The 71,520-nt window shown below is 41.7% G+C and overlaps 4 protein-coding genes across 9 annotated transcripts; all 4 read right to left on the bottom strand.

Annotated features, from left to right (window-relative positions):
- Positions 1-1,844: 1,844 nt before the first annotated feature.
- Positions 1,845-13,096, bottom strand: jade1 (jade family PHD finger 1). Of its 3 annotated transcripts, none has more exons than XM_079527713.1 (11): positions 12,922-13,096; positions 11,104-11,186; positions 10,608-10,678; positions 9,978-10,135; positions 9,534-9,718; positions 8,968-9,179; positions 8,095-8,262; positions 7,724-7,840; positions 5,546-6,151; positions 4,638-4,755; positions 1,845-3,947 (listed from the first exon to the last, which is right to left on the bottom strand). In XM_079527713.1, exons 2-11 carry the CDS (start codon positions 11,150-11,152, stop codon positions 2,713-2,715), a joined length of 2,919 nt encoding a protein of 972 aa, XP_079383839.1. In that variant the 5' UTR covers positions 11,153-11,186; positions 12,922-13,096; the 3' UTR covers positions 1,845-2,712. The 3 variants fall into 3 exon arrangements, with proteins under 3 accessions (XP_079383839.1, XP_079383841.1, XP_079383840.1); XM_079527715.1 differs by lacking the exon at positions 12,922-13,096 and adding an exon at positions 12,216-12,478; XM_079527714.1 differs by lacking the exon at positions 12,922-13,096 and adding an exon at positions 12,220-12,478.
- Positions 13,097-14,139: 1,043 nt separating this feature from the next.
- Positions 14,140-22,466, bottom strand: asmt2 (acetylserotonin O-methyltransferase 2). 2 transcript variants are annotated; one of them, XM_079527754.1, is made up of 9 exons: positions 22,330-22,466; positions 21,798-21,880; positions 16,778-16,952; positions 16,439-16,568; positions 16,287-16,355; positions 16,038-16,156; positions 15,287-15,424; positions 15,045-15,167; positions 14,140-14,933 (listed from the first exon to the last, which is right to left on the bottom strand). In XM_079527754.1, the coding sequence occupies exons 2-9, from the start codon at positions 21,876-21,878 to the stop codon at positions 14,722-14,724; spliced, it is 1,047 nt and encodes a 348-aa protein (XP_079383880.1). In that variant the 5' UTR covers positions 21,879-21,880; positions 22,330-22,466; the 3' UTR covers positions 14,140-14,721. The 2 variants fall into 2 exon arrangements, with proteins under 2 accessions (XP_079383880.1, XP_079383881.1); XM_079527755.1 differs by having other exon boundaries at positions 16,847-16,952.
- Positions 22,467-23,575: 1,109 nt separating this feature from the next.
- On the bottom strand, positions 23,576-29,673 carry pgrmc2 (progesterone receptor membrane component 2). Its single transcript, XM_079528158.1, has 3 exons — positions 29,266-29,673; positions 26,877-27,032; positions 23,576-25,422 (listed from the first exon to the last, which is right to left on the bottom strand). The coding sequence occupies exons 1-3, from the start codon at positions 29,618-29,620 to the stop codon at positions 25,325-25,327; spliced, it is 609 nt and encodes a 202-aa protein (XP_079384284.1). The 5' UTR covers positions 29,621-29,673; the 3' UTR covers positions 23,576-25,324.
- Positions 29,674-31,454: 1,781 nt separating this feature from the next.
- On the bottom strand, positions 31,455-71,281 carry larp1b (La ribonucleoprotein 1B). 3 transcript variants are annotated; one of them, XM_079528499.1, is made up of 19 exons: positions 70,399-71,281; positions 67,859-67,920; positions 63,025-63,081; positions 62,103-62,334; positions 58,809-58,934; positions 58,247-58,415; positions 56,217-56,361; positions 55,419-55,581; positions 54,215-54,411; positions 51,540-51,614; positions 49,081-49,449; positions 43,395-43,509; positions 42,475-42,638; positions 41,755-41,861; positions 40,744-40,907; positions 39,923-40,067; positions 37,390-37,499; positions 34,647-34,774; positions 31,455-33,209 (listed from the first exon to the last, which is right to left on the bottom strand). In XM_079528499.1, exons 1-19 carry the CDS (start codon positions 70,826-70,828, stop codon positions 32,892-32,894), a joined length of 3,276 nt encoding a protein of 1,091 aa, XP_079384625.1. In that variant the 5' UTR covers positions 70,829-71,281; the 3' UTR covers positions 31,455-32,891. The 3 variants fall into 3 exon arrangements, with proteins under 3 accessions (XP_079384625.1, XP_079384624.1, XP_079384626.1); XM_079528498.1 differs by having other exon boundaries at positions 58,803-58,934; positions 62,103-62,328; XM_079528500.1 differs by lacking the exon at positions 51,540-51,614 and having other exon boundaries at positions 49,081-49,452; positions 58,803-58,934.
- Positions 71,282-71,520: the final 239 nt, after the last annotated feature.

Raw genomic sequence — 71,520 nt, 5'->3', positions numbered from 1 at the left:
CTGTCCAGTGCATGCCACATGAGGCTACGGTTTTGGCTTCAATATTCATATAATTGATTTGACAGTTGACAGCCCAACCACTGCAGCGACTGCGAGGCAATTTAAATCGTCGAACGTGCTGGTCAGTTGATCACGGTGTCACGGACGGACCACAGTGATAGAGAGAGACAGACAGGACAGGAGGAGCACCTATGCAAAACAGCAGCGTGTGTGTGCCTATTTGTTATTTAATTCATGGTTCACAGGTTCAGGTTTTCGTTCACTAATATTTCTTGTTGTATATTAAATTAAAAATACTTTAATAATTGAATATACAACTAACAACACACAGTGACAGTTGCTTGCAAATTGCGATATGTGCGTGCATGCGTGCGGGGGGGGGTGAGGCGGACAGGGGGGAAGCGAAGCGAGAGGAGAAACAGACAGGGTAGGCTACAGCTTTATTTAATTCATGCAGGTTTATTTATTTAAGATACAACAAGTTGCAAGTTGCGTGTGCGTGCGTGCGTCTGTGTGTGTGTGTGTGTGTGTGTGTGTGTGTGTTTGTGTGTATGAGAGGGGGCAGAAAGGCAACTTATGCAAGCGAGGGGAACTTTATTTTTCCTGTAACCATGGTTTCCAGGTCGTATTGCAGTTGTTCATGTCGCAAAAACGAGGGCGAGGCTTGATTTCATAGGGCGTGCCAGATAGATTTCAGCCGTCACATTTATTAACGTCGGAACGAAATTAAGGAAGAAACAGCTGTCTGCGATCACTTTGTAAATGCCGACCCGACGTGGGTGTACTACGAATCCTACACTCGAATTTGGGGCAGATTTTACACTCGATTGATAAATGAGGGCCATAGGATCTACAAGCTCACATTGCAGAGCGGCTATTTTGGGTGTGCGGTACCGCCGCCGCGCAACGAAGTCGAAGTATAGACAATCGAAACTAAAATGAGAACATGCAGAGATTAATTCATTTCGAGTGGGGAGCTACACTGCATGCTGAATGCTGAGTGAAGTGAACCGTTCCGAAACAGATAGGTGGCGGCCTATGTCATGTTGGGCTTAAAATTGATATGTTCATTCCGAGGGACCGTCATATCTCTCTCAAGCAAATTATGCGATTATGCATGCGATGCGAAACTTAATATTAATAGCGGTTTTTTTTTTTTGCGGGCCGCGGGGCGGGCGGGTTGTTGATTAATATATTGTTTTGCGGGGCAGGTTGGTGCGGGCTGGCTCCTGTGGCGGGACGGGACGGCCGGGTAATGCAAAAGAGCCGGCCCGCGCAACACAAATAGACGGTTTTATGGATGTTAGTCTTCAGGATGGAAGTGTAAAGCAATTGAAAAATCATTGGTTTAATGAAACCATGCAACTCCACCATAACTCAAACAGAATTACTGTATTCTGTTATTTCAACATAAGACATCAAATAGTGTTTGTGTGTATACACACACGAACTTCTGACCATCTCAAATGAGTCCTCGGTGGGGCTCCTATTTCCACAAGTAGTTGTCTACTTTGCCTGTTATGAAATATCCGAGACCATTAAGGTTTTATGAAAGATGTTTCTGAGTACAATAATCAATTTATTGCTAGTTTGACCTTTAAATACTTTATTAGTAGGGCTTGGGTTTACTAGCCACAGCACAAAGAAGCAATGTCAAGTTACAATCCTGGTCCAGGAGAAAGCTGGTTTCTATGGAATCCAAATGACTCAATTAGTACTTAACCTGACTCCGCCAGATGGGGGCGGTATTGATTCACAAGTTCTTCCACTGGTGGAGTCCGCTGAAAACTTCTGGGAACACAGATTATGTTAGTACACTGGCAAAGAGACCAATCAAATGTGTGCCGCGTGAGAAAGAATTTTATTCATCTTAAGACATGACAAAACAAAATTCCTTTTGCATAACAGTAGTACAGCAGCGGCCCAAAAAAGGTACAAAAAACGCTTTTTTTCAGTGTAAAAATAACTCTAGCTCAAACATCATACCTGTGCCTTCCTGTCTTAGTGCAAACTCTTGAAATAAAAGATAGGCACGTGATGGATACGATAATCAAATTTCAATTACACTCGAGTGCTTTTGACAGCAGACAAACGGTCGTTCATCATTTATTTTTGTAAAATTACCCCGTTTGTAACAATGACAATCTAATAATCTAATGTTTGAATGTAGACTGACATTCACAATTTAAACTGTAGAGTTTGTGTCATTTCTGTCTGAGATACTGTGATATTGAGTTCACAATGCAATGTTTCTTATCCTTTTTCTACTAAGTGCAACTGACTCACAGCAAGTGTAATAATACTATTTAATAACAAAACAAAAAATTACAATGCAAGTTTATGGTCCCAAGCAATAATCACAACTGTCAATCACAAAATGAAGCATTTAGCTAAGCAAGAGTTAGGTGGCAACTTGACATCTTTCTATTCTAGGAAAATAACCAATAAAAACTAGCCAAAGAAAAACTAAAAGTAAAATATTTCCAAATTTGTATTTTACATTATGTTACAAATAAAAAATAAATATCAGCTCTGTTTAATCTAGGCATTTTAATGATTTTCGTTTTACGAGAAAAATAAAGATTACAAAGAGACACACCAGCAGTTTATCTTTTTTCCCAATAAACAGTGCAGCTTATTTCAAGTGTTCTTAGAACTCTGAGAACATAACCTGCCGTTCTTATAACCTTCGGAACTTCTGCCCGAGTTACATCAGGACGCCAGCACGCCTCTCCGGATGATGTTGTTACCGTAGCGACGGGTGATTGACGGGTCCCCCCTCAGTTGGTGAGAGTGGCACCTCTTCAGGCAGTGATCTACCTCATCGTCACTCGGCTTGGCGTTGGAGGAAGGGGTGAAGGCTTCATTCTCTGCCCCTGTGCGGAGCCTGGTTCTGGGGTAAGAGGGCTCTGGCGTGTTTGGTGATGGCCTGAGGAAGGGCTTGCGTTGCTGCTGTTGCAGGGATGCTGGCTCAATTGCCCCACCTTCCTGCTTCTCCTTCGCCACCCCAGGAGGTCTCTCGCTCCTCTTGGGGATCCGAAACTTCCCCCAGTTCTTGAGATGGCCGTTGGAAGCTGAATGGGAGGAAGAGGATGAGGAGTTGTTTGCCGGAATCTTCCTCAGCAACACACTGGGTTTAGTACTGGACCCGCAGTGTTCCAGGATCACGTTTGCTTTGCCTGGTTTTGTGGTAATGGAGTCTGGGGCACTATGGTTTTTGTTGGCTTTTGTAGTGATGTTGGTAGAAGGGTCAAGGGTCATTAGGCTTTTGCTGACTGTTCCTGTGTTTATGGAGTAGTCGTCAAAGTCAGAGGCTCTGATATCGACCAGTCGAATCGATACCGTTCTCTCCAGGGGCTTCAACCCCAGTCTTATTTTTGTTTGGATTGGAGTACTGTCTGTGGTTTCATTCTTCTTTTTCTTCCTTCTCCTTTTCTCCTCTTCATCCTCGTTGTCGCTCTCTTGCTTCTGTCTGGTCAGCGCCAGCTCCTCCTCCCTGCTCCTCATCTCTTGTTCCTCTTTGTGGTGCTCTGGCCCTGCGGCCTCCCTCCTGGGCTCTGCCCTGTTCTCAGGTTTTTGTAGCTTGACGTGGTTTGCATCCTCCCGAACTTCAGCCTTCTGACCTTTTGAGTAGTGAAACCCCTGATATCCCTGGCCATCATCCATGTTCTGAACTCTGCTGTAGGCATTCACCTCAACAGTCACTGACTCCTTGAGTTTTGCTCCCTCACTATCCTTTGTATACAGTGGTTTGCTGCTGCTGTCCTTCTGAGGCTGCGGGGAATTGGGAAGATGTTTCCCGTGGAGGCCTTTTCTCTTCTCGTGCTTTGAAGAGCCACATTTTGTCTTTAGGCTGGAGTGGCCCCATTGAGAGTCAGACTGGGAGCCTTGGTGTGATAACCAGCCCAGGGAGAAGATTTTTTCCAAGTCTTTGGCTGAGGCATCACCTACAACAACAGATTAGAATTGTGGAGAGGAAAAAAACAATCAGATAAGTTCAAGCAAATTCAGAGAATTAAGTGATTTTGTTCAATCAATACTAGAAATAGCATTCAAGTGACATTCTGTGTTAGAACAGCGAATAATAAGTTATTGCCAGGTGCTTGAAAAGCACACAGACTACATTTGCACCCACCACTACTGACGACCATAATGACAACTTTAGTGGAGACTTTAGTGACGACCTAGTCAGACCTTCTCGTCGACAAGAGCTTGTTGCACCTGCCAGTTATGACAGCCATTCTTGTTTGTTTGTGTGTGCACGTGCGTGCATGTATGTGTGTATTATATGTATTATTTTACACTTTTTTACATGCCAAGATTCACTTTGGCATTGTGTGTACATACTGTTGTTCATGTTGTTTTTATTCATAGCCAGGAGTGGTTCTGTTTCATGATATCATGCACATAGAGGAACGAGCTGATTGTTCTACATTTGTAGGGACCCTGTTCTTGAAGGCTTTGCCTTTGGCCACACTGTAACAGCATACAGTACTCGCAAAATAGAGATTGTAGCCATTGTTCTTGATTCTTGAATATATATTATCAATAAATATAATGAATGAGGAAGAAAAGAAAACATATCCTAACCCATTCATCTGAGAAGCCCAAAAGAAAATACAATGCCGTTCACTCACCAGTGAGCAGCTCATTGTCCAGCAGTCTGACTTGGTGATGAAAGATCTGTTCCTGAACCCTCCACAGAGAGCGCTTCATCTTCTCCCTCCGCGTCACCATGTAGGTCAGGTTACGCACCTGAAGACCCAGCAAGTCAGGACAAAATTAGGAGAGCCTAACAACCTTATTTCAGATAACCTGTTGCCTTCATGTTGATGGTGTCATACAACATACGTGAATGTCATTCATACATAGCTGAAGAAAACCAAGTGAGTGAGCTGTCTGAACACCAGTGACACACTTCATTGGCTCAGGAAATATTGTAGTGATCACCTGGTGCTTGTATACCTCACTGTCAACCACAATCCTAAAAAACGTTCTACCTCAACTTCAAGCTACTAACAAATCATTCTTAACGGGCCACTTCACCCCTTTTGCGACCAGAACTTATTTTAATTATGTTTGTGAGACAAAAAACACTTTCCTGGGGTTTTTATGTGGGCAATATGTGATTTTAGATATTTTAGTATTTCAAAGTGTCTGTGATGTCATGGACACTGGTCTCACTGCTGGATTACTACAATTACCATAACGCTTTGCTGCACTCACCCCACCTTGTGGAGAGGGAGAGGGCTGTCTTACTGAGACAACATGTAGTCCAGGACATCACAGACACTTTAATGGGTATTTATCTTAACATTCTATGGAGAAGGCAGTTTTTGTCTATTTATAGAAAGATTTGTTCTCAGTGCATTCTTCCTTCTGTCTGTTATCCAACTGCAGGTAGCAGCAAACACTCTAGCCCTGATCCTCTACCCATTTCAATACCTGGTCCTGCTCTTAAACACTTGCCTTGCTCTATGCTTGACCGTGCTCTTTTTTCCTCTGGCCTTGCGTTATGGAATAGAGGGAGAATGTGGAAACCTACCCTCTCCAGGTCCTGCCGGAGGTGGGTGAAGAGCTGGAGGCGACGAAGCAGCACCTCCTGCTCGCGGCGTGCCAGGCTCTCTTCCTCATCCTTCTTGGGTGTGAGGAGCGGCTGGTTGAAATTGGCCTTGCGTTTCAGCTTCCAGTACTGGTACATGAAGTCCACTGCCTCCTGGGACAGCTTAAGGTGCCGGGCCACTTCCTCCACGTCCACAAACTGGAAGAATTCCTCCTCCAGTGCCTGGAGCTTCGTCTTGCGGAGGTTCACCCTCTTCTCTTCCTGCTGTCGGCTGCTCAGGGCCTCCGGCTCGCCAGTGGAACCTCTGGAAGAGGGCAGTTCTGGAAGAGCAAAGGAAGAGGAAGAGACTTCGTCGTCGTCCTCTCTCACCCTGCCTCTTCTTTTGCCTTTTTTATCCCCGTCTCCCACCTCCTTCTCCTCCTCCTCTCCTCCAGAGTCTCTGGCCTCGCTCCCCTGCAGCCCAGAGTGTTTGGGGCAGTAGGATTTGAACTTGACCTCGTCGTCCTCGGTGAGGATGGTGTTCATCTCCAGGGACGCGCTGAGGCCACATGTAACATGGAAGGCAGTCCGGCAGTTGTTCGCTGAGCACTGTGGGGGCACAAACAAAGGAATCTTTGATCATTTGTGGTCGAGTGCTACATCAACCGATCCAAATCTCCATAGAGCTAGATCAAAATTAATATCTGGGATTGGTTTATTGCAAAAAGGTAACAAAGCTTACTGTTACAGAATTGTATATATGGCTAGAGCAGGCATTAACATATAATACGTTTTCAAACCTACAATAAAATAAATATTACAATAGGTGTGTAGTAAACTTGTATCATAAGAATGTAATTAGTGAAAACTTCTTCAGAACAATTCTGGTTAAGTCATTTTGCTTACTGTTCCAAACTACTTGTAGTGTGGTCAGGCAACCACTGGGTGGTACCTGATCTCCTCAGACATCATTGTGTGTGTGTGTGTGTGTGTGTGTGTGTGTGTGTGTGTGTGTGTGTGTGTGTGTGTGTGTGTGTGTGTGTCAGTCAGCTTTTAGCACACTTTAGTGTTAATTAACACTAAAATATACATTTATACCCTCAAATTGCAAGAATTACACATTCAACTCAGTGTAGGATGTTTTATGTCATTGTAATTCCTTAGTTTCATTCCTTATAATATATGACTAAATAAACTATATCTTCATGTATTTATTCACTTCACAGTATCTGCATTATATGTTGTCTGATATAGGGGAAAGTACTACACAGTCATAGAAAATAAGCACATTAGGTCTTGTGTAATGATGTACACTAATCCCACTGCTGTTGTGGGCAGTGTGGCTCTTTCATAATCTTCAAATGCTACATAGACAGGCAAGGTGCTTTTCCATTGAATCTGGCAAAAGAGTCCTCCTGACTGTCCATTATACTATACCACTGGTTTTCTTTCAACCCTTTTTGCATCAAGGCCCATTATTTATTTGGCATTTGAGCCACGGACCACCATTTGATGAGATTTTGCCGTTGGATACGATTTTGTCCACAGTTCCATGTATTGATGTTGGTTGGTACCATTAGGCAAAAGGGTTGATCAAAAAACAATTATTCTACATTCTGTAGAATAATGTGTAGACTTCTTAAAAATTAAGTAATGCAGATGTTTAACTTGAGTGTAAAATGAAACCAAATGGAAATGAAAACCACTGTAGAGTCAGATCAGCAGCATGGCAGGCAGTAGAGAATAAAGTTAATTGATCCAGCATCAAATAACAACTGCCAACAACATATCACAAATATCACTAGCCACTGTCCATTACAGAGAAGCATAGCCTAAGGCCCTAAGCATGCCGTAAAGATCAAATAATGTTATGTAATCCAGCAGGATAAAAACATGTAGAATTTTCTGAGCTACCTTTCTTTGGTGTGAACAGTGAAGAACGATGTTTCAAATGTTATACGATTCCCCAAAATAATGAGGAACAATCTGTTCCTCATTTTGCCCCCTGGAATCCCACAAAGACCCCTGGAGATCCCCGAACACCACTATGAGAACCCTCTGATTAACATTTACATAGATGAGATTATCTCCCTTAACGTGACGTTAAAAATAAAGTGGTCACAAATTGTATTGATTCTGGTGTGTGAGGTCAAGAGAGTTGACCTTTAACAGTTACAGTACCTGTATACATGCTCCTCTCTTCTCCTTACATACACAGCAGCTCAGTGCCCATCTGTTGCTGGGAATGTGAGACACGTTGGTTATAGGTTCCATCTTCTCTGGATTCCCAATGCTCACCTACGACCACAGAATCACACACAGATATTTCTTATGTTGTAGTGTTGGGTCACTATCGGAAAAAGGATTACAGGGTCAAAACGATTTGAAGACTGCATGACAACCATTGCAACCATTCCTTGCTGTATGTGATGTCATAATACCCTCATACTCTCATAGGATCAATGTCGCTCTGCGTGATTCAGTGACATTATTTTACTTATCTCATGTGTTACATAACTTAACATTGGCAAACAACACTTAAACAGATTCACCTCTGGAATCCACAAGGCACAGCTAACATGGACCCATTTCGTTCCACTTCGGGTCGGCTTCATGGCACCACCTTTCTTCGGACACAGCTGGCACTTTGGCACGATGCCCAGGGCACAGATCCGACACAGCCAGCTGCCCTTGGGGACTTTCTGAATGCCATAACACGCCTATCAAGGAACAAACAAACACCATGTTCTATCCTTTGAGAAGTATGTGAAAAGAGGGTGTGTACATGCTATGCCAAATGCTACCATCAAGATGCATATTTAAAATGGCAACATTTATTCTTAAATTCTTAATTCTTTTCCCCATGTTATTAATATATTTAACATTTTACTAAGGTTTACATTACTCTGTATGAAGGGGAGCTTATGCTGTGAAACTTCACATACATTGCACAATATATATAGATATATATATATATATATAGTTTCTACTACTTTTCATAATAGTAATAGTACTATTTAATAATAGTATTGGTAGCAATAGTAGCTGTGGTATACAAGTAAATCAAGATTAGTAGTGGGGTAACAACAGTAGTTTGTATTTAATATTATTTTATTATTTTATTTTAAGTCACTCTGGATAAGACTGTCCACTAAATGCCATAATTGTACATTGCAGCACTAGTAATACTTTCTTTAACAGTTGGAAACTTCAAATCCTAAGTGTCAACTTACGGGTTAAAAACTAACAAAGGATTTTGCTGTGCACTTCTGTATGTATGCATGTGCACAATAAATGCATAAATTATACATCAGTGGTTCTATTTGGTTCATTTGTAAACTCTGTTATGGGGGTCCTTGACATTTGAGAACCACTGTCTGCTATAGTTGAAAATGGCTCTATAAGAAGGGACATGCCAAACCAACCTGGTGCACACAGATGTTACACTTGTCGCAAAACACCATTTCATTGTTGTCCTCTCCATCAGGGGACTGACAGACATCACAAACCACGTCCTCGTCGTACTCGATGCCTAGCCCCTCCTCTGTCTCCGTGGCATGTGTCATGTTGTCATGACAGCGGCACTCAAACTCCTCTATAACTCTCTCCATGGTGATCTCGTCAAGCACCGGAATTCCTAATAACAACAACTAAATGTTAGAATAATCTGTCTCTTGATTTATTTTACCATTATGCAAATCTGTATTGATTTAACTAATGACTTTTTATTTATTTATCACAGAGCTATTGCTTGGACAGCATTTGGTCATATTGTCTGCCTTACATTTATTTTAACAGGTTGCCTTCAAAATCTGTCATTTGAAAGTGGAAAAGTCACTGCAAAGTGCAAACCCCCCACACCGAAAAACCTTTATCTAACTCTTATACATTTATAAAACTTAAGATTTTTGCGGGGAACTAAGATGCTCATAAGTTGACATTGTGACAGACCAATGCAACCAAAGCGCCCAGCTCAGGCCACCCCACTCACCCATCTCATTGAACTCCTCGTTGATAATCTGTATCCAGGCCACATCTTCCTCGTCCAGGTCATAGCGGCACGTCCCCTCGGCCAGTGTCCGGATGTCCACGTAGCCCAGAGACTCAGAGCGCGATATCCTTATCAGCTTCTTAGGCTTAGTGAACATCACCTCCTTCCCCTTCTCTGCCAGCACCCTGTGGAAAACAGGACGTTTCATTTAAGATCTGTGTATTGCTTGTTTTCACCCATCCAATAAAAAGGTTGAGAATACAAGCTCAGACTTGCTATATAAACTACAAAATAAAAGTAATAAAATGCCAGTAAAAATGTAGAATGTCTTGCTCAAGCGCACATTTACAACAGATGACTGTTGTAGAAAGTGAATACTGCAGTCATTTGGTTATGGGACAGTATTTCTAGCCGACCAAACTCAGAATGTGTTGGTTGTCTTACCGGGCAACTGGATGAGGGATGGACTGGGGACTGACAGGAACCTGAACCCCCTTCTCCCAGTCCTGTCTCCAGGGATCAGCCAGGATGTAGTACTCATCTGGGTTCAACTGGTGTGAATCATGAACCTTCATGGCAGTGATCAAGTCTGTGCGAAAAACCTGACCCATATAGACGTGAATATTTAACTTGTGTTATAATAGGATTTAGTTGTACTCAAAATCTCTCTAAGAGAGGACACAGGGAGAAGGGCAGAGTGGGAACTAGAAAAGTGCCAGAGGGAGTCAATGTTTGACCTTAGCTGGCCGGGGTCAGAATAGGGATGCTAGGGTTCGTGTGGTTAATAGACACAGTTACATGTATGTGCAGAAGGATAAAATGCATAAACAAAACAAGACAGAAAAAAAGACAACTAAAGCCAAGCCACAAGTGATAAACAACCTCAGATGAGAAATAAATGAGAAACTAATACCTAATGTGCATGAAATAAAACTCTTAAGTGGCAAAGTGCTCAATAAAAACAATTAAAGCAAACAATAAAGGAAAGTAATCAAGATGACAGAAAATACCCTCAAACCTTAATTAGATTAAAAACTGTTTTTCATGTTTCATATAGTTTCTCAAAAGATGTACCTCAGAAGCTTTCGTTCCCTTTCCTCTCCTGGCCTGTGACTTAGAGTGCTGGGACCAACATGTAGAGTTACCTGATAGAGAACAAGATACAGGATTATAATATGAGCCTTAAGGGTAATGCACATTTTTTTGCATTTCGTTGTAACTGCATTTTCATGCAAGACAGTTTCAACAAATGCCTAAAACCCCACGTCATAGATTGTGCTCATGTCTGGTAACTAGTGGTTTGTGGTTGACAAGCTACTTGAGATTAGTTATAGTTACTACTATTTTGTGCTTTCAAAGGTAACTTTTGCATTCCGTTGTTCATGGGGCGCAGGGGGGGGGGGGGGGGTGTTGAATATTCTGCTCTGGTGCCTTATCAGCCGTTTATTTGGGAGCAAAGGAACCAAAACACAGAGTGGTAGCCAGCAACTTTGGATGGTCTACACTCTACAGAATGGCTGTGTAATACTGAGTCATGTCAGCAGCCGCCAGCCCAGAAGAGTAAACTTACTTCCATTGTCGGAGTCTTCACTGCTGCTTGCATGCCTGCTTCTCTTCATGGTCTTGGGTACAGTTTGGTACTTTGGTCACACACTGCACAAGTCAGAAAAAAAGAAAATAATAATACAGATGTTTTATTCTTTCAGACTAGTGTGATACAATATTTGAAATTGTCCACTGAATAAATATTGATAGAGAACATCAACACCAGGTTTCACTGCATGTTTACAGAAGACAAACTGCTATATCAGATAAAAAATAATAGATGTACAACGTTGGAAAGTGACAATTGGAATATAATTTGTTATAACATTAGAACCATACACTGTTTGTGTCAATCATGCTAGTTTACACAGGTTGTTGATGAGACCACTGGCCGTAGTGGCCGGTTCTGGTAACGAAACACAACAGTGGAGCTGACCTGACCTGATATTGTGTCTTGTGACCATAGCATAGATAGACTTATTAGACTATACCATTAGTCATCTTTGCTACTCTACACTCAGTGACCCCATAACATTAGTCATCTTTGCTACTCTACACTCAGTGACCCCAGCGTAGCTGCCTGGAAATGACAACAGCGTCAAGTCGCCACGTGCACAATAATGAGAAAACAACGCGTCATAGTGACACAGGCGCATAGAGTACCTTTTATCTTTATCGTATGATTAAGGCAGCTTTGACTTCACATTCATATTATTTAACCTTAAGTTTAGAATAATTAAATAAGTCAATGTTGTAATGTAAAAGTGCAATTGAGAGCAAATTAGCTCTGCATGTCTAAACATTGCTGATTGCAGCATTGACTACGCCACAATTGGGGCAAAATAAAGTACCATATGCAAAGTTCAAAGTATTGAATTACCGGTATTCGTATTAATATTAGTGTACAATACGTACTCGATAGCTGCGCTTCTATAACAGGAATTATTGGAAAAGTTACTCGTAACGAGGCAGCCCGAGCCCAGTCAAAAGGCGTATGGCTGACATGGCATCTTATGTGTTCCGTTCTCCGACGTTAAAATTCTGTTAAAGTACTGTACGCATGTTGCTGCCATCATAATTTGTACATGAGTAGATGATGTGCAGTTTTTAATGCAGTTAACCCGTTACTGGACTTACTTACTAGTATTAGCCAAATGGCTAACGACACTTGAACGTTATGCAATCCAGGCCCAGCCACAACAGAAATGAACATAAACTCACTATCTGACTGGTAAACGAGTGAGTAGTTTAGCCTTACTACGGTGCTAGTTAGTTGGTATTTTCCAGAAACCTGTCATTGCAGATTCACATTCGCCTACATACTGTGTAGTTTACATACACACACACACACACACACACGAGCTTTTAGCATTAGCCGTTCATTCCAGCAAATAGACTGCATCTTCCTGAACCTGGCGGCTCACAGTGGTACTAACTAGAGGCTAGCATGTTAGCATGGAGCTAAGCTAGTTATTAGCCCCAGGCTACTGTAATGCCAAAATGACAAGGTGCCGCTTATTAAGCGTCGCCAAATGTATGTAACGGGGCAGCAACAATGTCGTTGATCGTGGATGAGTGGTATTTTGTGATGGATTGATGCACAGTGTGACACATCCACCAGTCATCCACTGGGTTCAGGTTAATCTTTGGCGCCATTTTAAATGACGATGTCGCGTTTTCCTAGCGGACTGCTAGTTGCGACCATACTAGGACCAAAAAAAAAGAAAAAAAACTCACTCAAATACTCATAAGGAAATTACATTGCAGGTGAAAAGAAAAAAAACAAAGAGTATACGCTTTAAATCCGTGTAAGAGTTGTTAAAGAAAGTAGGACGGTACATACAGAGCACGTCAGGCCGTTGCAAAGGTGTGCAGTTTGAATTTGATGTGTTGTAGCGCAGTAGTTTAGAGGCTTCACTTGTTCCGTTCGTTCGAGCCGCATTCCACATACACAAACACACTGGCGTGACGTCACGGCTACATCCCCTATGGCTACCTCCCATAGCCTGGAGGTACACGAGGACGTTGTGATTGGCCAGTTGGTCGTCACAGCACCATGTGGTTTTTACACACCCCAAAAGGGTGTGTACTCTAAGGTGTGTGTGTGTGTGTGTGTGTGTGTGTGTGTGTGTGTGTGTGTGTGTGTGTGTGTGTGTGTGTGTGTGTGTGTGTGTGTGTGTGTGTGTGTGTGTGCGTGTGTGTGTGTTGTTTTGGTTCAAATAAGTGTTAATAGCTCCGCATGCTGATAATACTCCCTAGCATGCTGAGTCTCCCTAGTCTCTCCAGATCTTTAGTAAGCATTAAATGCATTTTCAGGTCGGGATACCTATTTTATCCAATCAGGAGAGAGAACTCGCACAGGACAGATTAAAAGTGAAATTGGAAGTGATGACTCAAAGAAATGAGCGGACACATTTTGAGCTCAGCTGGAACCTGTCACACACACACACACACACACACACACACACACACACACACACACACACACACACACACACACACACACTAGCTGCCTAGTACTGACACTACTCACTGTCAACCAAATGAACCAATCATTGATTTACCTGTAGTAAGCACCTTTCGCCATTAGAGTGCACCCTAACCTCTCGCACAGATATATTATAGAGTAGAGTAGACCATTGCTTTATGACGAATCATTGACGATACAAAAAAGCAACGGGAGAGAAAGAAGAAGAAAAAAAGTTACAACTGCTAGGTTGCAACATGTGTTGTCTATTATGAGCAGAGCAGCACGAAACCACAAACGCAAACAGATAATTTTCAAAATATGCGTGATGCAACTGTCCTTCAATTTGACAATCAACTCCTTTTTTGGCATGTCCATACTCCATCATTGAAAGGGACAAGGACAAGAACACCAATAACGTCCCTTCTTTTCTCGTGAAGTTTTGCGTAGTACGAACATAATTTAAGATATGACACACTTAAACAAAATTGCTCTAATATACACAAGTCTTACAAGATATTTTAATGAGATGACGAAAATCACTATTCAAAATAAGTAAATTGCATTAGGCTAGACTTTTTTTGAATGGATGACTTTATAAAATAATAATAATCACCTGTTTTGGGATTGGTCTGTCACCCATCTTGCATTCACACCTTGCTAATTGCACATGCAATAGTCAAACAAGTTAATGTAGTGCTAAAATCTACTATCCCTTATACTTAGCAGGAATGTCATCTTGTGCCACTACATTTTTCACCATACAATGGGAAAACAGGAAAAGAAAAGCCTGACTATACATACAGTATATAAAACTACTACTATTAGATATGTGTTTGGAGCAAGACTGTGAGATTTCCAGACCCTATTTTTTGCAGTAAATGCATCAACAGAGTCTGAACCTGAGTAAACCATGCATATTCACATGGTGACCAGACCATTTTTGTTCTTTTATCACAGATTCACACCCGGGCAACAGCTAGAGTTCTGATGCAAGCACAAAAAGGAGTTCACATCACATGCAAACCACATGGTGTACACATAGGCATCACAACACACTGTCAGGAATTTAAACTCCAAACTAATCAAAGTGAATTTCATTCAATGTCCTCTACTCCTACTAAAGTTTAGAATATGAAAGTTTAGAATCTAAACCTTCATATTTGACCCCCAGGCTCATTTGATGGCAAGAATGGCATCATAGGACTTCCCTGTTCTGCAGACTTGTATGTTGTGGAAGCCTGATTGGGAGAGCATGCTGGAGTATTGGGAGGGTGGGTGTTCTCTGCCCTCAGTCTGAACCAGCATGTTGAGTGAGAAGATCTGAGCCATGACAGGACCTCGTCTGTTCTCAAACAACATGGCCTCTACCAGCAGAACCCCGCCACCTAGGGAGGGGAAATATAAACAGGAAGATTTTTTAATTATTATTATTTTTAATGAACATGATCAAACTATATAAGTACTATAAGTGCTATCAATAATAATAATAATAATACCTGGTTGACAACTGTCATAAATCTTCTTCAGCAGTTTCAGACACTTCTCTTCATTCCAGTCATGAATGATTCTCGCTAAAATGTACAGGTCAGCAGATGGGATTTCCCCGTTGAAGAAATCACCTGGATAATAACAAAACTAATGTAAATTAGAGATTTCTCAAGTACCACAGATACCATGTGATTACGCATTAGATCTACTTTTTCTAAAAACATTTTAACTGTCTTTAAAATTGCCTCACCGGATTGAAATACTATTACATCATCCTGTTCAGAGAAGTGCTTCTGGGCTGTTTCCACTACTTGGGGAAGGTCAAACACTATTACTGAGGAGGAGGGGTAGGCTTTAGCTAATTCACGAGCCAGAGCGCCAGAGCAACCTGGAAAAGACAGAACCACAATCATGCACCTCTGTCTGTGCATGGTTGTTTGAAGGAGAGCATCAGTAGGACAACAGTTTATGGCATAATGATGATGATCTGTGTTTAAGTGGATGCACTAAACACGAATATGTTCCATACAGTGACAATACACATCAGATAGAGCACCTGCAATGATACTTAATGAGGTAAACAATGTGGTAAAAGTTGTACCAGGTACAGTATATTTAATTCTAGATAAACAGAAAATTCACATTACTTGTCCTGATTTTGTCTTGTGAATGAAATGATGGCAGTTTAGTGTTAACAGATGCAGGCATCTAACTGGAGGGTCACCTATTTGATGTTGCTGGATGGGGTGATAAAATATGTGTGCCGGAGATTGACTATTATTCACTACTATTACTTGAGCAAGGCACCTAAACCCTCAATTATTCTTGTGGAGCCTCTCAGTTGCCAACAGTATAATATTGTAGATGTACTGGACAAACTTTAGCATTGTGAGTAACTGTAGGATTGTGAAGCATAATGCATTCTTAGCAAAACACTCCTGTATAAATGATACAAGTTCATAAATATACTGGATGAAGTCTAAAAGTCATCATCACCATACCTCCCAGATCTATCATTGTCTTGAAGCAGGAGAGGTTGAAAGCTGTCACTATATCATGTCCATCCAGAACCCACGATGAATTCATCAACCCCATAAATTTCAGCATCTCCTCTTCAGATCTAAAGCAGCAGTACGTTTCACAATCAAAATCACTCTACTTGCTAAATACACTACACTGATCAAGCAGGCACATACATTTGGTGAACGGTTACATGTATAATAATGACACACAACAAATAAAAAAGTAACCTGTAAATAGCTTGAAATATATCTTGAGCTGGAAGGCCAAACGTCTTCTCATTCTGGTTTTTCCCTTCCCTGTATAATGTAATATGATACTGTAGTCAACCACAGCTTGAACTGAAGAACAGGAATCATTTGAATCATTTGAAGCCACTGACCTGACAGCATCCACCATGTTATTCCAGAGAGGGTAGATGGTTTGGGACTGGTATATGATCATGTCATGGAGAGACTTATCGCTGCCTTTAGCCAAGTAGAGGTTGGCCACATCACTACTGCTATAGAAAGCTGTTACAACAAAATGCAGTTACAGTTAAAGTATGTGAGAGCGTAATATTACTGTACAGTAGTTTAGATTAGCACATGAGCAGACCTTGTGTAAGATTGCACACACAACGTTTTTGGGATGCAACTAAGCTAACACCCGTTAAAAACCTTATTCCTGTGCATGATTGGCAAAACAAGAGTTACTTTGTGGTACGTGTGGTGTGCAGCACCTTTCCCTTCCATTGTTTCCACCTGCAGGATCTCGATTCCCACCAGAACATCCAGCAGTCTCTCCATACCATCCACGCTGGTGTCCAGTTTCCCAGCGACATGCTCCGCACTCAGGGGCTTCTGGGATTGCAGCAGAAGATCAAACACTCCCAGCTCACAGGCGGTAAATATGACCTGAGAGGAAGTGATGAAGTTAAATAAAAGCACATGGATGCCGTTAAGTTGAGGAAGAGACCGTGTGTCATCATGGTATTTTTAGCAGGAGAATGGTTAAGCACAGTCATTAACCCTTGAGTCCCTATTTTGGGCAAATCTTCCAAAAATATCAACATTTCCCAAAGAATTCTTGAAACATTTTTGAAAGGCGTTAGACCCTCCAACGTCTGGCTTTCAGACATGACGTCATGTGGTAGCCAAGTCTATGGACTTTTAATGTTTGTCTTATTTATTCATGCTCCCTCAAAAATCAGCAAGCCCCCAAAAATCAACAGGCCCCCACTTGTGAGTCGTGACATCATGCAGCCAAGACTATGGACTTTTACGTTTTAATGTTTGCTTTAAGCAGAGACGCCCATGTGGCAGCCACAGTGGGCGCCCCTCACTTCACGCGTGTGATTCTTTTCCCATTTTTTCTCGAAAAAGCCGAAATGGTAAAAATATCAGATCTAAAAGCTCACAAACAATACAATGCAAATCCTATATGATTGTCTATTGTTCATTATGCTGTAGCTTACAACAAATAGGCTTGTTGTTAAAATGGACATGCTTCCAATCCATATTGGAAGAGTAACACATGCGGTCATGTTGTTTTAGTTCAAATTAGGGCGGAGGGGTGGGCTTCCAAAATGACGCCATCTAGGACATAAAGACATTTTTTTTAAACTGTGTTTAAAAAATCACACCCGTGTGAACTGAGTGGTGTAAGGTCTTATATAGACTGATCAGCTGTGGTCTGACGTAATGTCTGACGTAATGAAATCACACCCGTGTGAACTGGGTGACCATAGCAACCATGCTCATTTTTTGGTACGAACAGACAGACAGACACGTAAACTAACAAAGCCAGTTGTAGGAGTGGTTTACACCACTCAAAAATCAATTTATAAAAAATAAATCCAGACCAGGTATTGGGAGGGAGAAGAGAAGAGTACCATAGCTCTAATGCAAAGGCATTAGAGCTACATAAACATTGAATGCCATTGACAATGAATGGCCTGCATTTTTGAGTTTTTGTGTAAACACAAACATTGAAGACAAAAGTGATGCAAATTGTGATTGGCCGGAATGAGATGATGTATGTATGATGATAAAAGAGTGCCCCTCACTTCACACAGGTGTGATTTTATTCTATTACTATTGTGTAGTGTAACGGACCCACAATGGAGGGTTCCAATTGTCACAATGTGTTGTCCCTAAGGCTTTTATTTTGAAAGGCTTTCTGTCCAAATGTCAGGTCTCAGGCCTTATTTTGATTGTTTCCTGCACAAACTGGTACTGATTACACAGATCAAGATCACCTGTGTGGTGCTGACACCCAGTATGGGGCTAGAAGGAGGCATTAGCTCATAAAACTGTCACTTGCCCACCTCGCTGGTAGAGGAACAGATATTGCCAGATTTGCCACAAGAGAGGAATGGCAAACATGGAGAAGTTTATTTGAGGAAGGGAAGGACGGACGGACGGACGGTCAGACCGCAAAGGAAGGACGGATGGCCCAAACGAGCCCTGGAACAGAACAGTTTTGCACAAGCCACTTTAGCACCGAGCTGGAAAGGGGAAAAAGGTGATACTTTTATTGTTGGTCAATCTTGTATGAGGGATATTGGTAATTAGTCTTATTGTTGTATGTATTGTCTGAGGGTTATTTATTTCTATATTGCATGTTGATGTGATGGATTAAATATCGTATAGTTTTGTGATGTATATTATGCTCATGGATGTTATGGAATATGTATATTATGCCTTTTGATTATGGAATGTTACAGTATATTGATGTAGCCTATGTATGTTATGTCATTTTTCCAGTTTCTACGTTGGGTTCTGAATAAAGAGAAACGTCAAACTCATCAGTCGGCTTTACCCAAATTATTATCCAGCCGGTCCGCTACAGTAGAAACTTTACCCAAGGACTGCAACTCTTCACCACTCATCTACACTGGAGCTCAAACTATGCCATCAGGCCTGCAACACATCGGACAGTCAAATGAATCTGGTGAACGGTTACATTAACACAAACGCTACAACTGCATGACAGAACATTACACGGTCAGGAGACGGAACATATATGGACATATTGTATATAAGGGTTCTTGAATTTAATTTCAGTTAATGGTTTACATGCAAAGATTATGGTGTTTTACAGTGAGATTGTAATACAGTGATTTAAGGTCCATATTTGTTTTTGTGTTGCATTTATTTATGGTTATTATATTCAAGGTCTTACATTTTATTTGAAATCTAATCCAAAATGGCAGACATTAGCATGATGGTGAATGAGTCAGATGACAATGCAGGTCTAGAATTTGTTGATAATATGGTAAAAAGGCTTCTCTGCTTATATGACGAGTGGAAGGTCATTGTACGCACAGTAAGAACGCAGTTAAAGTCAAAGTCCAATGCTGAGAGCGACCTAGGAATTCTAATTGAAACACTGGTTAAGAGTAAAGAAGACATTTCGAGACTATATGATGAAATCAGAGAATACATCACACCTGATATTGGGATAAAACGACGAGTTGAGGCATGTAAATGTATTTCAGAGGACATTTTGAAAATAGAATACAAGAGGTTTCTAGAGGATGAATTTAATGGAATCTTAGTGCAAAAACAGTTTAAAGAACTGCTTGACTGTGAGCCTCACTCCTTTGGCCCTCCAACACAAATCAATTCCAGATATGGCTGTCATTCTACACCGGCTTTGGTGGTAGCCAGCCATGTGGAGGCAGCAGAGCTTGCTGCAAGGAAAGCAGAAGTAAAGAAACGGAAGGAGCAGATGAGCTGGACGGAGCAGTTTGAAGCTGGACGGATGGAGCAGATGACATGGACGGAGCAGTTTGAGCAGGAGCGGGAGCAGCAAAGGAAGCTCCAGGCTGCCGCACAGGAGCGGGAGCAGCAGAGGAAGCTCCAGGCTGCCGCACAGGAGCGGGAGCAGCAGAGGAAGCTCCAGGCTGCCGCACAGGAGCGGGAGCAGCAGAGGAAGCTCCAGGCTGTCGCACAGGAGCGGGAGCAGCAAAGTAAGCTCCAGGCTGCCGCACAGGAGCGGGAGCAGCAGAGGAAGCTCCAGGCTGCCGCACAGGAGCGGGAGCAGCAGAGGAAGCTCCAGGCTGCCGCACAGGAGCGGGAGCAGCAAAGGAAGCTCCAGGCTGCCGCACAGGAGCGGGAGCAGCAGAGGAAGCTCGAGGCTGCCGCACAGGAGCGGGAGCAGCAGAGGAAGCTCCAGGCTGCCGCACAGGAGCGGGAGCAGCAGAGGAAGCTCGAGGCTGCCGCACAGGAGCGGGAGCAGCAGAGGACGCTCCTGGCTGTCAGAGGAGCAACAAAAGGAGATCCACCACTGCCAGACACAACAGCTAGGTCGGGTGCTCCGGATCGCAAAGAGGAAAAGGGCATCGAGGAACAGCTGGAGGTGAATGAGGGAGTGGCAGCAGTGAAGCCCAAAGACTCAGCCCAGCAGGGTGCAACGGCCGTAGCCTCAGATCCCAAGAGGCCAGGGGATTCAGTTGGCGCTGGTGTTCTGCAGGTCGGAGGGGCCGAGCCTCATGCCATCCCTCAGAATCAAGTTCAAGCTGAGGGCCAGGCCCCCAAAGCAGTGGCTGCCAAGGAAGACACCCTGACTGCTTTATTAGCGACACGAGCAGCTAGAGGAGCACCACTGCAACAAGGACGACGACAACCAGACGAAGAACGGGCATCCCTGCCCAAACAAACCAAAAGGAAACCAGCCAAGGCTGGAAGGTTCAAGGCCCAAGACACTATGCTCATCAGTCAATGCTCATCGGAAGTCAGTGCTGAGCATGTTCTCATTGGAGATGGAGTATTTAAGGTGGGAGGAAAGGTGGGAGACAGACTGCACAGCCCCTTCCTACATATTGTATTTAGAATTTTAAATGAGTATGGGGTCACGTAAATTGACAAAAAATCTTTGTGATTATGCCAAGTTTTTAAATCACTATGATTTTGGTGGGAGTGTAACGGACCCACAATGGAGGGTTCCAATTGTCACAATGTGTTGTCCCTAAGGCTTTTATTTTGAAAGGCTTTCTGTCCAAATGTCAGGTCTCAGGCCTTATTTTGATTGTTTCCTGCACAAACTGGTACTGATTACACAGATCAAGATCACCTGTGTGGTGCTGACACCCAGTATGGGGCTAGAAGGAGGCATTAGCTCATAAAACTGTCACTTGCCCACCTCGCTGGTAGAGGAACAGATATTGCCAGATTTGCCACAAGAGAGGAATGGCAAACATGGAGAAGTTTATTTGAGGAAGGGAAGGACGGACGGACGGACGGTCAGACCGCAAAGGAAGGACGGATGGCCCAAACGAGCCCTGGAACAGAACAGTTTTGCACAAGCCACTTTAGCACCGAGCTGGAAAGGGGAAAAAGGTGATACTTTTATTGTTGGTCAATCTTGTATGAGGGATATTGGTAATTAGTCTTATTGTTGTATGTATTGTCTGAGGGTTATTTATTTCTATATTGCATGTTGATGTGATGGATTAAATATCGTATAGTTTTGTGATGTATATTATGCTCATGGATGTTATGGAATATGTATATTATGCCTTTTGATTATGGAATGTTACAGTATATTGATGTAGCCTATGTATGTTATGTCATTTTTCCAGTTTCTACGTTGGGTTCTGAATAAAGAGAAACGTCAAACTCATCAGTCGGCTTTACCCAAATTATTATCCAGCCGGTCCGCTACATGTAGTTAAACGTTTCTTAGATATTGCCTGGCCTGCTCCATGATAACATTACAAAATGTGTGTATTTTAACAAAATACAAATATAATATACCTTTGAAACCCTGAAGCCGTTGAAATACTCCAAAAGTTTGAAGGGATAGTCCAGTTCACTCTGGGATAGTTGCTCTGCCATTGCTGGAGGGAAATAAAACATTAAAAAAATCAAATCCACACCTCCAGACAAGGTGTGGAATGTGGATGACATTGTGTTTCAAAAAAGCTTTATACCCTGTTATAACATGTACATAACGATGCAATGTGACATAGCTGTTTACAAAATGCTATACCCTCCTGTATATAGGCCTACTTTCCCCATTTTTTTACTGTTTTTATTGTATTGTGAAACTTTTTTTTCTCATGCCAATAAAGCTCATTTGAATTTAGTTGAATTAACACCATTGACTGACTAGACTACTAGTAACCTCTCGTCACGAAGCTTTCCACTATAGACTACTACAGCTAGGAATGCGTTCAACATATTTTGTTGTTCATTTCATTGGTTTACCACGCATCAGCTATATCTCAGCGTATTTCATGTCAGACCAAATAGCGCATATATTGATTGGATGCATGCATTCACTCACCCCGCTGAGGTCCAACTCGAAGTGGGATTTGATAATTATTTTGGGATAATTTAGTACAAAGCAAGATCTCGGTTCTCTACAGTTGTTGTCGATCCAAACCCAATGAAATGGTCGGCCATCCCATTACCACCGCGATCTCTGGTCTGTCTGATGTGATAGCCAAGCTGAACTGGAGCGGAGTTAAAGCCGCTTTGCTCTTGGTGACCCGACCCGTAAAGGAATATTAATGACGAGATTGACGACTATGGTAGTTTCAAAGGCACCACACCACACAAAGTAGACCGTTTTAAATGTGCAATTCTAGTTTTAACCTGCTCAAGAGTAGGGGCGTTGTGGAGCAGTGTCTGCCTCTAGCCTGCAAGCTTATTATATTGGGGCTGGAGTCTGGACAGATGATGGAAGGAATTCTATGACTGAATAGAAAAGGCATTAGACCTAGACAGTGCAAATTATTTTTAGCCTGCAACGCTACTCAGTGGCTTGCTTCACCATATTTTCTTAAATTTGGCCATAGGAGCTTGTTAATCTGCCTACAATATTCTTAAATCTCCCATAACATTTGTTGATACACAAATTGTGTATCAACATGTTTTAAGACTGAATGGTTTGCCACAAATTTGAATGTGCATTATTTAAATCTGGATATAATGGACAGTGTAGGGCTGGCCTAGGCCTACAGTAGGATATCATACATTTGCCACAATTTTCTGGGAGGGTAAGAAAAGCATCTTAACTTGCACCCAGTAGAATCATTAAAGCTCTATTATGCAATTTTGTTGAATGTGAATACATTGTTTTACATCTGTATTATAAAGTACGGTATGTTAATACAATATACGGTAGGACTAGGCTATACAATTGAGATGGTTGTATTCAATCTTCCATGCTCTTCTATTGAGACATTTAGAACCTGTCTAGGTTGGACATGACCTTTGACACAATCCTGTTTCTGAATTTTGCAACATATTTTGACCTGAAGGTGAAAATTCAATTACCTCCAATTTTTCAAATCCAGGGTGGAACGGGAACCATAGCCACCGGAAACATTTTTTTTAATTATAATTAAATAATTATCAAACAAAAGTAAAATATAGATTACATTAATTAAACACTCATTCCAGTCAAACAAACCAGTTAGATTATTTTTTGTTGTTTTAGTTTAATATTTAAAAATATGAAACACATTTTATTCTGCATTGACAACAATGCTTACTACAATGGTAATAAAACACATAACTCTTTCAAATATTAACCAAATCAATTTATTATGCATGAACAAATCCCTTCATGTCTCTGTCGCGCAGACACACACCCAACATTTAAATACACAACGTGGTGGGACTTCGGCATAGCTCACATTTGTTGCACATGCTTTAATAAAATGATAGATAATATATTTACAAGATAAGCAACTTGTCTCCCAAAAAAAAAAAAAAAAAGCAAAAGAACTACAGATCCCTCAATCCCCACCCCACAGCACTTTCTCCAATGTTGCTTTATGAAAGTCACCCCTACGTTTGTGTTGTTTAAAAGTAATTTCAACAAACAAAAAGGACAAAAAAAGAAGAAGTTGAATCAACATAAACCATGGGGTATTTTGTTTGGCCAATACAACATAGCAATATTATATGGAGTTCATCAACTACATAAATATGGCAGTAACACTGAGTACGTCATACGGTCTATTTACAAAGTTGTGACGTGGGGAAACCTTTTAGAGTCTGAGAGTGCGTGGACTGATGGACCACATAGTGGACTGACCAAATGCATGCCTTTTCAATTAATCGTCTGGAGGACTTAGTCAAGGAAACCATTGATGTCAAACGGTTTGAGGACAAGGGTGTTACATTTTCTGCTATCTTTCTTTTTTTTCTTCTTTTTTTTTTAGACTGGTCAGGACTATATAAAACAAACAAAATAAGGCACAATTAATACTTTGACCATTTTCTGGGGGATTCTACAGACTTATAGCTGGCTTGATAGGCATGTAAACAATTGGAGTCGATTTGATTAGGACTGCCTTTTGCCCTTCCCTTTGTATTCCCAATCACCTATTCGTCACGTCTGTCTGAAGTGATTCAAAATATCGTTTATGGCAAGGACCTTTGAACAACCCCCCTGAACCCAACCCATCCTATGACCCCTTCCATCCCACTATGCTACTCAACAAATACAATCACATGGTGACAAACAAGAAGAACTAGTAGTGCATACACTACAGAACACAACAGGAAAATCAACAGCCCTCCCATTGGCTTTGGTTAGGCCACAACACTGCCCTTTTCAACAGAAGAAAATAAACTTAAAATCAAATTTCCAACCAAAACAAATAAACAACATGATTGATTGATAAGCTTTTGAAAGCTAAAGCAGTTCATTTGCAAGGTGACTAAACCAAAAAGTAGAAATAATCTGGTTTCTCAGCCCGACAGTGACATCTTTTACCACACTTGATTTTCTAACCACCAAGACCAACCTCTGCTGGTTTCTCAGCCCGGCACTGACATCTTTTACTAGACTGGGATTTCAAACCGCCAAGACCAAACTCCGCTGCCCGGCACGCGGAGTTGCCGATCATGATGCTCATTATTCACATACAGGGACGCATTTAACATTTCCCCCCACACCCTATGTATTTTTCAGTTTTTTTTTGTCTGCTTCCCAACATACTCCTTACCATTGTTAAAAAATACCTTCCATAAAGTTTCTCAATCTTGTTTCTGTTCTGTTGGTGGTGGTCTTGGAGGATGACATTTTGGGAATGGGGAGAGGGGCTAGACAGACACAAGCCCCACTCCTTTCAGCACAGCTACAGTACCAGTTAGATTCAGGAAGTAAGGGGCGGAGGGGAGTGGCACAATGACAGAAAAAAGGAAGAGGAAGGGAGAGAGAAAGAGTGAGAGATGGATTGAGAAGAAGGGGGTGAGGAGTCTGGGGCGGTCTGTTGCAGCTGTTTGGGTTTGTGGCTTTGGTCGCATTGGTTGGTGGAACAGCTTCAGTCGTGTTTTAGGTGGTCTTTAACATCCTCCTCATCTGTGTACTCTGACGGCTCGTCGCCAGGCTTCAGCAGCCTTCCGACATAATCGTATTTTTCTGGAAGGACAAACAATGAGATGTGGTATTTAATACATTTAATATGAAGGGCCAAAGTAGGACAAAAACTCATATGAAAGTACATTATAGGATATTATGTTGCAACAATATAACATTATTTTCAATGTTGTTTAACGGTTTCATTCCAAAATGAAGTTCAGCATTTGAAAATGCATTAACGCATTCTGGGCGGGAACCCCTTTTGGTGATTTACCCCCTCAGGCCGGGAACCCATTTTGGGGTTCTGTACAGTATGTACAGTATTCAAAAATGTAAATTTTTTGATGTTGCTATATAAATATTTGAAGTTTTTCAGAAAACTTAGGTCAGGATTTAGAGGCGTTTTTAGAATCGGCCTCAGAAAGCACATTGCAAATTAATTAGGAATAAATTGTAACTTCCAGTATACAGTACTTCCAAGTTAAAAACAATAATGACACTTCTCATTATGTACAAGTACAATTCTGGATATATTTAGAACAGGTCTTTGTCTATAATCTTATTTTTACCAACCAAACACTTTTAACACCTTCTGCACTGATTGTGAATTGCTGTTTCACTTTCACTTTCATTGACTTACCCTACAAAGACTTGTAGGGTAAGTGTCAGCAAGTGTTTTTTTAATAGCAGTCCAATGGGTTTCAGTTCCACTTCCTACACCTCTGTGATCCTGTTTTGGATGCAGTGGAGGTTGCACCAATTATTTCAATCATTTTGTTTTGGCCGAACATAGGGAGCAATCTACCCACTCAAAGTAGTTGTACGTGTGAATATAGACCAATTGTGAATTTATCCATCAATAGCACTTAATTTATCCCATTTAGACCTGAGAAAGGATTCTACAAATGCCTTCTAAATCCTGAGTTTTCTAAAAAAATAAAAAAAATAAAAAACTGTTTTAAAAAAGAACAAGACATGTCCTTGACTCTCCTTGTGTTTTTCAGCTGCTCATGGAAGGAATGAGTCTATAGCAGAGGCCAGTTAGAGAATCTCAGCTGGCTTATAAATATGGCAGATGGCGTCTATGAAATGTGAGATGAATCAATATTGGGGAAACATTAAAACAAACGGCCATGGAGGCAGAGTGTAACAATGTCCCAATGGTAGAATAAAAATATTTCCAATTGTGCATGTGTCCCTTATCAAATCAGACAGTGGCTGGAAAGTGGGGTATAACATGTGATACAGTGCCGACAGATTTGAACCAAAACTGTTGTGAAGTGCATGCATCCAACTGTATAAAACAAAATCATCTCCAATTATGTTTATTAGTTATTTTCAAGGCAAAAATTGTAGAGCGAGAGGTGTCATGCAACACAGTTATGAGCTGGATTTAAAGCCATGATGTCATGAGTAGGTTCCTATGTGGGATCTGGTATGTGCACAAACTGGGTCAGTGACCGGGGCAGTCCTAATCCATCATAGGGTCCAAAAGTGGTAAGAAATAATCATACCCATGAACTGCATCTCCCATTCTCTCACGCTCTCCATTTGTACAGCATTGAGGTCAGACAAGTCGTCATACTCGTCCCTCAGAGCATCCTTTTCCAGGCAGAAAGTTGCCAGGCCTCTCGATGCATCCCGACCAGCAAATATCCCATATGGACCGTCTGCAATAAAATGAAAAGAAGACAAGTGGCAGTGGCAGAATAAAACACAATAGAGATGTGACTGCACACACTTGAGAATTAGTATTTAGCTTCACTATGGTAAACTTGGAGCCAGGCAAGCATTGCCCCAAAGGAAATAAATCACCACCAGCCAGATGTCAGTCAAATCATTACATTTTAATTTTGGCTTATAAGTACGTCTACGCTGCTATTTCATTCCACTTTGGTATACAGCCAACTGCAGTGTGTGTTCTATTTCAATATAGCAATAGTTAGAAAGAAGTCAACCAAGATAGATGAGCAGACACTTTAACCACCCATCCTTTTACATTCCAGTTCTATTGTAAAATTGATGTTAGCTAGTAAAATAATACACAATTCAAATTAAAGCTTCCCCCACCCTCTCCTTATTTAAAAATGCTCTCAAACCGCACCACTTGCATTCCCCACTAAATTCAAATCCCCCTGTACCATTATTTTATTTATATTTTACCATATTTTATTTTGCTAATTTACTTAACCTTATTCTATTCTGGAATAGGGTTGGGTAATATATCGAATATTATCAATGTTATGATAAGAGACGTATCGATGTTGTGATAAAGAGACTATTGTCTTGATTTTGGATATTGTAGTATGGCATGTGCGGGCCCTGCGGGGTCATGCCAATGTTCTCCAGGTTCTATGTTCCTGGACTTACCAAAGGGGTTAGGCCGGGTAAGCGGGTTGTAAATGGGTAACATAAGACCGGCAAACATAGATACGGCCCTTCATAGGCCAAGTGTTGTAGTTAAAGGCTGGTTTACTGTAAAGTGTTAAAAGTGATGTAATGTTCAGACTTTACCAAACTGTCCTTTTAATTGCCTTTACCTACTTAATTATATAGACATTACTTAGTTATTTAAAAAAATCTCAGTGTGTGTGTGTGTATATGTTTTTGTGAAAGCACCAATATTCAGCCTCACAGTATTGATAGTGAAGCTTTTTTAATTAGTCCATATGGCAGCCCTATTCCAGAACTCTAGCTAGCTGACTAGTGAACATGTGTTGGAGCAACCAGCCACTGTGGCCAGTGGACAGAAAACGTGGGTTACTTTCCTAGTTCTACCATGGTTGATCTGAAGTTTGTTTCATGGAGTCACTTCCTTAATATACCACATCATCTGACTCAAACATGGAACTGTGTGGACCCTCCAGTTTGCCCCAGGGTATTCCACATGGTCTCAAAGAATCCATTAAGCAAAGCAGTCTTATCACATCGCTAAACCTTGCCAGATTAGATTTGCTCTTGGCTTGCACATTCCACTAAAAGAGCAATCATTTAGAGATTTAAAAAAACATTCGATGCTAGGTCTGTTTATCATCTTATTGATGCCAAAACATGTGTTAATTCGGTTTAGCTACATTTAGGACAGTCTGACTTTCATGTCAGTGAGCTAGAAACAGGAAACGCAAAGTAATGTATTTTATGCCAAATATGATAATTATAGACTGTCCGAGTTGATGGGCGGGTCAGCCAACTTGCAAACTTGTTTTTGTTAACAGGGGAGCCATGCCGTTTTAGAAGACTAATGACAGCACGCTTTCAAATAAGGTCTCACTTGGGTAACAGCTGGACTATAAAAGTAGCTCAGTCTGTGCATTTGCTGACTAACGTTATTCACTCCATGTCACGTCTTTCTTACTCGTTGTGGAAAGATCTCTCAACCAAAATGCATGCGTAGTGCATTATTCTCACATAGATTCTAACGTCGAAAATGCAGTTAAACATTTTCTGCAAAGTTTTCTATTCGGACACGATGTAAACAACAGGCTGGTCTAGACAGCCATACAGAGCAGTGTGGAGACACGAAACACATTGCTAGCTCTGACTAGCTGCACTCGTTAGCTTTCGCATGCAGAATTAAGACGACTTTTAAGCCAACTGCACTTCTAGCAGTTAAGTGAACAACTAAAGCTCTGTAATGTTAGGCTGTTTGTCGCCAACGTTAGACAAGCAATGCAGTGGTGTCCGTTGTACTTACACTAGCTGTTAGCCACCATACCATTCAAGTTCATCAAAACAGACAAAGCCACTAGTAGCTGACACAAGCTAAGCTAATGCTAACGGTTTGCGCTCAAATCTTGTCCGGGACAGAAGAGCTAACTTACCCAACACTGGGTCTGTCTGTTAGCTAGCTAGCTCTTCGCCTGCGATCTGCCACTTTCTTCTTTCACTGGTCTCCAAACTTACCTCGCCCGTAAAACTTTTTGCCTGAAGTAACGTCGAACACTTTCATGTTGACTGCCATTAAGATCCGGGGGTTTTGGAGTCCATCATATTCATTGAGCTGCTCCAAACTGAAATCACGTCTCCTCATCTTGGGAAGTGTGGAGGCCTCGCTCCCCTGCGCCGCGTCCACACCAACAAGACCGAGCCGTTTCCCCAGCCGCCGGTACGCCACATAGCAAACCGCTACAACAACAACTAAAATACTGATATTGAGTAACATCCCGCCTATGCCGAGCCCGTCCGACTCATCTGTTGTCCCCTGCCCGCCACTACTTGTGTCAACTGGTCCACTAGAACTGTCTCCATCGTCCGCCATACTGCACGGTAGAGAGCCTACCTACCCGTACCCACCCCCGGCCAAAAAAACAACAAAAAACGCCTACTAGCTTTTGATAAACTTACACGGAAGTTGTGGCCTATCGAATTCCGGGACGCAAGAGGGCGCTGTTTGTTACAGTTTCGGCAATTATTTGCTAAATTGATTTGACCATTCACTTAAATGCATAATCATATCTGAACTACCTGTTGTTACAATTTACAACCCCCACAATGATAAAGCAAACCCTTTCAGGTGGTCGTAGATTAGATGTGTATGTGTATTATCATTGCAGCGAAATGTCAAAAGTCACACAATTCAGTAGGTTGCCGGTGGCGATGTAACACCCTATTCTGATAGGGCCGCGTCAATAACTTCTCATCCCATTGCCAGGGACCCGTAGTTCTTTACTGAAGTCGAACAGACTGTACAATTTTTTTTGGCAGCAACTCTAGATTATACAACAGACATTTATTTAGCCCTGTGTCACTGTATCTCGTTTGATCTTTTCGTTTTATAAATGTCAACACACTGACTGTCCCAGCAATTAGTCTTTTTCCGACTGGTATAAACTAAAGTTGACCAAATATCAGAGGAGATATGACGTATACGCAACAACCCCACATGCATTATGAGTTTGCGTTTTTTTCCTAATAAAAGTTATTTTCTCTCCCCACCACACACGTAAAGCGACTTAGAATTTGAGAGGCGCTATATAAGTTCCAGGTATTGTGTGCACCAATTATTCTTATGAAATCCACAATTTACACTAAAATAATTTTATATTCAGGCCGGCGTTTTGGTTAGGGTATGCGCGTGACATCATCGTACCTGGAAGTTATGCGGGAACGCCCACTGAGTGGCAAAAAACTACTTTCTGGCCTTGACAGCCCATTCATCCAAACAGAAAAGGCCTGTCTGATTGCATTAAACAATGTTAAACTCACCAACATTGCAGCTGTACGAAAAGCTTGAATTATCCTCTATCTGCAAAGTTTTTGTTTCATAAAAATCCACCATAGAAACGTAATGAGCTACTTTCTGTCAAGAAATGCCCTGCATTTGATCATTTTTCTAAGGGTGCGTTCGGAAATGCGCTCTGAACGCACCGGTGTGCTCTCTTGTCGTTTGTTTATTCAGTGCACTCGGTGCGTTGTCGTTCGAAAATCCAGTGCGCTGCGCACCGGGTGTGCAGAGTGCCCGCACTGAGCGACCCTACCCTGAAGCTGGGGTTGTCCGGTGTGAATGCGTCACAGCTGTGGTCGTTCGTAAATAAGGCACACTGAACGCACTGTGACGTCACCGCCCACCACACTCAACAAACTGACCACATTCCCGGTGCGCACCCTTTCCGAACGCACCCTACAGTAAGTGTCAGAGTTTGGAAGTGCTTGTTTTCAATAACACAACATTTTGCTGCCTCCTGCATTATGTGACATTTAGAAACAGATGGTACGCAGGACGGTTGAGTGATTTCCAACGAGCGCTTCCAAACTCCAACACTCCATGCTGCTCAATGTTTTGCCACTCAGTCTAGATGAGGGGGGCGTGTCCTGATGGGAAAAAAAAAACCCGAAAAAGAAGCTGGCCGACAGAGAAAACGTCCGCGGCTCTCTGGTAGATGTGGCTACAGCTTATCTCAGCCATCCCGCACCCACCCATCGGTTTTCCTTTTGAACTCAACTTTTCAGACTCGACCTGCTGATCAGGCTGAGCAGTGCAAGAGGAGACTTGCAAGTGAACGGCAAGAAAATAAGATGGGGATATGCAATGAAAGAAAGAGGGCTTAATCAACTGGTTGGTAAAGATCACATAAGTCAAGTTTTACACAATCATTTGTTACTTTATATATTTATTTTTTTAGCATTTTACAATTCAGGACATGAAACTCTGGCAATAACATGCATAGCTTCATTCTAAAGCACAAAAAACCACACTACCAATAAAACACATCAAGTTTTAAATTCAATGACAAATAAAAGATGAATAGCAAATTATTGTTATTATTTTTTATATAGTATGTACATTTATTTTTAAGTCCAAAGCTAATTTTTTTTGTATATCCGGTCATGAAGGCAGGTCAAATAGCCAATTAAAGTGCTAACAAGCACCAAATCTCAAACATAAGATATGAAGTACACATAAAGCTAAAAATATACTTGATTTTGCTAGCTCACAGCCTCACACCCATTTCACTTGAAATATTTCCTTTTCATTGTTAAATCATAAAAGGCATAAAAACTCAAATGATTACCTAAAACTATACCATCATCAATCCAATAAAATAAAAAAAACACAATAAATTATACTACTTCCGGATTTAAAATTGGACGTTAACTAAAGCTTCCCAGAAAGATGACCATTTCAAATTATGTTTGTCAATACTATCCCTCAACTCACTGGGTGTTTAATTAAAAACAACTTTACATACCTTTTCAAGTTAATTATGATGCATTGATGGTCACAATGAAAAATAACACATCGGTTATCTTTGAGGAGCAGCTAAGAGTCAAGTCTTTCAATTGCCTATGACTGCAGCTGTTTAGTTGATTGTCATTGTGAGAACAAACAAAATAGAAAAAACAGCTCTGGAAAGGCATCTATGTGCCTCACTAATAAGAGAGCAATGCTGCAAGCAGTGTCAGTTACAATAACCTTCAAACTCCCAATAACAATTAAGACGGGAGAAACACTGTCAGAATGGAACAATTTTGTCAGCAACGTCATTCGTCGTCGTGGCTCAAATCAAAGGCACTAAACAAATACTCTATATCCATTTCTTAATCTTGGCAAATCAGGATACCCTGCACCATTCCAACACGTTGAGCTGCAGAGCGCCATGTACAGATCCGAAGGTCAACAAGGTCTTGACACTTGTTGAAATGTATGGCATCAGAGAAAGTAAAGGTGAAATGCAGGGAATGCATTTTTATATATATATATACAGTATATATATATATATATATATATATATCTTTTTTTTTTGTAAACATTTTAAGAGCTGTCGAGCACAATGATAACTTCATTCAAGCCCGCCTGTGTCTATGCTTGCTTTAATAAAATAAAACTCACTCAATGAAATCCAATGAGATTAAAGTTAAGATTCATCCTGAAGCAGTCTTTTCATAACTAGACTGCATGCCACTGAAAATACTGTTCTTGAAGCTCATAACTCTGCAGCTGACTGAGTGCTTCTTTCTCACCCTTATCTTTTATCTCTCTACTTCTTCCAGAAGGTTGGCAAGACGGGGGGAGAGGGAGGGAGGGACGTTCATTTATTTGGCGCACGACTTTCCTTTTTGGCATTACCAGTTCCGGCCTCAGATTTTTTCCCCTGGGCGGGAGCAGCAGCTTTCTGAGTGTTTTCTTTGGGTGTGTTCTGGGCTTGTGTGGTGGTGGTGGTGGTAGTGGCACTGGAGGGCGGGGCAGTAGAAGGTTGACTGGTGGTACTAGTGGTGGAGGAGGATTTGTTGGTGGACACCTGCGTTGGTTTAGTGGTAGGATTTGAGTGTTGTCGTCTACGTCTCCCTTCGTCGCCAGCCGAGTTGGAGTGGTGTCTTCTCCTGCCACCCTCCTCACCCATGGGGGGCTGGAGACACATAGATCCATCAGTAACAGTCTACAGAGCAGTCATCGCCAGAGAGGGTCAAACACGTCATGCACTATGCAAACGCCACCTTTCCTTCTTACAGTAACTCATCTCCTATTTTGGGCCTATTATCCTCACGGTAGGCTGAATTGCTGATTCATATCAGATATATCTGATATTTCCCGTCAAAACATGTTTGGTGTCATTTTAACGTCTACTCTGGCCTTTGTGTTGTGTGCACACGACAATTTTTAAATTGCTTGATTCAGTAAGAGTATTTAGATATTAATTCTATCAGACACGGCCCCTTCCAATAAATATTTTTAACCAAAACACACGTTCCTGGTTCTGGTGACTGATATTGTCCTTCTAATAAGTGAGGTGGGTGTGTTTTTTCAATTACTATTTAATTATTATTACGGTATTATTATTACAGTATTATTTATGTATGATGTGAGGGGGCGTGTTTTTTCAATTACTATTTAATTACTATTACGGTATTATTTATGTATTATTTATTTATATGTATGATGTATGATAAACAGACTTATAGCTTGTTATGTAGACAGCTCTAGAATTGCACTTTATGTAGTCATAGCACTTTATAGTACACATGTATAATATATTATATAGTATAGTATGTATAGTTTACATAGATACTCCACTGTTAAGTTCTTAGTTTACGCATGATTCATGATAACTACTTTTTATATATGTGATGTATGCCATGCTTTTTGTTATTGCTTAATGTAAATCGCTCTGGATTAAGAGCGTCTGCTAAATGCCTAAATTGTAAAAATTGTAAATTGATGTGAGGGGGCGTGTTTTTTCAATTACTATTTAATGATTTATTATTACAGTATTATATATATATATATATATATATATATATATATATATATATATATATATATATATATATAGGTATATAGGTGAAGGTGAAGATTATGCGGTGAAGATCACATGGTTTCATGGACAGGGGAATTGTCAGAGCAGAGGCTGAAAAAGCAAAACATTTGTCCCAGATTGTATGATTTCACCCTCACTTATCAGGTGTACTGTTCGACTTCCCTGGCGTTCAAATGTTAATCCTGGTCATGAACAAGTAGATGCTCTCTATAGGTATTTTTGACCACTAGCCTAGCATAATGACAAGTTGCTATGATACCCTGCCAGACCAAAATGACGCCAATAACATTTATCTCTAAAATACATAAAACTAGTCCTTACCCGTTTGATTATATGAAATTATGTGTGGGTAATGTGATTTAATATATCATATTATTGAAGGTGGTCCTTGTTACACCCTACATAATGTAATGGTCAATGCATGTGTGGAAATTCAGAGTCATTGGTGCAGCCAGTGAGGAGCAGCGACATGTCTACAGACAGACAGACAGACAGACAGACAGACATGTTTATAGGTATATTACTGACCTCCACTCTGAAGTCCTCTAGATTCTTAAACTTCCCAAGGTGTTCCTGGAGCTTTGGGTCAATGGGCTGGTTTTTTACCTTGGAGTACTTCAGGAAGGCCCAGAACTTTTCCAGACCATACAGCTGGCCTGGAAAGTGTGAAAACAAATAGCAGATCAATCAAAACTCTTTGAGAAAAAAAAAGAAACTTCAAAATGATTGCTGTTAACACTTCATGCTCAACAGTGTCATACAATCCATTTCTTCTATGCCATGTGTCATTTTCAGTTACTATATAAGATATGAGTCATCATAATATAAAATAAAGCCTCCCCCACCACAATAAAAATGTTCCTCCCTCCCCCACCAATATCCTTCAGACCAACCTTTATTCATTCTAAAAGGCTAGCTTTCTTCTCTAGTGCACTTTCAGGCCATTGACTATATTGCATTGAATAAAAATGATTTGAAGCATGTTAGCTTGTTTGCTATGTTTGCTCCCACGTTTGATTTCACTCAAAACAGCAGGCAGCTAAACAGACATGATGAAATCCATTATGAGATTTTCTTTATTAACATTATTATTATTATTATTATTAAATACAGTACACGCACAGACACAGTCAGACTTTGAAACAGACAAATTGGCTTGGTGATAAACATACTTCAAGGACGCAAATTCCGGTATGATGTGAAAGCAAGTTTCTACTGAACCCAAAAATCAACTCAGCTGGAATGTAATGGCAAATCCCTGGGTCAAGCATTCTGCTTCAGTGAGTCACAACAACTGAGGCTGAGAGCATTGGGAAACTGATTTGAATCTATTCCTTTATAGCATGCAGCCATTCACTTACCAGGGATCAGCTTCTGGCAAGTGAGCCTTCTAGGTGGGTCAAATACTGAGAAGTACTACTAACAATACTGGTGCACTATGTTGAGTCAAGTGGGATTTGCAGCATAAAAACTGAGGTAGTACAAATATATAAATAGCCAAAGATCCCTTGGTAGTCCCTGCATAGCAAAGTAGTGGTGAACATTTAACTGACCCAAAGGTTGTGACACAGAAGAGGGAGGGATAGAGCTATGTTTCTTCCTTTTTAAGGCTGAACCTTTAAGTTTAATTTCTCCACGGTGGCTGGTCACTCCAACAATTGCGATTGTATAAAAGGAAGAGACATGTAGTTGATCCTGTTACTACAGTATAAGGAGTGTTGAGATTTCCATGCTTCATTCTGAAGAAGACCTTTTAGTCGAAATGTTAACAAATAAAGCTCTGACTGGGTAGCGGTTTTCAACCTTTTTCATATCAAGGTCCATTATTTATTTGGCATTTGACCTATGGACCACCATTTGATGAGATTTAGCCTCAGACCCAAGACATGTTGGATAAGATTTTGTTGTTATTGATGTGGTACCATCTTCCACTTTCTCTAATTGTGTAGACTTTTTGTAAAGCGTAAGTAATGCAGATGTTTAACAATAATGTAACTTTTGAGAATGTAAAATGAAGAGTTAAAGATCGATAAGGGTCCATTTGGTTACCAACTCTCCATCATTTAGCTGGGGACCAACTGGAACCCCCCCCCCCCTAAGGACCACTGGTTGAAAACTCTACGTCCGTGATTAGACATGGTAACGCCCCGCCTGCCTCTGATTGGCCTACCGACACTGCCCGTCTTGCCTGTCCTCCGAGATGCAAGGGTACTCCGTGGTGGGAAATAATACAAGTACAAGAGAATGGCAACACGCGACAGTAACTTGTAACTTTAATTTTTATAGAAGAGGCAAACCAATATTGTTTGTACCGTTTGCTTTGATTTAATAATTGATTGAACAACTATGATTTGATTTGGCTGTCTAATAGTACTAATACTAAAAAGATAAAGATCAAGGGAAAAGAGACCTTTTTACAGTACAATAATGTTTCACGTTTACACATGTAGATGTGTAAACAGGCCAAATAAACAGGCCAGCGGCATAAACAATATTAGTTTGCCTCTTCTACAAAAAATAAAAGTTACTGTCGCGCGTGCCAAGCTGTCATTCTCTTGTATTATTTATTTATTTCCTCGCCTCGCCTCACCTCACCCAGGCTTTCCACCACCTCAGAGGCAGGCGGGGCGTTACCATGTCTAATCACGGACGTAGAAAGAAATCACGCGTTGAAAACCACTGCTTTAAGACACAGTGTGCAGACTTTAATTTCGAATTGTCTACATCCAAGACCAACAGTATGGGTTGGCACTTGGCAGTGACAGGGACCAATGGACTATACACCTGGGGGTATTTGGCCAATATGGGAGAAAAGGAGAATAATTTTTTTTTATCAAGACTTAGCAGGCTAAAAACTAACTTGACAAATGACTAGCTGACATAGTGAAACTGGTTGACCACCTGGGTCTGGAAGCTGGTAATTTGGGTGGTGACTGGTATGATTTCCTTCTCTAACAAAGATTGGAAAAATATGATTGGTCTCAATTCTGCAAACACATTTCCCTGGTAAAATAGTTAACTGGTAAATTATAATTAACTAATTTACTGGGTAAATAAAATAAGACAAGTTTCCTATCTAAGTCAAGTTCAACTAGCATTTGGTATGACATGTAGAACTGGTTTACTCTAAGTAGTAGTTGTGATGACATTACATTCTCATTAAACCATGTTCATCCTTGTTAAAATAATAGTAGGTACAAATTGGTTAGCCCATTTTGGCTCCTACATGTTAAACTTGGTTAGCAGAACATTACATGTAAGATCTGGTTACCTCTCTCATAGTCTCCGAGAGTCTCTTCCTGAAAGTCCTTAAACAGATCTATCCTGAACCTCTTCTCCAAACCATAGCTGTAAAATCGGAACAGGCACTCCAGCCCGTACCTACAGGGAAACACAATGAAGGGAGAAGTTCAAGTTTATTGTCATACAACAATGCAATTCTTGTTTCAAAGTAGGCCTGCATATTTCTTCATTCTTGTGTAAATATATGATAACTGTCAAACTGCCAGGAAAAGGAAAAGAAAAAGTGGACAGAATATAAAAAAACACACCCGTGTGAACTGAGTGGTGCAACTCCCCCCCCCCCCCCTCTCCTCTCCTCTCCTCTCTCTCTCTCTCTCGCTCTCTCATTAGCAGGCAACAGTGCAGCACTATCTCTCTCTCTCTGTTTCTGGCACAACAGCGCCACTTTTGCCCCTACTGGTACTCATAGTCACACACATAGGTTAACACATGTCACATAGGTTAACACGGACATTGCTGTTCCTTGGAGTGGTTGCACCACTCAAAAAGAACAAACATGCTTGCTGTGAAATGGCTAGGGACTTGGTACACCTCGTTTTAAGTCTTTGAACAGAGATATATTTTCATTGGGGGTCATGTGGTATCATTGTGTACAGTATGCGTTCCTTTTTGGATGTTATGATGCCAAAACTGTTTGCCTCCATGCCATGAAGAAAATCTCAGATTAGGCTACGTTCACACAGACTGACTCTATGAACCATGAGGAGAAACCGGACAGACTAGCCGACATGTTTTAGCTTGATTCAAAATGTTAGCTCTATAAGCAGCTGTTGGGAATAATATTATGCAAGATTTCAGTTCACACATCCACCCTATAGGTTGACAAACAAGCGGGTCGCACACACACGCACGCACGCAAACACCCCCTAAATCAGGGGTCGGCAATTGAGATTGTCCTCGGGCCAATATTATTCCCAGACATTCCATCGCGGGCCGGCCGTCTGGCGCGTGCGCTCGTGAATTTGCGAAATTATGCGAAAAATTTCGGGTCTAATTCGGGTCTAATTCGGTCTAATTCGGGTCTAATTCGGGTCTATTTGACCAATATAAATCAACTTTTTTCTTTTTTTTTTGCTGGAAAAATATGGTGCTGACACGACGTTATGCTGCTTTCACACGGGCAGATGCAAAGCTACACTAGTACACCTAGTCACAGAACAGTGTCGTCGTTAAGCAGCAGGAGGATCCCACTGGCAGCACCTGTCCGTTTATCATTAGCACAACCACGAACGTCCAACACTAATGATAAACGGACAGGTGCTGCCAGTGGGATCCTCCTGCTGCTTAACGACGACACTGTTCTGTGACTAGGTGTACTAGTGTAGCTTTGCATCTGCCCGTGTGAAAGCAGCATAACGTCGTGTCAGCACCATATTGACTTTAAAAAAAAAATATATATATATTAAAAAAAAAAAAAAAAATTCTCAAAATTATCTCACGGGCCAGATATTATTTCTGGGGGGCCAATTTTGGCCCGCGGGCCGCCTATTGCCGACCCCTGCCCTAAATATTTAGAGAAGAATGTCAGCTAGTTGGCACATGGCAGGTGACACAAATTGCCCTAGGCAAAAACACAACAATGCTGCAGTGAGGGCAGGCAACCTAATGCCTGATTTATAGTTGGCTGCACGTTGTGTATTGAACATATAAGCTTGCAACTTGTCACACCGCCAGAAATCCAACTGAATGGTTTCCTTGATGCACTGAAGTACTTATCCAGAGTAACACACAAGTACAGCAGTGGGACAGAACAGACAACCATAGCATAGTTAACGTTAGAAAAGCATAGGAGGATTTGTGCACCAACGCAAGTTTGTTTTTCATGTTTTAAATGGTGGTGTATTTACGCTACACTAGAAATGCTGGCAGCACGATGAGGCGCTGAGGGTCTATTCTGTGCCATGTACATCTGGCATTTTTATTTGGTCACCCAAAGTTTAAAAATAAATAAATATAAAGATCAAATCTGGGTGTTTGAAACTTTGGATGAACTTTAGAAGTGTACCTTGTGTTCTCATCTAGGAAAAGAGTCTTTGTTCGACCGCCTGAAGCCTGATTCATGCTTCTTGCGTTCTTGATGGTGAGGGCGTGTTCCATGTCATTTCATAATTAGTTACTTTTTTTCCCACCCTAAAACATGATCATCAGGTCTTATTGTTATATAAGGAGGTATAATATTTTCAAAAAAGTTTACAGTATTTGTTAAAATGTTGTTTTTATGTGGGCATGTGTGTTTATTTCATTGGCCCGTTTGACTGTCAAGGGTTCAGCCTCCAGGAAGAAACCCTAAATACAAAGTGAATACACCATTGCACATAAAAACGACTCCAGGGTGTCTAATGAAGTACTGTCACCTAATAGACACATGAAAAACTTGAAAGATACAAAAATTGTGGCACTCCATCTTTAAAATCTAGCATAACATAGCATACTACAGCATCGTAGTTTTCCAGTTTACCAAGTTCTCCAGGCCAACTGTGTATATTTGTCCTGTACAATACCTGTAGTTGTCTTTGGCATCTTCCAGGGCAAACTGTTTGAACTCCTCATACAGCTTCCTGTTGAAGTTGTCCCTCAGGAAGAAGGACCAGAACCTGAAGAGTGTGTTCATCTCCTGAGACTGGCCAACCCCCAGCTTCTTCCTCTCTGCAACACAACATAGCAGTCAGTCACAGCCTCACTGTCACTCAGTGTGTTGTGCGTGTGCACGTGCCCGTATACTTTGCAGTAATACAGCACTAGATGTACAGAATATCAAAATGGAATGGAGATCCTGGCCAGGTAGCCAGGCATGCATTAACCACTTTCAACTTGGCATCCCTATTTTGGGCATGCCATTATGAAAAACAAATCGAGAAAATAGCAGATGCACATACTCACAATTGAGCTTGCTGATCAGCTATTTTCGTATAAAACAGCGCTTAAGTGGTTTTAGTACAATGTAGGTGTGGTTCATGTATTAGTTGGCTTTATCTCACATTCTGAAATGGTCACATCAAATACATGCATGACTTTAGTAGAAACGTCCGTACCCCCCCCCCCCCCCCCCCCCCCCCCCCGCTGTGCACACCAGCTTGCATGTCCAGGTGCTCCTTTGAGAACTAGCCCAAAATAATTGTGTGCAGCCCTGTTTATGTTTAGCACATTGACTGACGATACACTTAACATTACATCCACTGGATTTCTTTCATTTGAGTATGTTAAAAATCGGAATATCTCCACCAAAACCACGGCATAAACACCACATTCAAATCATATTAATTGAATGAGTGTTTCTTAATTAGTCTACAATTACATGTATTTGTGTGGGATCTCTGCATACCATTGAGACATCGTCTGCGGTACTTATGATATCCCTGCTGAGTGAATCCATTGTCGCGAAGCATCTCGTGCGAGGGGTGCCAGAACTTAGGCAGAGACTGGGGGGTGCAGCCATAGCTGCCACTAGACAGAGGGGCTCCCTCTGACGGAGAGGCATTAGAGCTGCTGTGGAGTGGGAGAGATGGAGAAGATGAGTATTTGGGATAACAGAGACAACAAGGAGAGTGGTAAGATTAAGATGAATCAAAGAATAGCCAAGGCGGAGGTAAAATTGATATTCAAAATGTATATATTCCAAACTAACATTCACTAGTCAAATTCAGAAGTCAAATTCAGAAAGTCAGAAAAGTCCGAAACAAATGTAGATTTTAGTTGTACGTATATTTTCATCTGCAAGAACCTTGATGGTGATGAGTGGGAAGAGGGATGATGTAATGGAAGGATGAGAAAAAGGAGAGAAGAAGGGATGTGAGTTGGAAGAGTGATGTGGGGATGAAGGAAGGACGGGGCGAGGAGCATGGAGGGATCAGAGGAGGGCGGAGGGGTGTGAGAATGAAGGGATTATGGAGTGAGGAGGATGGAGAGGTGATGAAGGGATAGGGGACAAAGCACAAATTACAGGTAGACGTCAATGATTGGCATGACAGGAAAAGATAAAAGAGGGGTTGTTACTTGTTATCAGAAATGATTGCTATCATGTTAGCAGGGGAGGAGTTGTTATCAGGTGAGGCTGAAGGAAGACCTTTGTTAGCGGAATCTCAGTTTCACTTTCACCCAGCTGATGAGTGCTCAGCAGGAGCAGTTAAGGGTTCAGTGTCTTGCTCAGGGACACGTCGCCACATAGACTGGGGCCGGGAGCCAAACCAGTGACCTTCTGATTACTAGTGTTGCAAACAAACCAGGTATTTGAAGCTACTACTGCAGTACTACCACGAAGGCAATACTATGTATAGGTCAATGTCTTGATATTATTACACCACAGAAATCCATGACTAAGAGCTTTAGAGCAGACCTGATGGAGGTAGAGCGAGGGCGGTGTTCACGGACGTCCATCACCCAACCAATGTGTTGCTCCTCGGGGGGATTGGAGCTATGGCGAGTCTTCTTCTTCCTGGGTGTCTGACACCGAAAAACACAAGGAGAAAATTAGAATTAACCACGCATTTTACATTTAAAGCATGTTAGCTGATGCTCCTATCCTGAGCTGGGAGTTGAGGGGAAGTCAAGACAAAGTTTAGAGAATTGGCCGCATGGCCATAACATCACTAGCTGTGAAAAATGTGTGATCAAAAACCCTGATGTCACCAAGCAATTACTGTCAAACCGCTGGGTGGATTCTAGGTGTCAACTGTCAGCGTGTGTAATGATATGAAAAATGGCTTGAATGGTTCATTAATCCTACTTAGGTGTAATTTGGGTGGGGTTTCCACCATGGTTCCACACAACAATGTGAACCATGCAACCATACAAAACATATGGGTAACTAATCATAGAACATTACTTGAACATCAATTTATTCTACTCATCAGTTCATTGCTTGCTATGCAAAACCCACATGGTAATGTACAGTACAACACACAAATACAATACAAGAGAAGACACGGTGATAGAAAACTGGTTGCAACTGGGTGGAATGTAAACAGAGAGCATAATTAAGTGCTTTCTGTCATTTGCCAGAATGGCATCGTTATTAAGATGACATAGAACGGGACAAAAGAAATCCAGTATTCACCTTAACGTCAATGTTCCCGCTGTCCTTCATGACAGGGTAGAAGCGGGGCGTCTTGTTGGGGTCCTGGCGCCCTGGGGTACGCGGGGTTCGGGGAGTCCTGGGCTGGTGTGCACTGGGGGATCCCGGGACAGAGGTGGGCAGAGAGTGGGCCACGTCCATTTCGACTGGTGAAGGAAATGGTGTTAGTGATAGTAATTATAGTTATGGTATTTCTGCTGCAAACTACAGTATACAGGAAAGATTACAGGAAAGTGATTTGTCTCTTGGGTATGTGCGTGACATCCTCATCATACCCGGAAAGTTATGCGGGAACGATACTGAGTGGCAAAACATTACTTTCTTACATCCAAACAGAAAAGTCCTATCTGATTGCATTAAATGACGTTAAACAATGTTAAACTCACTTTGCCACTCTATTTGCCACTCACTTTATGCAGGTACATACTCTCTACATTACAGTACATACTGATTTATTATACAGTACACAGTTGAGAGGAAATGGAAAAGGAGAGATGTGGGTCATGTTACATGTCATGTGAACACCTTGGCCAAGCTAAACCAACATGCTCATCATGTGCAAGTGATCTTGAAATGTGAACATACTGTATAGATATCTTGCATGTCAAATTGCCTCGTTGTGGGCATTCAGTTTTTCCAGGTCAAAGTTGAATGCAATGTGTGAGGTACAGTGACGAAGGCTTAAATCACATGAAGGTGATCAGAGTGTGCCCAGTGTTCAGAGAAACAGGCTTGTAAGCGCAATGTTGACGGTTTGAATCCCCAGACTGGCTGCGACACTGGGTAAAACCAAGAATGAAATAAACATACTCCTCATCATGGTCATGGCACTTTAAGCCCAGTTTCTGAAGTGACAGAATGTGTGCGCGCAAAGTGACTGTAAAGTGAGGTTGTCAATTAACCTGGCATTGGCTGGGGCGGGATTTCCTGGTTTGGGTCGACAGGCACTTTGAGGGCGAGTGTGTTGAACTCATCTTGACTGATCAGGTTCAGCTTCTTAAAATTCTCCACTTCCTGCTGCAGAACACAGAAATACACACCAAGTCAGCATGGGAAGACATCCCAGGGCACAGACCGAGATCACAGCAGTGTCGTTGTTCTTGGAACTGAAAAGAGATTTATGAGTGGACTAATCAAATACAGTAATTTCATCAACTAAATATACTTTTTTATTTGTATTAATTTAGTCATATAAACTATAGTAAATCATAATGTATAGCATTATTTTAGTATATCATCACAACAATAACTAAAATCAGGCTTTTGGAACGCAAAATCATGTTTTAACTGGTGGGGGGACCAGTTCAAATACAGTCCCGTCATACATCTCCCATTTATGCCAGTGGAGGACAGCAGAACATTAGTCACTGGATGAGTGCAAATAAAGGTTTCAATCAAACTAAATGCCATCTAATACAAGTCAACATGCAGCTGCAGGATATGAATGGGACTGAATTGTGTAACTCATTTAAATGATAAACTGTTATCCAAGAAAGAAAAGAGGAGATCCGCACACCGTTTTAAAAGCTCCCAAAACATTTTATTGACAACAGAGCGCTCTGTTGTCAATAAATAGTTTTGGGAGCTTTTAAAACGGTGTGCGGATCTCCTCTTTTCTTTCTTAGTTATTCTTTTGGATCCTGCACCCGTTGGAATTTGTGGATGTGCGTGCACGTCTTGACCAAACTGTTATCTAACCCTGCATCTATTCTACACCTGCACTTTCATCTGTAAACATACAGATGAAGTATGTCTTTGTGTTGTTCTTTTTGCCTTATGGCGTATTGATCATGTATTTGTACATGATGTGACACTGAGGTTTTCTGTTCTATTCCTGCAATACGGTTAACAGTAACACAGAAGTAGCTATGTAGAGGAAATTAGAGGTCCCATAATCCTAGGTAAGACAGGCAGGCTGTGTGACAAACGGCAGCTGTGATGATACACAGCAGACTTTGAACTTTACACGTCAGTGTAACTGAGAGAAAAAAACACATAGGTGACCTTAGTGTATGTGCTCAGGTGAAAGGATTCTCACACACAGCTGCATATTACGGACAACCTTTGACCAACAGACAAGCTGACAGTGCTAAAATCCATGGCCGCATACAGCTGATAAACGTGGCAGTAGTATATACGTAGTATAAATATCAGTAGTATTTTTATAGTGTAGTATTTTGTTACAATATTATCAGCAATGTTTTCTTCTTGGTTGATATATTTCTATTCAAAGCCCCTTTCACTACCATGAGTGGACTCATTGTAAGTAGGACTGGCGTCAGTGGGTCAGCGTCAGCGGCCGATCAAATCAATATGTAGAATATATAGAAGAATAGAAGAATATATATAGAAGGAAGGGAAGTGGTCACGTGGCTGGGCTGCGCCATGACACTTTCATGGACACTTTCATGGGAGCCAAACTACCCGGAAGTGTGGCAGAATGCACTGGAGTCAATGAGAGCTCAGTGACCAGCTCATGAACAAACATTATTTATGAACAATTGAGACCTTTTGTAAAGTAATCACTTCTGGAAAATAACAGAAGACATGTAACACATTATTGACTGCTGTGTTGCTATTTGATGTGTATTGTGTACACTGTGTCATTTTTATAGAGGTATGGTATCTAAAGAGCACAAAGTACCTTTCTGAACGCACCAAGTATCGCGAGACTTCCCACCGTTTCCTGTCTGGTAGCCAAATCTCGCGATACTTCTGAGCCAGAAACGATACCTGCTGCTGTTTAGATCCTCAGATAAAATTATATACTGTGCACTAACAACCTGCGATATGTCTTCTGTTATTTTCCAGAAGTGATTACTTTACAAAAGGTCTCAATTGTTCATAAATAATGTTTGTTATGAGGCTCCCATGAAAGTGTCCATGAAAGTGTCATGGCGCAGCCCAGTCACGTGACCACTTCCCTTCCTTCTCAGAGCTTCCTTGGATTGGCCCCAATATCGGAGCCAATAGAGCAGATGCACTAGTGCGCGGTAGATCAAAGGCATGCAAGGCGCATTTGCGTACCAACAGCTGAGACAGTTATGTAGAAAATACTGACAGGCACTCAAAAGGCACTCAAATGAGATGTTAACGTCCTGTAATTAGACTTAGAAATAAAACTAGTGCTGACTAGTTTGAGTATTAAAAGGATAGAGACTGAACCGGAGCGACAGCACCGCCCCCCCGCTATTAATTTCAGTGGAAGTTGCTCAGTGGCGTTTTGAAGCACCCGGAAGAACCGTCTACTTCTGTGTTTCTTTTCGATTTGGACACCAAATGTGGTGTCAAATGCGGAAGTGCAAACGGGCGCTCAATGTTAAACCCCAGCTGCACGGGGTTTCCTCGTCATAACTCCACGGGTCCGCCTGCAGTCCCCGCTCTTGCCACTAGGGCCGAGCGCCTCAACGTTGGAGAGCCTTACTGGGGGCTTGGTGCTGACCAATCATTACAAGTGGCTCTTATTTTGATGAGGAAGTCAGAGCACAGAAGTCTGTTTCAGTTGTAAACAAGCTACGATGACAGTATTTCAAACTGAAAGGGAAAGTTATGGAAGGTGAGCTGTCAAAGTGCTAGTCGCCACGTTAGCGACCATCATACTATAAATGGTCTCTGCGTACGTGCGTACGTGTATGTGTGGTTGTAATGCACGTAACTTGAGAACCGTTTGACCCACCGACTTCACATTCGACACACGCGTTCCACACCCCCACAGGGAGTGCAGTGCCAGGTATCGAGTCGGTCGGACCCACGGTTCTCCAGAACCACCACAAAAGGCTCTGCTCAGGCTCTGCCAGTGGGCCTAATGAGGCCAACTCCTTTCACCTAGGCCAGGCTCTGCCAGTGGGCCTAATGAGGCCAACTCCTTTCACCTGTGCAATTTCCAGCCTCTGCCTCAGCCAATTGAGGCTCAACCAATCAGGCTCTGCTAGTGGGCCGAATTGATTGCCAAGTACACTTTTCAGTTTGCAGTCTTCACACACAGGCACTCAAGCCGCTGCCACACCATCGAAAGAGCTGCGCACGTTCTCGGCTGCGCGCAGCTTAAAGCTTGAGTTTTTAGACAGCTGGTGGATGGAAATTAAGCTCCACCTCCGCGGAATACTTGCGCGACGGCCAGATTCCCGGAAACGCTCTCCTCCGCCCAAAAAGTCCGCGGAGGTGGAGCTTCTTTTCCATCCACCAGCTGTCTAAAAACTCAGAATTTAAGCTGCGCGCAGCTTAAGAAGTGCGCAGCTTAAGACCGTTTTGCGCTAAGGTGTGGAGACGGTGATACACACACAGATCTTCATGTGGGACACCGGCTGACAGTTAAAACGGGTGCTATGACAACATATATCATTAGGTTCCCAAGTTGCATCGTTCCCAAGTAGGCCGGTGGCCGACTGCGACGGGCACGTACAGGTCTAGTATTTACAATATGAAAACCATGCATCTGTCACTTAAACAATGTAGGTTACACACTTTGGAATTAAACATGGAACCTGCAGCATTAGGTGAGTAATTCATTGTTGGACGTTTGTGGTTGTGCTAAATGATAAACAGACACCTGCTGCTAAAGGGATCCTCCTGCTGCTTAACGACTACAAATACACTGTCTGTGAATCTGTGTACTAGTGTAGCTTTGCATCTTTGTATCTTTTGCATCTGCCCGTGTGAACACAGCATAAAGTTGTGGCAGGATAGGAACGTCCGTCCGTACCCCCCCGTCCGTCCGTCGCTGGGCGCACCAAACTACATTTGAGTACTAGCCAAAAATAATAATGTGCACTCCTGCATATATGGGCATATTGGTTGGATCAGCGGTTCTGGACAACTGCATATCCAAATGACTCGTCAGCAGGCAGCACTCTCCTTCGAGTCCTTGCTGCTGCACATTTGACAACTCAACACTGTAACCTATATTATTGTTCCTAAACAGGCAGAGTCTACCGACTGGCTGGCCTTCTAGAAAGGGGGTCAGCTCAAAAGGCAGCTGTGTGACATACACACATAGTCTAAGGCAGGCCCGTGCAGCAGAGAAGCGATAAATAGGGATGTATTTTTGGCAGTATCTATATGCTGTGGTGCCGAGTTGAACAGCTCCAGTCAGAAAGTCTATAGGTCAGCATGCTCTTTGGCCTCAACTCCAGCAGGCCTGGTTTTAAGTGACATTTCTATAACACTCGACAGTGGATACATCCAGGGCTCAACCCACATTTCATCCTATCACGTTAAGTTTGCTAGGTTGTGTGCTAATTAATTTCCCTTCAACTTGATCTGATAGTCATGCCAGCGTAGGACTACAGTAGACTATGGTTGTCACTGATTGAATCTGGTTATGGATGAGAAATTCCTAATCCGTAAATGTTATGTGTAACAGTGTACCGTGTAAAGTTTCAGGATATTAATTTGTGTAACTATGAACATGAAGCAGGGCATTCACTTAAGAAAAGAATAAGGGCAGGCCTTACCAGCCAAACATCCCTGAAAAAGAAATGTGTATTAAGAATGGATTAAAAAAAATTATAGATGTTAACAAGAAAGTAGCCACATAACGTGATGGAATTAAGGATAGTGAGAAGGGTCAAGGAAGTCATCAAATATTTTGGAATGGAACGGAGAAAAGGACTACCCCGGCAGAGGAGCTCTAGCTGAGCGACTGGAGGGCAGCTGGATGCTAACATTAGAACCCCAGTGTTTTCACAGTGCAGCCAAACTGTAAGCATTAAGAACAGGTCACTAAGTTCAGAACAGGGACACTCCGACAGATCGCAGAAATAAAGTTGTATCTTATTTCTGGGTGCTATGGCATTGACCCTTGGACTTCTTACTGGTTACTTGTCATAGTTTCAAGCTAGAATACAAAGCAATTGTTCTTTGGCATGTCCACGAATGTGCACAACTTGGTGTGATGACACTTTAGAAAGTCAGGAAGTAAGACTACAGTCTACAAACAAACAATCCTCCTTTGGTTCAATTATAAGCAGAATGCAAAGTATGACAGATAATGCTCAAGCACCTGACAGAGAAAGGAGTAGTACATCTCATTCCCTGCAGCTGCCAAAGTCCCTCTGTCATAAATCTGACACACAAGGATTGTCGTGATGTTCCCTGATGGCCTTTAAGTGTAGAGCAGCTGAATGGAGCAACAAGCTGCTTTATGTTTAGTAAATGTACAAAGTACTTCTATTACATGCAAAATACGTATGTATATGTCCACAGAGCAGAATGTAAATGTAGAGAACATTCCGTTTCTATGCACCACATATTTGTAACAAATTATTTTAAATCAAAGAAATTAAATACTTTTCATTTTGTCGTTTTTTTTCTGATTCTGCACTGAAATGTATTTCTCTTACAGATATAGGTCAAATATGTATTCTCTTACAGATAGAGGTCCAATATGTATTCTAAATAATTAGCGGTTTGTAGCAGTGCCCGAAGGGAAGAGTTTACTTTTAAGTGTTTTCTGAACTTCTAAATAGTCCCCTGGGGCAAATCCCAGGCCACCCAACTGCACTAGAGAATGTTGTATAGTTTATAAGTCTAGCCACACAGACAATAACCCACAAAAGCCAATCTTGGATATGTTCCCACAACGCTCACCTTGCTGCACTCAGCCTTGTCTTCAGTGGTCCACAGATCCTGCTCATAGTAGTACAGTCCGTCGTTGATGGCCTTGACCAGGTCGGTCGTGAATTTGGCACGCGACTCGTGGTTCCCTGTGCGGTCGCCCCCAGGGTGCTTGCGGAGGTGTGGTGGGGTCTGCGTTACGATGAGAATCTTGTTGACGTCGTGGTCGTCCAGCTCGTAGTCAGAGTCTTCGTCGTCGGACCAGTCGGTGAAGCGGTTCTTCTTGGGAGCCATCTGTTCCATCTCCTCATCAAACAGGAAGTCCAGCTCCTCCTGGTCTGCTACTGCCTGTGGGGCAGCGGGTGGACCAGGGGGAGTGTCGGGCTGGGGGGCCTTGTCGTGCTCCTGTGTATGGGGGGACACATAGTTAATAAGATAGACAATAGACATATGAAATAGGGATATGATGATTCATGTGCAATAGTGTCTAGCTGGTAGCTACTGTCATGCGTGCTATGCCTACACACGGTACTGTGTGTAGGCTAGTGTCTTCCTCGTTATATCCGTGCTTTTATACATTTTATGCTGTGTAACTTTCAGATGCCAAAAAGTTCTTTCAGGAAAAATAAAGTTTTATCTAATATAATGATTAAATGAAAGTTTAACATTGCCCTCCGAGCACTGACCTACTCGGGGACAACGCAAGTCGGGAACAATGGAATTCGGGAACGAAGTTGGGTAATTTTTTAATTACCAGGTGTGGCGGTACGAATTAAAAAAACTGCTGACCCCTACAGTATTACTGTTGACGTACATGGACATATGCGCACAGAGTTCCATAACTTCCATTATACACACGCTACCGCAGCGGCTCGAACGTGACTGTTACTCAATGCTCGGCCCATCAGTTACAGGTCCAGAGGCGACCGTGCTTTTTCAGTGGCCGGCCCCAAACTCTGGAACTTTTTTTCCCCTACACATTAAGTCTGCCCGCTCCTTAGAGGCTTTTAAATCTTTGCTTAAAACACATCTTTTCTCCCTGGCATTCAATGTTGTTTGACCTAGTTACCCTGTCTAAATACTTGTGTTGCTTCAATGTTGTTTTACTATATTGTTTGTGTTGATTGTATGCTTGTTATATGTTCATGTACAGCACTTTGGTTGACCTTCTGGTCTTTGTAAATGTGCTCTATAAATAAAGTTTGATTTGATCAGTGAAACCAATGAGTCGGGCTGGCCAAACACCAATCACAACATCCCGTGCATTTTCCACATAACTGGACGGACATACTTGTTTTTCGGTTCTCGGCATTCCGACTCGCCATTGCATACCCCCGGGTCATCTGGGACACACACGGCCCAAGTATGTGTCAGACGGTGCCCAAGTTATGCCCAGGAAGTCATACCGTATGTACTTACTTATTTTTTATATGGCCTAGTAGCAGGACACATCACTGCCTATTCATGTGTGATTCACGTGTGGTCTATAATGTAATGGTGCTTTCACACATGTTACATTAGCATACCCTTGCGGCTAAACAGATGCAGGGGTTGACACTAAGGTCTCAGAGGCACTTGCCCATTATAAAATGATACGTACATTTTTAATTACAGTTTTTTAATTTACCACTTATTTTTTCACTTTCTACCTGTCATACCTCCATGTATGCCAAATATGGATTTTATATATTTTAAGTGGAGCAACAGTGAAAAAAGCGTGTCTTCACAGACCAGAAGACACTTATTTTGAAGTCCTTCGACTTTAAGTCAAGGGTTTGTTTGACATACAAGTTTTGACCGTTCAATAAACAAACGTCAGTAGGTACTGGCACTGCCCTTTTGAATCTGACATAAGGAAGGCTTTATAAGCTGCTTGCTGTATTCTTGTATTTGTACATGTCTGATTAAGGGACTAGCGAACAGCAGTACAGCCAACAAAAGTCTACGGATGGGATTTCTTTGTAATGTTTATCGCAGGTGGGATGCAGCTGTGCTCATCTCACACACACGCCCACCCGTAGAGCTACATTTTTTTGACTGGGAAAGAAGGCCTGAAATTAAAACAACGAGAGCTTGTACTGTACATTAGCTGTTTTCTCTGGAGCTCATGCAGCCAATGCACATTTAGTGTGTATGTGTGTGTGTGTGGGAGCACTCTGGCCGTGTTCAAGTGTTTGGACAGATATCTTGTGTTGTGTTTAGACAGATATCTTGTGTTGTGTTTATAGCGAACTAAAGACGGTTGTGTCCCCACTCAAACGCGCACTTGAACCAGTCGGGCAATCTGAAAGCAAACTTCACCGGCCCAAAAGTGTTATTTACCTGCCACAGGCAGTCGGGCAGCAGTTAGTGTCAACCCCTGAAATGTGTCAAGTATAATTGGCATTAAGATGGAGGGGAAGTGAGAAGATGTAAGGACGAGGGGAGAGAAAAGAAAATCAGAAGTGGTTGAGCAGTATAGAGGAGGTGACAGCAGGAGAGGAGTACTCAACTGCATGAAGGGGACAGTCAGGTTGGGACTCTGCGAGAGGGGAAGTGCTGATAGCAGACACACCATCACTGATACGCTGCCAGGGACAAGAGGTGATGGGAAACAGAAAGGAAGACATGCGTAGAAATGACTTTAAAAAAAAAACGACAAGATGAAAACAAGAGGAATAGAGGTGAATGGAAACCAGCAACAAAGTAGTAAATAAGTAGTAGATAATAGAAAATGCTAACAAAGTAACGCCGGGGCTCCACTGGACGTGTCAGCGTTGCGTCTCCGTCACCGTCAGGGAATGTTACCTTTTTAATCAATTAAGGGTGGCTCCACTGCCTATGATGCGTTGCGCTGCGTTCGGTGACTGCTCTAAAATTGCCCCGGACACAATTGCCAGACAACCCCTAGCCAATCAGGGTAACAAAAAACTGACGTCATGTCCAGTCTCCAATCAGTGAACGACACTAGCCAAGAACACGGAACCTGATTGGGTCGAAAATCTGGACCTTACTAATGCATGGTTGATTCGTGAGGGTAACAAAAAAGTGACGTCATCTCCAGTCTCCAACCTATGATAATTTAGAAGATATACCCTGAAGAAGGCAGTTGCATCTGCCGAAACGTTGATTTTTATTTTCTGCGTCCTATTCCGGCACTCTGTGTGTGCAGCCACCTTCGTCTTTTCAAGACTTCACATTTTGATTGTTCTACCGTGGACCGGCACCACTACTAAGACTGTGGTGCGTTTAGCATCCTCCTGCACAATTTAGAAGATATGACATCACTCCTCTCTATATAATATTACTTGTTAGTCCTAATGCATGTCATTGTAATTATCATTGTATAGAGTATCAAGTAGTATTTCGCTACTAATTAAAAGATAGGCATTGCATATAGCTTTCTTCTTTATTGCTTTATTACTTTTATGGCTTGACCACCTATTCGCTGCTTGCAGCTACATTATTATTACTTGCGCAAGCAGAGCGTGCAAGTACTGTAATTGGCTGCATATGTCGGTTTTGTCCGTCGGCCAATCAGGGATTGGCTGATGACGTCACGTAACTAAGGTACGTTTGGTGATCGGCTGGGTATGTATGTATGTCGGGGTAAGAATGGTGGTCCCTTATTGGCTGTTGATGGCGCAGTAACTGAGGTACGTTTCAAGGTTGGTATAAGGTCAATAACGGGTCTAAAGGATTTAGAACAGCAGTTGTAATAGACATTCGTTAGTAGCAGTACTTCTAGCGCACAAGTAGGCTTTGTTGTATGGCCTAGTTGTGTGCAAGGCGCAAGTTGGCACCTCGACAGAGTGCATTTCTAGTTATTATTATTACTTTTTTTGGTAATATATCTTTAAGAGTACCAAATGGGTGTGATTGAAAAACAGGAAAAGTATTCTCACTTGGCTTTCAAATATTCTAAAGAAAGCTCAGTGGTATGATTACACAGGTAATGCTAAAAGGATAACACAAAACGCCATGAGGGATTGTTTCAATTGTGGTCCTAAAGCTCAGCCATCTGGTAGTTATAGCATGATAGAACAAACATAAATAATCTGATCGAGTAGTGTAAAATAGTTCGAACCAGTGCTGATTATTTCGTTAGGACCCGCTACAGTGGTGTTCGATACTTTCCGGGATGTGGAAACCTCTACTTCAATGCTCTACGAGTTGCTTAGCCATTAGCCAGTTATTCTGTCTCATCTAGAAGACTCGTACCCAAGGTAATACAAGCCATTCAAGGTATATGGGTTGTAAAGCCAGATACCTTGATTCGTATATGTTGACCTGTTGGAGATACCGCGTGCGTTGCCTGGAATCAGGTTTAGAAGCCATGGGAGCCGCCTTTTATGCTGTGCAAGTCTAGTGTTACGATGATGTCACCACTGTGTATATCCATCTTTGGAGTTTCTACATTAATCTGATGTCAGCGCTGGATATCGCTGTTGTCTCCATATATGGGACTATGGGTTATCCCATATATGGAACTCTAAGTGAAAGCCTTCGCAAAAGTAGCGTTAACTAGGCAACCTGCCTGCCTCCGATTGGCCTACCGATTGGCCTACCGACACTGCCGGTCTTACCAGACTTTCCTCCGAGGTGGATAGCTATATGCTGGATAGTCTACCGCGAGGTTACTCCGTGGTGGGAAATACATAAATAATACAAGTACGATATAATACAAGAGAATGACAGCTTGGCACGTGCGACAGTAACTTTTATGTTTTGTAGAAAAGGCAAACTAATATATTGTTTGCTGTTTATTATACATGTGTACAGTGTAAATTTGAAACATTGTACTGTAAAAATGTCTCTTTTCCCTTGATCTTTATCTTTTTTAGTATAATAGTATTAGTTTACTATAATTAGATTAATACACGATAATCAACACTAACACTTTATTTTTTAGTGTTGAATCAAACAAATGTGTACAATCAATCATTCAATCAAAGCAAATGGCATAAACAATATTAGTTTGAATCTTCTACAAAAATAAGTTACAAGGCACTGTCGCGTGTGCCAAGCTGTCATTCTCTTGTAAGTAACCTTGCGTCTCGGAGGACAGTCTGGTGAGACCATTGGGGCAAGACGGGCAGTGTCGGTAGGCCAATCGGAGGCAGGCGGGGCGTTACCATGTCTATGCTCGGACGTAGAATAGATATACGCGGCAACACCAGCTCAGTACCTTAGCCTTGCCAGAAGGATGGCGGTGACGTTTCTCCACTTGTATCCAAGCATCCGGGTCAGGTTGGGGGGCGGAAGGGGGAGATTTGGAGGCATCTTCAGATGCTTCCGTATCCTTGGGGGAAGTGCTCTCGACTGGGGTTTGATTCTCAGTGGACTCTGATGAAGTCTCCTTCACAGGAGGCGAGGCTGGATTTACTGTCACAGGATGAAGGAGGAAATCATGATATGAATAACTGGTAACCTGATAAATTGAAGGTCATTAACCCATTTAGACCTGGGAACGATTCTACAAAATGTCTTCTAAATCCTGACAGTTTTCTGAAGAACCCTATGTTTCTATGTCATTGGCGCTCAACAACTTCATGTCAAGGACCCCCAGAATTATCTGTATTTGGCCGCCGACCCCCATCTGAAAATACGTTGTTCCAGTGACCTCCCCAGAACATTTGGGCCACATTTTCATGATTTTTCAAAAATAGCAGACCTACAAGCTCGTAGCGCGCTACTCGGTGGCGCGCTATGAGCTTGTAGAGTTATCAAATAACTATTTTATTGAGGGCCGCTAGCCCCTCCTATGTCCAGCTTTGAGGGTCTGTGTAAACACAAACATTGAAGACAAGTGTGTAAACACAAACATTGAAGACAAAAGTGAGGACGCAGATTGTGATGATGTATGATGACGTTTGATAAGAGCGCCCCTCACTTCACACGGGTGAAAGCACTTATTTTTGAGGGGCGCTAGGCACTCTTATGTCCAGCTTTGAGGGTAAACACAAACATTGAGGACAAAACAAACATTGGAGACAAAAGTGAGGACGCAAATTGTGACTGGCCAGAATGAGATGACGTATGATGATAAGAGCGCCCCTCACTTCACACGGGTGTGATTTTTACTTGAATATTACTTAGTAATTACCAGTCATTGTGCAATAATGGCCCCCTACATCGGTTTTAAATTACATGGTAATTTCCATGTATTATTGTGTAATGCATGGACTATAGATTTAACTCAATCTAGTTGACTGGGCACAGATGCTCTTTCAAATGTCCTGCTTCACATTCCCAATTACTAACACTTCCATTAATTAGCATTGACGAATGGTTAATGAAATTTTGTTTTGACCCCAGAAGGTAAACAATTGGTAGGGGATTCAGTGGGTGATTATGTCCACATTCAGTTGTTGATGAGCTGTTTGACTAACCGGTAGTCATGGAGGTGAAGGCTTGTCCGGGGATAAACTCTGGGCAGTTGATGAGCTGGGAGAAGTCTGTGGGGGGAAGAGCAGGGATGGGCCAGCGCTCTGGGTCCACCTTACACCTCACCTTCTCGTCCACCAGCTCCACCTCTTTGCTGCTCTTCAGAGCCTGGACAGAATGGAACACCACCAAACCAGGTCAACACACAAATACATTACGGTATCCTTTTGGAACGGCCATTCATTTGTTTCTGTTTTGTTTATGTATGCGTGTGAACTGAGAGAACCATTAAAGCCCACGGGCGCATGTAACTTTATACCTTTCAATCCGGAGGGCTACATACCTCTGTGTCAATTAGTTGTTGCTACATGTAGCAACATAATTAGTTTAAGAAAGAAAAAAGAAAAAGAAAAAAAAGAATTTGAAGGTTTTCAGAAAGAAATACGGTTAGGATTTAGAAGGTGTTTTTAATAATCGGCCTCAGGTCTAAATGGATTAAGAAAACCTATAAGAAATACCAAATTGAACTTCAGCGAGGCAATGTGCTTGCTCTTTTAGAACATAATTTTGTTTTGATTGATTGAAATATTTATAACAGTTTGCAGAATTACAGTACTACATTTCAAGCACAAACTCAATACAAAGACTGTTACCTGTGAGTGGACGACCCAATTAAGCATTACACTTGTTTACAAGAGGGTCCACCTTGTCCTTGTTCTTATTGACCTGCCGAACATCTCGCAAGGAGTAAGCTGAAGCCTTAACCATGTTAGGCAGCCGCATGAAGGGATAGAATGTCTTACCGCCACGATGAGGCTGGTGTCAGTGGTGAGAGCCTGGACTCTGTGGAAGCTGGCGATAAGAGAGATGGGGAGGAAACCCTCTACGTCCATCTTCCTCCTCAGAAAAAAGTCTCTCTCCAGGTTGTGAAGGCTGAAGTAATACTCACTGGAAAAAAGGAAGACACTGAGTCACTCTGTGTTCTTTTACAGTCTAAAAACAAAAGCGTCATTATAGGCAAATATCTGAGGGGCTGGGGAAGGGGGGGACACAGCAATTCAAACATTATTTCTATTTTTGCTACTTTGGAAGATTTTTTAAACATATTTAAAATATAAAATACTACTGTTGCTACTGATAAGGTAATCTCACTTGAGTACCAGAGATATACAATTCTCCAGTTACTTATTTCTAATAGGGCATTGCAACCCCCAGGGCTTCTGCACATTTTTGGCAAGGCGCATTCAATTTTCACAGCTATTGCCAGCTCTGTAGCGAGGTTCCCATGACCCATTTTTGTCAGAGTCCAATGCTGACGTGTTACATTTTAATGGTTTGCCTTTTGGCAAAATTCCCACAGGCACGTCCCCCGGTCCTTGTCAAAGAAAAGTTGCTACGGTACACAGTCACACACACACACAGTCCACCATGAGCCTGGGGGTGTGAGGGAGCGTTTGTTAAGAGTTGAGGATCAAGGATAGAAGAGCAAGATAATACTACATGAGAGCGGAGAAGACAAAATTGTCACTATCTCCTTCCTTCCCTCCAAGTGGTCACTCACTGTCCCATATCATCTTGCTCCCCGTCAACGTGACCATCCTTCTACCCATTTCTCCCCAGTCCTTATATCCCTTGCTCACACACAGACGCGCACCCTCCTCATCCTCTCCCTCCCTTCATCACTTTCCTCCTTTCACACTCTCCCTCTCTCTCTCTCTCTCTCTATCTAATAATTCACCCCCTCTCTCGTCCAAGGCAGTAGGCCCAGGGTCTATATTTAGGACATCGCCACTATTCTGGGTCTGGGCCTGCAATGAGGCCAAGCCTGTCACTCAGCGACAATAGAAACACTGCCCCCTGCAGGACAGACACCCGGGGAAAAAACAGAACACCTTTCATTGAGTAAACAGTTTCCGTGCAACACATATGTTAATTTCCCATTTTTACCTTTATTCATATAGGGAATGTTTGCTGAGCACACAACTTATTTTTATTCCTTATTTACACAAAGTCACACCTATGACTAACCAATAAAATTATTTATTTTTTCCATTCTTTTAGAAAGGAGAGTGTACACTGTAGACAAACAAGTAAACTGAAGGCAGAGAGAGGGGGAGACTGCGTGGCTGCGAGGCCATCCGCTTCTTCTTCTTCTTCTCTTTGTTGCCCTGTGGGGTAGGTGGACGCCTCTGACTGGAGAGGAGGAGGGAGCTTTCTTCCTTGGCCACTGGCATTTATTAATTGCTTTTAGGGCTGTTCTTACAGGTATTTGTGTATTGTTTTTGTTGTGTATTTAGAGCACCCCAACCAATTATTTTCACAGTGCAAAGGGACCCTGGGGCATGGCTGTCCTGTTGTCGCCGACTGAGGGGCAGGCCTTTAAGGAACCTTTGCATGCACACTCCCGGTAGACCTCCACCCGACCTCCGCCTATTTTTTATTTTATATATTTTCCTTGATTCTTTGGATCATGATGCAACATATATGCCACGCTCATTTCCACCTGACTAGATTAAAGTGTTAAGGTGAAATGTTGAGCTATTCTGTATCTAATGTTCTTACATGGAAAAGAAAATGGTTCCCTGGGCCGTGGCTCAGCGATTGTGTACCGCGGGTTCAACTCCCGATCCCGACTGTCTTTACTGCGTGTCACCCCCCCACCTCTCTCCCCATTTCCTGTCAGCCTACTATCTATCCCTCTATAAAAAAATATAAAATAAAAGGCAAAAGCCACAAAAACAAACATTTAGAGAAAATGGTTCCTACATACTGTTATGTAATCAAAGTGCATGGCCATCATCTTCAACAAATTAATAAATGAGACGGTACTTACATTTGGCGTTTGACGTACTCCTTGAGCAGTTTCTCATCTACTGTGTACATCTGAAGCTTGTTTCCATTATCATAGTAATAATAGTTGGAACCAAACTCAGCCGGGGCCTGACCACTGGAGCCATCAGATGACTGGCCGTCCCTGTAGATCTGAGAGTACTCATTGCGACCTGGAGAAACAAGACAAATGGATGATGGATTAATCACTGACTAAAGAAATTAGAATAGACACAAATGTATGAAAAGGAACAGGATTAACTAATTGTTGATCCTGTTCTGTTATATAATGATAACAAAATAACAAAGAACTGATCCATTACTATTGACACGCCAACTTAAATATCATCCCAACAAACAGTATTTTGATTTTGAAAGCATTGTATTTAATTGAAAATATTCACAAATTGCCCCACCCCACACACACACAAACACACAGGCAAAAAACGTCCTTCATCAAAGAGATTTTGCTCTTACTTCATACTGGGGGTGGCACTTCCGAGTATGATGCAAGTGTAAAATTGACAGGTGTGAATATGGTCAATGATGTTTTATTTTACCATTACCTCGCCCGCGACCTCTTCCCCTGCCGCGGCCTCTCCCTCGACCCCGAAGACCTCCGCGAATGCTGCCTCCATCACTCCGCACGCTGGCAGAGTCGTCACCATAGTCCCTCGGTTCTCTCCTCCAACCTAGGAGGGGGAAGAATGTGGCGCAAATTACGATCTAATCTAATAATTCCCCTTTTTATTTTCTCTACACTCTAGACTAGGGCAGTGTACTCCCCTTGTGTGTATTTATAATGATTTAGACAGCATAGATATGAACAAAATAAAGGGAGGCTCCGCACACTCAAATCTGTGCAAAATCGGGTATTTTTTTGGTCTATTGACCTTCTTTAGGGCAGACAGTAAAACATTCTAAAATAGAGTGAGACAGTTGAGGGGAGGTACTAGTGGGATTTAACCCTAAGCCAGTAAGAGTAGACAGAGGTAATAATCTAATAATTATATGAAACAGTGTCTCCAAACTTAGAGTAGGCTTGTCACAATTATTACATAATCGCAATTGTTATATAATATTATAAACTTATTATAATATTATATATTTTCAAACATTTTCAAAGATAGTAGAAATGGAAGCCTAAAAGCCAAACATGAATGTCAGTTCTCATTCATAATGTTCCAATGTTCAACGACAGAAACGCAATTAAATCATTAATCGCAATTATTTGAGTGCCAATTAATCATCAAGTAAAATGTCATAATTGTGACATTCCCTAACTTAGAGCGAAGGAACCCTGTGAGGGGCCTCCTATAGTCGGATATCAATGTGGGTAAAGGGTCACAGAACGAGAAAAATACTGTTTCAGGATAGGAGTAGCGTAGCCAAGCAAACTGTTTGTAAGGTTATCAGTGGTCATAATGTACGTTCAGTAAATGGCTTATAATACTGCTTTCAGAGAGTTCTGTTTGTTTAATACCCGCTGGTGTTGCTACTGCAGTATTACAGTGGAACTTTATCTGTGGCAGGAGAGACCTGAAGGACAAAAAAGGTTGGGAACTCGTCCGATATTCAGATGTAGTTATGTACGGTAAACAAATGCTGTTCCACTGCTGCAGCAGACAAAGCTGTTACACTGAAAATAAATTATTAGCAAGATAAAGCCTTGTTAAGGGTGTGTCCAAGACTTAATATGTATACAGTACATACTAAAGACAAATGCAGCATAGAGTTAGAAGTGAGCAATTTCAGCATGGCTATATAAGCTAGGACTGCACAATTAATCATCACATTTTAATCGGGATCATGATTTTGGCTCCCCACAATTGAAAAAGAAGAAACTCTTGCAGTGTCTTCAAATGCAAATAAAAGGTTTTAATTAAAAAATGTATTTTCATTTGAAGACTTTAAGCAGTTATATTCACATCCATCATGCAGGTACAATGAATGGAGTGAAAGACTTCATATTTTGCTCAGAGGAGATGGAGTGAATACAAACAGTATTTAAGTCTGCAAAGATGTGTTAATTAGCAGGAATATGTAAAAGTGAAAGCATTGCTCTGTTGATTTCATTTAGTTATACAGGTACGTTTTGGTATTTATTATGGAGGAACTGTTTTATTTTGATTCAAACCTACATTAGCAGAAATATCAAGTAGCACAACATGAATGAGAAAGCAGTGATACAGTATGGTTGTGTCAAAAACAACATCTAATCCTGATCTCAATATTGGTCAAAATAATCGTGATTATCATTTTGGACATAATCGTGCAGCCCTAATAGCAGACTGGAGTTAAGAGACTCCAATTGAGTAGATGGCAAGTACCAAAACACGTTGCATGCCTAAGGTTACATCATGTCAATGAAGCACAGCACCACTGCAGATGTAGGAAGCCAAGGATACAACAAAACAAGCTACTGCCAACTTACTCCTGGTGCTATCATGCGCCCTGTTACTATGGAGCGTGTGATTGGGTGACATGGGGTCAGGTGACACGTGGTTGGAATCTGTCCCGCCCTCGCCGGACATTTCCATGGCAGCACCGCCATCCTTGGTCACTTCCTCCAACGGCAGAGAGACCCACTTACGTTTGTTACCTAGCGATGACGCACACCGACAACACAGCAGCTTTTGAAGAGTTGCGGTCCAGAATGTTCTGTTCCAGAACTCTTTAAAAAATATATATATATTTCTACTCCAAAAAATGCTCTATGCATTCATTATGTGTGTATGTAAGACTAATCATTGTGTCTATTCCTGCACTATACCTGCATCCAGTGATCTTGGTACAATATAGAAATTGATCTATTGAAGATTATGACGTTCAAATGTACATATTTTTTGTTTTGATTGTATTGCTGTATTGTGCTTTGGCAATGTAAACTTATGTTTTCTCATGCCAATAAAGCCCTTTGAATTGAATTGAGTGTGTGTGTGTGTGTGTGTGTGTGTGTGTGTGTGTGTGTGTGTGTGTGTGTGTGTGTGTGTGTGTGTGTGTGTGTGTGTGTGTGTGTGTGTGTGTGTGGGGGGGGGGGGGGGGGGGGGGGGCTATATTAAAGTCCTTCATTCAATCTCTGTAAAAGAATATAGAGAAAAAGAATAACAGAATATAGAGAAAAGAATACCGTTGCTAAGTCCATTATCCACCATCTCCATGGGGTATGTACGGTATAAGATGGCTGTTATGCCTGTGTTACTTTGTGTGCATAGTCAGTGTGAGTGAATCGTGTGAGAGGTGCAACATGCGGGAAAAACACCATGCATCGCATTGCACCATCCAAACCATGATCAGTAAGGTTGTATGCGTTTCAGCAGGGGTTTTCAAAGTGTGAGGCATGTCAATCTGGTGAGGTGCAAAAGCATTGCAGGGTGGGCGTGTAGAGATGTGAGATGTCTGTGGTGATCTACTGTATATTAGTTTTCCTGAATCTAGCACACAAATAATGAAATGAATAAAACCAAATAAACCTTTCAGTTTATATAAATTTCCTCTCTCCTACTTTGCACTCTGGCATTCATTCATTTGTAATTGTGCGTAAAGTTCACTCTTTACATAATAGTAAGAGACTCTCATTACTAGCAGAAGATAGTAGCTTTGTGGTAGTGTCTGTGAAATGGCGGGTACGGTTGTCTAGTTGTTTATTCAAAGAATGCATGGGGTTTGAAAACCCCATGCATTACAGTAATTAAAGATAAGAATTGTGTGATCCTTCATCATACATAAAGTAGGCGGTAGCCATTACAAATGAAAGCATTTCAATTTCACAAACAGTCCATCTATCACACTTTATTATCCACCGTTTGATTTAAAGGATGCAGTTCGACATGCTTCACTCAATGGCAGATCACTCTCACCTCCCCTCTTCTTCAGGTCATCGTTCTTAACATCCTGTCCTGTTTCTGTGTCTCCATCCTTGGGCAGGTCAGCCAGAGGGTCCTGCTGAGCCTCCTGGTTCTCCTTGCTGTCACTGCTGTCATGGCTGCCGTCATCAGGCCTCTTCTCAGGTCTGTCCTTCTTCTTCTCACCCTTCTCTTTACGTGGGGCTGGAGGCTTCTTTCCGTCAGAGTTTTGGACATTCTGCTGTTGCTTGGAACAAGGGAGATATTGTCTTGGTCACAGCTCCTGAAGCTGTACCCAATTTCTACAAGGTACAAACTCTGAATCCAAGGGTTTTAGGTGTAGCTGTAACTGCTGGCTAACTCTGCCCTGCCATATCCTTGCATATGTTAACCACAGCAAAGTGCAAACCCCCATGCCTAAATGATAACACTTTTACCGTTATATTTAACCTTAGCCAACTGTAACAGAATGCCTAAACACAACCATCTAAAATAAATGGTAGCCCACTCGCCCTGAATGTGTGTTACCAAGCTCAGCTCTGGCTTTTTGAGAATTTCATTGTGGGAACGATACCTCAGTCTATTTTCCCACTCTATGATCTCATTAAATCAGAACAATGGGACATAGGTTCTAACTAAGTCCGCAAAGTGTTAATGTGGTTACCCAGTCTCTCTGAATGCACAGGTACCAAATAGTGAAAACACATGACAGAGTGGGGTTGGAATGGAAATCTGCATTGACTCAAGAGCATCATAACTGAATGCCACTATGCTAAAACATTCAGTGCTCCCTCTAGTGAACAAATGCAAAACATCACCTAGTATAAGCACAAAATCATTTTTGGTTTTAGTGCACCTCCATCCAACCGTCCATCTTAAACAAACCTAAAGAGGTAAACACACACACACACATTTTCAACCACACACAGTATCATACCTCTTTGGCCAGTTCACCAGGAGTGGGCCAGTTTGTGATATCACTGAAATCACTTGACTACAAAACAGAAAAAACACAGACAGACAAACAGAAAAAGATCAAGTAAGAAGCATAACAGTATTAGCAGTTCAATACTTCCTCCTTAGTAGTCGAAATGAATTATCCGCTACACATTTCTCTCTATTAGGTTACTATAAAACCAACAGAAATGAAAGAGGCCAGTGTTCTTGTCTGTACAATAATGTAAACAACCGATAGCTGCATGTCTGTGCGTGCGCACGTGTGTGTGTGCGTATGTGTGGTGTTTGTGTGTGTGTGTGTTAGAGTTTAACCCCGGGATGACGGGATCCGGGCTTCCAGGTACAGTGCACGTAATTTCCCGCCCGGGAAATGGCTTCGGGACCCGTCGTCCTGGAGGTTGTTTTTTTCTTTTTAGAAATTACACTAATTACACATTTGCAAAGCAGGATCAGTATGATCTACTGGAGGGTATTGCTGGTGGCATCCAAAAAAAACCTTAACAAAAAAGTGGCTTACAAATGTTATACCAACTATAAATGAATGGATTGATTTAATCTATAGTATATTTATTATGGAGAGAATTACATTCAGCTTTAGAGGTCAAGTTGAAGTCTTCACAGATAACTGGTTTAGATGGATTACTCATGTCTGTACCATAAGACCTGACTTTGTTTAAATTCAGTTAAATCTGTTTAACCTGTAGAAGCAGATGCACCCGTTTGAGGTACTTATGTATTATGATCATCAATAGAGAAGAGAGGCAGATATCTCCCCTTGTGTGTAATGTATGTATATTATATCTTGTTTTGTTTCTGTTGTATGTATTGTCAATTGTCAGTCGTTTCGTTTACATGTATGTTTGATTAAAATGTGCAAACTACTTTATTACACTAAAGGAGTTGGCACCCAGAGCGTGTTTTTCCCCTGATCTGAGTGGTCAAATATCCAATCTGAACCCTCCCATCATTTTCAAACATGTTTGATTTATATATATGTATCAATCACACTACTGTATGGAACAGTGCAGCGGCCGGGACTGAGAGAAAAAACGATGCAAGAGAGGGGACAGCAACACACACGGACTGACACCCCCAAATATACGCTATAATGATGTCCATATAGATTAGAGAATCTATCCCCTTAAATGTATAATGTGCCTGGTATTCCTTGCATGCCAACAATGATGAAACATAATGGCTTTGCAGTTTGCATTGATGAGAGACGTATCTGCTACGTCTCTCATCAAATGCAGCTGCAATCAATTTATTAAACGACCAAGCTCCGATGTAGCCTACAGTGTTGCGTCCGGAATATATAAAGCCTATTTAATGCCATTTAAATTCAAGCCTGGATTATCTTTTGTCGCACGATGGTGCCGTGCAGATATTGCCAGATAACATTATGTGATGTAGCCTACAAGACCAGATGAGACGCGTTGTCAGCCTGAGCTCGCTCTCTCTCGACCTTGATACAATATAATCAGTGTGTCGCCGTTGCATGCCCTGGCCGTGCTGGCTATTTTCATACCCAATCGGACTTTTCATAAAGTACAAAACGAGATGATCACCTTCTCAGCGGAGAAGGGGACCCAGCACTGCTCAAAGGGTGAAAGACCATGTATGTGAAAGACGTGAGGTCGATTATTTTTTCCCGTGCTCCGACATTCGCTCCGATATTCATCGCAAAAAACGTGTGTAATTTAATAATTGAATTGTATGTTCATATTTCGCTCAAATAAAACGTTTTAAACAATGAAATATCACTGAAAATATTAAGTATCTACATATAAATGCATTTTAGTGGGCACTTTCTTTCTATTATTTATTTTTTGGACCGGAATTCCCAAGTAGCCCCGGAAAATTCCCGGGATTTAAAATGAGCCAACTCCGAGAAAAATATGAAACCTGTGTGTGCGTGTGTGTGTGTGTGTTGAGTGCGAGTCCGCAGGGCCCAGAACTTGATAAACAGCCCTGGTCACAGCTGAGTAACTTTCTGCTGGTGTCAATATTGGACAGGCTGATAGCAGATCAAGGGTGTACACTAGAGTAAGATTAGACTGAAGGAATGAACAGTTAATTGTCTAAAATAAAAAAGGAAATGCTGACTGTGGTTTTCATACAGAGGAAAGTTATTTCACGTCTCCTTGGGGTTCATGGCCTGAACACACACACACACACACTCACGCGCACACACACACACACACCTCATCTTTTAATAGGTGCTGTAATTTGGTCTGATATGATGTCACGTTTTGCAGCTAGCATTTTGAACCATGGCCATATACAGTAGATGGTTCAACCTGGCCACTGAAACTTGATAACATTTTGCTGCACTGCTTTTAAGTGGAAGTGAATGTTTTCTCATTTTAAAAATAATTGCTACATATCCACAAACACCTCTTCTCTTTCAATGAATCTGCTGAACGTGCTAAATATCAAATGTGCAATTATGGTTTGTACTGTATCTCACAGAGCCAAACGCAATTTCTAAATGTGATTCAACAAGTCATCCAAATATTTTTTATGTCTGCAGTTTGCTCTACCACTTCAACCTGTTATTCAAAAGTCATGTGCCATAATTCTCTCCAGAAGAGACACATAAAGGGCATTTCAATATAATGTGACAATATAAAACATATGGATCAATAAATATTGAAATATGTTTTTAAGTCATATTCCCCAGCATTGTGCCTTTTACTTTAATATAAGTGATAAACTAATGATTTGTCCCCCAGCTACAAATACCTGAAACATTCCAATATTCATGTCACTTGGAATAGGAACGATACCAAAATAAAGTGTTTTTTTTCCCCAAGAGACTGGTGAACACATCCATTTTGTTTGTTAACTAGGGTTCATGCCATTTACTCTGATATCACACTTTGCTCTGGATCAGGCAAAACGTCTAATGCCTAAATTCAACAGTAAATTGAATAAAAGTTTTAAACTAGCAGTTGTAGATAGACAACCAATTAAACATGTGAAAGCAGGAACCAAACGTGGTACTTTTGCAGCTCACACAGATGTGCTCTGCCGACAGGAGAGCTGACAGGCGCAGAGGAGAAGTAGAGAACCTATTGCTGGTCTCTTAGTTGCAGCCCGATTGTAAATAATGTATTGATTGATTTTTAATGAATTGCTCAATATTAATTAGTGTGGTTGCCTATGGCGACCATACTATTGTTCCCCTACTTTGGAATACTTTGCCGCGCTACTCCTCCCACAGTTTTTGCCGCACGCACTCGAGCCATATGTCAAATCGACCGGTTTCGTCGGGAATCGTGTGCTATCTCCTTGCTAAGAGATCCGTTGTATAGTTGAATTGATATTAATTAATTACTTCTCCATTGACTTATAATGGGAAGATCGAAGACTAATTACGGCTCCAATTTAAGTATTTTTTCCTTTAGAGACCGTAAGCACCATATTTACAAGACTTAGGCTGGAGGTTCATAATAATTATGAAAATAAATTGAAAAGGAATTACATCGCTCAGCCTCATGGTGGCGCTATAACAGCCCACTTCACGTTTTTCCCTATAACTCTTGAACCGTAAGTCGTAAAATCAAAATGTCCTTTTCCATGGATTCCTTGGATCATGACGGATCTCCCCGCATAGGCCACGCCCATTTCCGTCTAGAACGAAATTGCACCAAATTTGCATTTTCTTCAAAACACACTTTTTGCTCCACCTCCAACAGATTTTGTCCAAATCTCACACAATTTGGTACATCTCTGGTGCTATCCGATTACTTAAACACTGGCAGAAGTTTGATAGTCCATACCGTTCGGCCGTAATCGGCTTCCGAAGTTAGTAGGAGGGGCCTATTTTACAAAGAAGGCCACAAATAATGAACGGAACGTTCAATCCACACGGAATTTTAATCACATATCGAGAGTGGTTCGCCAAAAACAATTGCATTTTCACCCATAGGGGGCGCCGCAAATGCCAAAAATGTCACTGTTTGTTGAAAAAACAATTTGTTGGGGGGCTCAATCCCCACCAAAATACTTACACATGATCTCAAAGGTGATGTGACCATTTCATTGACTCGTAAAATTAGTGGGAGGGGCCTATTTTTTACAAAAAAACTGCAACATGTCACCAAATCAGGATCCGATCAGCGCCAAATTTGAATGGCATGTTGTTTGGCCTTGGCCTCTAACACAACACCTCCTGGCAGACTCCTTGGGTCCCCAACGACGTCGGTGCGACGGGTGCGATGGAGGCAACCATACTTTGCAATTTCCCAGAATTGCTTCTTTCTAGTTAATATCACATCACAATATCACTATTGCCTTGCACTTAATTTGAAAAATTGTTGTAGTTTGTCAAGCTGTTTCTGTTTTTCTTTGGGTTTCTTTTGTTGTCTTTGTTTTTGTTATGTTTTTTTGTTTTTATTTATTTATATTTGATCTGATGTCTGTTCATTCATTATTTGGTGGATAAAAATTTTAAATAAAAACAATATCACAACTTGCGCTACTTCATTGCCTTTGATAGAAGACACAAACGTTGACACCAGTTGACACTAATAAAAGCTTCCCATTGGCTACTGTAAATGGCAATCAATATAGTGTCATCCTATCCTGCCCTACGGTTTTTACAGGAATCATGTATGTAGAATCAAATATCATGATTTCTGTCAATTTCATGGGGTCTTTAATATATAGCCAGCCTATTTATTTAATAGTTATAATTGTATATTTATAATTGTATAATAAAACACCTGCCTACTTGGCCAAGCATTACTGTCAAACCTTTCTGCAGGCTGAACACAATGGCTATAATTGTTTATAAAAATAAACATTACCTTGCTGGACTTTCTTGTCCTGGGCTTGGCTGCACGCACAACCTTCAAAGAATTCTGTTGATCTGTGGACATGAGGTCAACAAATAACTGATGTCATTCATCAAAGAGAATAGGCCTCAATCTTAGGAATAACAAAGTTTCAATAATTAGAAACCAATTAAAAGAAAACATACCAATGCGTATCGGCATGGCTGCTTTCATCAGGATACATATAATACTAAGTTGCAATGTACATAATTCCTGGCCCAGAAACCGACTTGCTACTACAAAATGCTAATTTTAGCACCATGTCATGATTATATCATTAAATAATATTCTCCCACCCCATAACTACCACTAGTGTTTAGCTCTTTTCCCCTCTTGTTCTATTCCTTTTACAGCCCAGTGGTAACAGTTACACTTTTTTTTTAAAGGAGCTCTGAGGCTCTAGTCTGGGAGTAGCACATTGGGGCTTGACATGGTCCCTATCACAGCACAGAGGATGGTCGGCTTGATAAGAAACACTTTACATGAATGGGTGTAGGCCTTTAGTAACCTAAAACATACACCATATATACACCCACAACATTGGTTGTAGTAAGACATGATTATCGTACAAAATATAACACTGACACTTCCACTGTAGGTACTCACTACTCACACAGTAAATTGGTTAATTTGTTGTTAATTGGTTAAATATCTAAATTGCACAGTAGCACATTCAAATTTTAGTCAATTATGAACCCACATGATAATTATCTATAAGCCATACCACTCATGTCAGTTGTAAAAGTAGGTCAGAAAAAAACGTATGTATTTTTAATGAACTTTATAATAGTACCTTACATCATGTAATATGATGTTGATGATAGACAGGACCCTCACCCTTACTATTTTATAGGCATGTCCTCGTTACATGAATGGACACAAGCACAGCAAGCAAGCATAGACATCTCAACCATACATTTAGCCTACATCCACTGGTTGTGTAGAGCAACACTGTAAAATGATGCCTTACTATCGTGTAGAAACACAGCCATACACCCACGTCACTGCTTGTACAGTAATGTTGTAAAATGATGCCCATGCATGTCACTGGAGCACATACTTCAAATACTGCTGTCCTCTTACTTCTCCACAAGTGTGCACACATAAGGAATAAGGAATCAACTAAAGCTCTTCCTCTTACATAGTAATTAAATATAAGCCTTGTTTAGCTTTTCTTGTACTTTATTTGTTTGGTAAAGCACTTTGCACTGCATTCCTTGTCATGAAAGGTGCTCTATAGAGTTTATTATTATTATTATTATGGCAATGCAATTAAGCATGTTGGGTCATGTCACTGTCCACTCTGTCAGTGGTAATTACTGGTACTAATCATAAGGAAATTGTCAATAATAATCTGGATGTAAAATATGCCAAGCAATCGTATTTAAGTATATTGTGGTCTCTGTTTAAAGATATAAACTTGTCCCCCTACCCAGCTCTACTGGTTATTAAAGTTGTACTCTATCACAGTGTGTGTGACATGGTTGGTGGGAGGACTTGCAGGGAGGCAAGCCATTGGATATGTACAACAACGTGTTTGCGGAGCATTAAGGAGTTCACTGGTATAACTCACTTGTACAATGAGTCATTTCAACAGTAAACAACATAGTGGATGTTTTTTCCCACACGCCACCCATGTGTTATATGTTTTACGCCATGAAGCGTGGCACTCTTTTTGAAAAGTAAGAGAAAGGGTATATAATGATGCCACTAGCCGCTATGTGGCTACATGCTAAAGAAGTAGCAGTTGTCAGCAATCTCCACGTGTTTGAGTGCAATCCGAGCAGAGGGGGGATGGGGGGCAGATAGAATATGCCCATATGCCACCATCAGCGCCGTTGCTTATGCTTGCTTGGCATTTGAGTTTCTGCGTTTCATTAAGTGCCAATCGGCCCCGTCGCCCTGTTACGAAGGTTATGGTTTGGTTATAGACATTAATACGACATTCTTAGTTGTGTGGCATGCCTGTCAAAATTCAACACGCTGACACACATTGATGAAACTATACGTGTTACAACGAAATCGGTGACGTATCGAATACTGTTACTCAAGGGTGTCACTGTTTGTTTCCTTGCTCGACTATAAATGAAAAACAAATGTATCGAATGGATTGTTGTTTAGCAAGGCACATCAACATTTTAAAATATATAGATACATTGGTATATATTTAGCCTACGTTTAAGTTATTTGGATACATTATAATTATTGCTAGGAATCTTTTTTAACTGATTCTTTTAAGGTGTCACCCATAGAGCTATAAAGGTGTCACCTCACTATACAGTACAGATTAGTTGTAACTAGATTCCAGTGCCATTGGTTGTAACAACATCAAACCCCGACATCTTTCACACAGCGACCTCTAGGGGATACACAATTAACAGGACACTCATTTTCATGTAGCGTGAAAAACGCATGCAGTGCCAAGTGATGGACACGAACCCTGTCCTGCTGTTGCACTGCAACCAATATGGCAATGTTTGTTTTCAAGTGGCAACACAAAAACACCCCCTCACCTTTGTCCTGGGTGTTGGAGTTTGATGAGTTGATGGTATTGTTTGTGTTGTTTGAGTTGTTTGACACTCGTCCCGTTGTCCTCTTCGTCCAGGGGTTGACTTTCGGCGGTGGAGCCTCCACCAGCCCAACAACTTTATGCTTCTCAGCGGCAGAGTCAACGCCGCCGCCACCGCTGCTCTGAGCGGCGGTCTGTTCGTTCTCCTTGTCGTTCTCTTTGCACTTCTTGTTGTGCGACAGGTCTGCTGTGATCTTCTCTGACACCTCGGTGTTCTGTCCATCTGGCTTGTCTTCGGTCTTCTTATGATCTTGGTGCTTTGTGTCCGCTTTGTGTGGGGTCACTTCGGACTTGTTTTGGTTCTCCTCTCCGTCGGTTGAGCTGCTCGCTGTCAGACCCGAGTCAACGTTACTACACTCAACCTCGGCGGACATGCTGCTAAGTTTCCTAACTAACCCCACACACACGGTCGAAATCCAGCGTGAGTCTTTGGTCCTTGTTCCTCAGATTCCAGGGGAAATGCGTTTAAATCAGCGTGACAACAGCAACCGTCAACTTTGTGGTAAACAAGTCGCCAGCTAGCCGAACAGATAACGTTAGCTAGCTGCCAGCTACCATGCAGGAGTCAACGAGACCCAGTGGAGCTAAATGTTAGTTTTACCCCCCTGCTCGGTCAGCTGGATCACATGAACTGTACAACAAGTAGTTAACACTCACTATTTTAAAACGACGGACACAAAAAGGGAGTCCACTCACAACTCGCAAGTTTTTGGTTCGTAAAATGACTATATAAACGACCTCCTCCCCTCAACCTCTCTGGTTCCAACTACTACTACACGCTAAGCTAAGCTACTTCTTGACAGAAAGTAGAACTCAACTCGTGGAGTCTGGTGGCTCAAAGGCTGTAAACACTGACTCTGCCGCCCCCGCAGGGCCACTAATGCCATGATTTGCCAATATTTACGTATAAACGTGTTACTACTGGGATGGCATAAGAAAAGACATTTGATTATTATTAGTTGTTTCACAATAACTTGTCATAAAATATCATAACTCTTATACCAATTATTGTTTCAGAGCATACCTATTTACACGCACCTCGACAACCTCACCAATTATTGTTGTC

This window comes from Electrona antarctica (assembly GCF_951216825.1).
Source record: "Electrona antarctica genome assembly, chromosome: 18".
Lineage (NCBI taxonomy): Eukaryota > Metazoa > Chordata > Actinopteri > Myctophiformes > Myctophidae > Electrona > Electrona antarctica.
Note: the sequence above shows the minus strand (reverse complement) of the source record. Positions and strands in the feature narration are given on the sequence as shown.

Coding starts and splice junctions, on each gene's coding strand:
- jade1 (XM_079527713.1), bottom strand. CDS start 11,152: ATGAAGAGAAGCAGGCATGCAAGCAGCAGTGAAGACTCCGACAATGGA. Junction 9,180..9,533: donor CGAGGAGTTCAATGAGATGG/GTGAGTGGGGTG, acceptor TGTTGTTATTAG/GAATTCCGGTGCTTGACGAG. Junction 3,948..4,637: donor GGACAATGAGCTGCTCACTG/GTGAGTGAACGG, acceptor CTGTTGTTGTAG/GTGATGCCTCAGCCAAAGAC.
- asmt2 (XM_079527754.1), bottom strand. CDS start 21,878: ATGGCAGAGCAACTATCCCAGAGTGAACTGGACTATCCCTTCAAACTT. Junction 16,356..16,438: donor AACATGGTGGATGCTGTCAG/GTCAGTGGCTTC, acceptor TACATTATACAG/GGAAGGGAAAAACCAGAATG. Junction 14,934..15,044: donor TTATGACAGTTGTCAACCAG/GTATTATTATTA, acceptor TCCCCTCCCTAG/GTGGCGGGGTTCTGCTGGTA.
- pgrmc2 (XM_079528158.1), bottom strand. CDS start 29,620: ATGGCGGACGATGGAGACAGTTCTAGTGGACCAGTTGACACAAGTAGT. Junction 27,033..29,265: donor CAAAAAGTTTTACGGGCGAG/GTAAGTTTGGAG, acceptor ATTTTATTGCAG/ACGGTCCATATGGGATATTT. Junction 25,423..26,876: donor ATGGGAGATGCAGTTCATGG/GTATGATTATTT, acceptor TTGTCCTTCCAG/AAAAATACGATTATGTCGGA.
- larp1b (XM_079528499.1), bottom strand. CDS start 70,828: ATGTCCGCCGAGGTTGAGTGTAGTAACGTTGACTCGGGTCTGACAGCG. Junction 55,582..56,216: donor ACACCAGCCTCATCGTGGCG/GTAAGACATTCT, acceptor CATTCTGTCCAG/GCTCTGAAGAGCAGCAAAGA. Junction 40,908..41,754: donor CCTCGCTCTACCTCCATCAG/GTCTGCTCTAAA, acceptor CCCACTCCACAG/CAGCTCTAATGCCTCTCCGT.